Consider the following 71,735-nt stretch of genomic DNA (forward strand, 5'->3'; position numbering starts at 1 on the left):
TCTATTTTAAATGTCACTTTAGAAAAAGTTCCAGAAAATGGCTAATTGATATCTCCAATGATTGAAAAGATATTATCAATTGTTGTGCGCAAGAAAACAACTAAGAGAATTTTGGAGGAGCTTGGTGATGATTACTTTGCTATGTTAGCCGATGAGTAGAGTGATGTATCCCAAAATGAACAACTAACTCTTTGTTTGCGTTATGTTGAATGAAAAACGGGAAAGATAATGGAGCTATTTATTGGACTTATTCATGTTGGTGATGCCACAACTTTGTCTCTTAGAAGTGAAATGACGTCTTTACTTGTTGAACATTCATTGAGTCCATCCAAGATTCGAGGGCAAGGGTGTGATTGGGCTAGTAACATGAAAGGTGAAATACATGGCCTTAAGACCTTAATTTTGCAAGATACCTCAAGTGCCTACTATGTTCATTGCTTTGCTCATCAACTTCAACTAAATCTTGTAGCCATTGATATAAAGAACTATGATTGTGTTTAGCTTTTCGATATGCTTGCAGCAACCTTACAAGTGATTGGATTTTCTTGTAAGAGAAGAGAAAATTATTCGAAAATTTCAAGTTCAATTTCTCGTTTAGTGACTATTTTTACGATGGAGTCTGGCACTTTTCGGAAACCTTCGTACGGCTCCATCCGGATGTGGTGGTTGATATTCTTTTGGTTCCGGTAGGAACAGAGGATGATACTCGATACTAGAAGAATTCGGTAAGGGGCGAAGTGACAGCGGCCCTCGCTTTTGCTCACTCTTGTCACCAGTTTACTTCGGTTAAGTGGGGAAAGTAGCTTTGGGAGCCTTTCATTCCTGTTAGGCATTCGTTGCCGTGTTCGCGTGTCATTCATGGTCGGCTTCCCACGACGGATAATCTTATGCGCCAGGGGCTCATCGCGGCAAACTACTGCCCTCTCTGCAATCAAGCGACTGAATCGATCACACACTTATTATGGAGTTGTAGTAGTGTTACTCCCCTTTGGAATGAATTCTTTAGTTGGTTTGATAAAGGAGAATACCTTGACTGCTTGGATATTCTATCCTTTTTGGTCTTTTCTTGGAACAATCATTTTAGTTCGCAGATTAATAACCTCTGGAAGGCCGGGATTATTACTCTTATTTGGATAATTTGGGATGCTAGGAACAGGCTGATTTTCGAGAATGAAAGATTTGAGCCTCGTAGAATTATTACGTTTCTCAAAGCCTATTTTAAAGAAATTGAGGCGATTTTCCCTCGCATGGGCTCTGTTGCTAATACTTGGAGTGATTATATTATCATGCGTAGACTTGGAGTGGAGAGTCGTGCTGCTTATCCTCCTCAAATAATTGAGGTTCATTGGTGGCCTCCGGTGGGACAATGGATTAAAGTTAATACAGATGGTTCTGCAACTGGTGCCCCGTGTTTAATTGCTGCATGCGGTGTTTTTGGAGACAATTGGAATGTTGTCTGCGGTTTCTTTCATGTTAAAGGAGGCCGAGGGTTTGCTTTTGAAGCGGAGTTGTTGGCAGTGATCAATGCCATTAATATTGCTCACTCTAAGGGATGGTTGTATCTCTGGTTGGAGGCAGATTCTTCATATGTTGTGAACTTGGTAAATTCGAGATCTATGGATGTCCCTTGGAGATTCATTGTGTCTTGGAAAGCTGCGTTGCATCTTTTGTCGGACTTTCATCTTATGGTTAGCCATATTTATAGAGAAGGGAATCGTCCGACGGATATTATGGCCAACATGGATCGAATGGAGGGGTGTTGGATGTACCCAATTGAAGAGATTCGCAACGCCGTAGCTTTGGAGATGGCGACCCACAACCATATTCGGTTGGTTAAATGATCAAACAGTTGGTCTACCTTTTATTAGAGGACGTTGTTGCTCGGTTTTCTAATGTTTTGGGGTGTCTCTACTATGAATAACAATCGGGTATGATGGGTACGGATAGTGACTATCCATATTTATACACACGAATTAAATGGATAGTAGTTTTTAAGCACGAAATTATCCATGGATACCAAATGGTATCCAAACCCACCACCCGCAGATACCCGCTACCTGTCGGGTATCCGCCACCCACTATCCGACGGATACCCACCACCCATTATCCATTGGATACCCGCGAAATAAAATTTAATTATAAATTTATAAATTCATGGATTTGGGTTTAGGTTTAGGTTGGAGCCTTGGAAGGAAACGGCTGAATTAGTTGGGCCTTAGGCTTTAGATTCTATTTGGGTATTTTTTTTAGATATGATATGTTGGCCCATATCTCAAATGTATATTCAAAGTCCATATTTTTTGGATTTTTTGTGGGTATTTGACGGGTATTTTCGTAGGTAAACAGGTTTTGCGGGTATGGATAGTGAGTATCCAAACCTATACCCACGAACTAAATGGATAGTGAATTGCAACCATTAAACTATCCGTGGATATCAAATTCCTCTCAAACCCACCCTAATAGGTTCAGGTTTTCGCGGGTATCCATTACCCGCAAGTAAATTGCCATCCCTAGTCTCTACGGTGGGCTGCTGTTACTTCTTGTTGGTTTTGATGGTTGTTGTTTCTGGGGTCTGGGGTTTGGTTTTCGGCTGTCTGGCTGGGGCGCAATCTAGGAGGTCATTTATTCAAATAGTTCATGTGCTTGCTTTTCTTGTTGCTCGATGGTTATGGCGTGGAGGGGCTATTGCCTCAGTCGGGTTTTGTGGGGCTGCTGTGTGTTTCGAGAGAATGGTCACGGGATTGACAGTGTGATTATTGTTGAGGTTGGTTGCTTCGTGTTGTCTGGTGGTGTTTTGGGGCGTCTCCGGGACTCTTTTTTAGTCGTCTGGTGTGCTAGCGGTTGGGGTCCAGGGGGTCGGGTCCCATTGGTGTCCTTGCACTCATTCAGTTTGGAACGAGGGGGTGAGGTGTCTTGTTCCGAGGAGGTGCTGCTTTGGTCATTGACGAGCCCTCTTTTTTTGGTGTTTTCACCGGGAACGGGACTTTGTTTTCTTTATTTTTGTTCATTTTTTCTGCTTCCTTTCGGTTCGTTTTTGGTTCTTCCTATGTGGTGTTTCTTTTTGTTGGGCTTTTTAGGTGTCCGAGGTTGCTTGGGGGCGATGGTTAGGCCGTAGCTACCGAAGCATCTTCACGCCTCTTCAGCCTTTTTTCGCTCTGTTGTCATTATAGACGAGTACTCTTATTCTCCTTTAAGATTTTCTCCTTTGGGTTTTGCTTAAAGGGGTTTTAATGAGGCTCGGCCCTTAGTCCGCTTCTCTTTGTGTTGTCAAGGGTTTTTTAAGTTTTTCTTTTTCTTCTCAATATAAGCCTTATTTAATATTTGAAAATTTCAAGCACAAAAAAGTTACTCAGGCCATGGAAGTGGGTGAACTTGAAACAAGGTCTAGGCATAAACCGAACTCGAACTGCCCCTAAAATTTCTACCCGAACTAGACCATTCCAATGGCCAAAATCGAACCAAACAGAACCGTAAATTTTCGGTTCGATATAGTTCGATTTGGCAAAAATCGTTTTATTTATTTTTTATTTTATTTTATTTTATCAAAAACCTGTTGACAGCCAAAAAATTGAATAAATTCACAAAAATCTACACATCCACAACACAAGTTCACTACAAAATAAAATCCATAAATATATACCTATAAAATTAAAGTTCATTACAAAATAAAATTCACACAACTATAAATTCACAACAAAATAAAAGTAAAAATGTATCACAAATCCACAACAAATATAACATAATAATAACTCCACAAGCTATACAACAAGAATCATAAATACATTTTCTTATTGATTACCTTCAATCTTCATCATTCTACTTGCAAGGAGTCCAAAGTGTTCTCAACGACACCACTTGTTGCAACATTCTTCATAACTACAAAAATAAAAACAAACATATATTAGCAATTATGAAATAAAGTATAAAGAATATCATAAAATATTTACAATATGTTAACCTTCTTCAAGTTTTTTAATGCTTTCCAAATCTTCTGCTATTGAGATTCATTATGTTAATCTTCTAGTCCAATCTTGGGTGCAATTTTAAGAGTTAAGAACTCCTAAACGAATCAAACACTCAAGTTCCGGAGCTAAAAATAGATTCCAAAGCAACTGTGGAAATTGATAATGAGAATACATCTCGAGCTGATAATGGAATATCTATTATCTAACTCACTCTTGCTTGATGAACCATTATTTTGCATCTTTTGTTTTTTCAATCTATCACCTATACTCTCCGCTTCAACCAAGAAATCCATATTGTAAGTAAGAATGGAAGTTGAAAATTGGACATTCTCAAGAATATTGCATGTTGATGTATCACCTCGAGATTGATACATCTCTTTGTATGCATCAAAGAGCTCATTCATGGCATCCATCACACCTTCAACCATCTCAATTGCCAACTTCATCCCCATACTCTTCAACAAGTGCATATTCAATGAATTCAAGCTTATGATTTGGATATACAAAAATAACCACATATATAAGTTTGTTCATTTTTCTCAGATTTTTCCAATACTTCTCAGCCTTTACCATCAATTTGATACCCATTGTCGTGGCATCTTGTTTATCATGACACATCCACTTTTTGAACAACAACTTCCTATACTTATGGTCCTAAGGTGCTTATGTATTGGTGTTTGGGGGTGGGGGAGGGGAAATAATACACCAGCTAGCAATTTCGCTCATTTTTCAACTTGAGTGTTCTAAGGCACGCTAGCTGATAATAAGTCGGTTTAAGTGACACAAATCGGCAAACTGATGTTTACTGACTGAAGTCTAAATAAATCATGCCTAATAGAGTGTTCAATTAGTAATCTTACTTACTTCTTGTAAACTGGTCAGTTGGACTAATAACTGAGGCGTGTGCGAAATGTGGTGATATGTTTTAACTCGCTTAGAAAATCATTTTCAAGTTTAAATTTTCAGTTTATCAGTTTTAAGTTTATGATCAATGACTTGAGTCAGTTTAATGAAACGTGAAATCGGTTTTATGCTTATGATGAATGCAATGCTTGTGGTCAGTATGCTGAAAGATTTAGCAGATAAGGCAATACTGAACCAAAGTGCATATTGTAAAAACATAATCAGTTTTGCTTAGTTTGTTGATGATCAATTTGTTGGTCGGTTTGAAAAGCAGTTTAAGCAAATACAATAAAACTGAAGTAAGACTGAAAGTACAAACACAAGTAGTTTTGTGTCGTTCGAAACAATCTCCTACATCCACGATCCTGATAAACATGAGATGAGAATCCCCTTTGGATTCCTTGTTTTAGAGCTACAAGTCAGCTTGACCAGTTACTTACACTAGACTGATCACGTGGGTTACGAGGCCGTGACCGTAATTAACAAATTACGCGGATTATCACCGATTGTTATTTCCTAATAGCAACCGTTACTTCGTCAACTTTCAGACTTCAAGCTTGAAGCTTACTTGCCGACTTTTTCCATACTTGTACACTAATCTTTTACAATGGGTGGGAGGTTAGGAACATGGTTCTCCACCTATATGAACACATTATTACAATAAAGAATAGTTGGGTATAATTTAGTGTGTTCCGATTTAGGCTAAGGATGTTTACAATGAAGATTGCCTAGTCTAGGAACTGCAAATTTATTCACAAGTATGAACTTGGAATATTACAATGAAGAACGAGTTCCTTTTTAGTTGATCGTTGTTGTCGAAGATTTAACCATGAAAGTTTGAACAATCTTGTAGCTTTGCTTCGCATATCTTGATCTTCTGTCGAATTTACAGACATAAGTTGAATAGAGCAGCCGGAGAGAGCTTTTTTCAAATACGATCTTTTGTCTTTTTAGAACTTCCTATTTGAAATAAGGAATGATTGTAATAGCTGGATCTGCATATCCGTACTCCATAAAGTTGAAACTTTGCAGATATCCTTGTACTTTCTTTTGAAAAAAAAACAGGATTCACATTTAATGCAAAATCCGTAGCATTAAATGTCTGGAATGACTTGATACGCTTTAAAGGTTGACTTTTCTTTATGTTTTTTACTTTAGGGCTGATGTGCCATAAGTGAGTTTGAACATGTGTCAACTTCAAATCCTTGAGTCAATCAGCTTGAGACTATTGTTTCCATAAGTTTGTGTTTCATACATAGCGAAATCTTCATGGTGGTGGCATGGCCCGAAACTAATCAACTTAGTCGTCTGCTGATCCTTCAGGCTGATATATCTTAATGAGTCTAGATCTTATCATCAATTGGATATTCTGTTGGGTCTCCTTCGCAGCTGGATCTTTAGTTGGATTTAAACAACTTTTGACTTCTTCATTTTACTTTTCTCTAAGTCATTTCTCCTTAGACTTAGATTTCATCTTACTGCAGTTAGTTGGAAACTTTATGATCCTTTAGCTGATTTTGGTCATCATCAATGTTTGATCATTGGATTTGACATTAATCAAAACATGGAATTTTTCCAACATCTACCAATCTAATCCATTCTTTTAACATGGAATGTCGAAACTTGTTTGGCACACCATTCGAAAGGTCAAGTCGAAAGTATGGATCTTCCACTTCAAAGCATTCAAAAGCTTTAACAAACTTATATGAAACACTCAACATGAAATAAGTGGAATTTCATCTAGTGCACACATCAAGACACAACATACTTTTGCATTCAATATTTTTAGCCTCACAACATTCTTTAAATTGCTTAATTCTAGCTAGAGATTGTCTAACAAATCTAATTGCATATCTAACTTTGTCGATTGACTGATTGGCTTCTTTCAAACCATCTTTCACTATCAAAGCAATAACATGGGCAATAAACCTCATCCACAAATATTTTCCCTTAACAATGTAGCACCCCTAGAACTCAATCTTCCTTTCAAATATTGAATGCAATTATCATTTCAAAGTGCATTATCCACTGTGATTGTAAAAAGTCTTGCAATTCCCCTTTCACGAAGGTAACCATCTAATTGTGTACCCCAATCCTCACCTCTATGACTTTCAGTAGTGCAGAAATTGATTATTTTTTTATGATATTTTCATTCATTATGAACAAAGTGAGCAGCGATGCACATGTAATTCAAATGATGCAAATAAGTCCATGTATCAATGGTAATACACACACTTTGACTCGTTTTTTTTTTTAAATACTCCCTTACTTTCAACTTTCATAAAAAAGTTGATAACAATAACTTGATACAGTCCAACGTGATGAGATTTTAAATTTTAGTTATAGAGCAACAACAAAATTAATAAACCCTTCCGCCTTGACATGCCTAAGGGGCAATTCATCTTTAGTTATCATTGCACCCATTTTCATTGTTAGGTCCGGAGGGTCTCGAATAGGTGTATGGGGGGGGGAGAATACACCTATAGGCTATTTTTCAATCGAAAATAAACTGACACACAACTTTTTTCAGTTAAAAGAGTTTTAGCAAGACTAAGGTTGGCGATTGATACTGAATACTCTTCAGTAAGAAGTTATCAATTAAGTCAAAGACTTTAATTGATACACGTTAGGCTTCAGTCGAGTTTGTAAAACAGAGGAGTAATATGAATCTCACTGACTATTCGAAGATTTATCAGTTCGACTAATATTACTGGCAGCGGAAAACATTTCGTTCGAAATAGCCTTTGTGATTAAGTGAGTTGTCAAGATTTAAGTTCCACTTTGCTATTAATCAGTTTCACTTGATAAAACGATAAAACGTTTGTGCACAGATAAGAATGGTAAATACTGAAAGCGATAAATAACAAGGGGATTTTTACATGGTTCGGAAAACACTTTCTACATCCACGGTCAGTTGATCAAACTAACAACTTCACTAGGCATGTGCTTGACTCAACCTAAACACTACGCTAGATCGACTCGCAATAGGACGAGATCTATTGTAACGTGTAAGCTAACTCAAGTCGTCTCTCAAGGAAGATCCTAAAAGGCTTTTAATTATATCGCAAGAAAAATAATAAATGTTTGATTTAAAAACTTGTAAAATAAACTTAAACATAAAAAGTAAATTAAAACTTGTAAATTAAACTTAAACTTAATCTAGGCAAGAAACTATGAAAACCCTAGACAAGAATTAAACAACTTAAAGTAATTTTAAACTTAAGAATTAAAGACGATTAAACTATGAAATTTAAAGACTTGAATTAAAACTTCTAAACTAGGCATGAAACGAAATTGCATAATTGAAAGGAAAGCATAAATGTAAAAGCAAAGCATGAACATGATTAAACAAAAGAAATTGAATTAAATATGAAATACCGTAAATTCCTTGAACGCGCAATTGCTGTCACTCAATTACAATCCAAGAAGAAACTAAAAACAAAACTAAATCGAAACCTAACTAGAACAATGAATTCGAAACTTGAAGAACTAAGAAAGCAATAAAAACGCTTAAGTCTTGGTTGCCTTGCGGAACAATGTTTCTCAAGGTGGAACGAAGATTAGGGCAAAATGAATAATTTACAATGAAGATTATGGCCCTATTTATAGACTTCAATCCAATCCTGATCACCATCAAACTTGCCATGCAAAACTAGACTCTTAAGGAAATAGAATCGTGCAAAGGAAAGAAAGTCCATCAAAATCGTGCTCTGCAAGTTATCTCCACTCTGGCAAGAAATCGGCTAACTCTGGAAACTCGGCTCTGGAAAGGTATAGTGCAGAGCTACAAGTCAGCTCTGGTAGTAGCGAGCTCTGAAAAAGATAGAGCTGAAAGTCAGCTCTGCAAAGTTCAGCTCGGCAAAGTTGACTCTAGCAAACTATGTTGACTCTGTCGATCTTTAGCTCTGCTCTGTCAAGTTTACTCTGGCGCGTAAGTCAGCTCTGTCTATTTAGCTCTGATGCTTTAGCTCTGCTCTGACAAGTTTGTTCTGCTCTGGAGATTTTAGCTCTGCTCTGACAAGTTTGTTCTGCTCTGGAGATTTCAGCTCTGACTCTGCAAGTCAGCTCTGCTCTGGCGTTTGCGCTCTGCTCTGGCGAGCCTCTCTGCTCTGGTCTGCGCGCGGGCTTTTCAGCTCTGGCGCGGGCTTTTCAGCTCTGAACACCAGAGTGCGCCAGAATACGCCTTTCTCATCCAAAATCTCCAAAATCACACTCTTCCATCTATAAAACCTAAATCTCATGCAAAGCATAAAACAAACCATAAAACGCACCAATTTCCAGAATATTTAACTTAAAATATGCACATGCAATCCCCAAAATAAGAATAATTAAGCATAAATCAGTGCTTACGGGTGCACAACAAACCTAGACAATTGAAGATCCTATCTTCAGTACCAACACTCTGGGTTGGATTTCTCACTCTTAGCTTCACTGAGACAAAACTATGCCTTTCCGTGAAGACTAAGATCTCTTGGAGTCAGAACACTGGTCTGAACTCCTTACAACTCAAACTCTCGATTCGGTCGGTTGAAAAGAGGCTTCGAAAACTTGCCAACTAGATTACAAAGAACATGTTCTCTGTAATCAGTTATATCTAGGCTTTGGATATACGATATTTGCCTAAGTTCTAAGAGAATGTATGTAATCAGCAGTGACTGATTTTTGGCTTTGTGATTCTCTTCTTCGATTCAAACTTTGGAATGGTTTTGAATGTTGAGTGAAGATTGAAGTGATCATCGAGCTCCATTTATAGGAGACGTCTTGAATAGATCCGTTGGCTGAAATGGTCTTCAAGAATTCTTCCGTTAGAGAGTAATTTGAACTTGGGCCGAGGCTTCAATCTTCGAGGTTTCTTTGTCTGGTGAGTACGGCTACTAAGGAGCATGAGATAGGACATCTCTGAAAAGGTAATCACCAAAAAGGAAGAGCCTCTGCAGAGAAAGGACGATCCTGAGATCTCTGCATTTAATGCGGTTGTACTTCTGGAGTGCGTGGCTTCCTTTAAGCTTTGGAGCTTCATTCCGAGGAAGAATGTTTAACTGATACTTAACTTTAGTATCAGTCCGCTGAATCCACGTGACTCGTATTAAATAATCAGCCGTAACTGATTCTTGGACTGGTTAGTCAAATATCAGTATTTGACTCTACCTTAATTCGTCAACAGTCGGCAACTTCAGTCTTTAGTCTTCAGTCCTCCGGCTTCAGTCTTCAGAACAACAACTAAACTAGAAAAATAAATCTAACACTTGAGTGCGAACAGTTCTAGTCTATTACAAGTGAAACTTATTGATTTTGGTATCATCAAAACTAGGATTAGGATATTTCATTAAGTTCCCAACATCTTTCTATACAACTCTTGATCAAATCTCCAATTCGTGAGGCTACCAGCCATACTTGGACCCTCAAAACAACCATCTCATTCATGTATTGTTTGTAAAGACAATTGTGATTGTTTCAAATTTAGATTAGTTGGATGTTTCCTGCAAACACTTAGATGATTTATAAGTGTAAAAGTGTTCTGTTTTTTAGACTCTGACATGTAAAGTTTACCACAATAGTTTCACTTTTCTTTTGTTTTAAGCTCATCATAGACGATGGTGAAGTAAGGCCATACATTAGTTATCTGCTTCAACTGTCTCAACTTGAGGCTCTACATGTCCACTTGTTTGTGGTAGCTTTTGTCTTTAGAGCTTAATTTTACCATCTACAAAAACATAGTTAATCCATCAGCCACTGCCGCATGTATTACTCGACAAAATCAGCAACAATAATTAATCAAGTTTAGCAAAAATTAAACAGAATTAGGGGTTGGGCGAAAGAATTAATTACTTCTACACGAATTCAGTTTTACCACGAATTCATATTTCAGATTAATTCAATTTAGCACCGCACGAGTTGAATTTAGCACAAAAAAAGGGCTCGACAAAAGAATTAATTAATTCTACAATCAATTAATTCTACAATAAAGAAATAGGGGTTGGACGAATTTTAGATTTTAGAAATTAAACAATCAATTAATTCTACAATAGGGGGACGAAAATTAAACAAAAATCACATAAAGAGACAGAGATTTCATGAGGCACATAGAAAATTAAACAATCAATTAATTCTACAATAAAGGAATAGGGGTTGGACGAATTTTAGATTTTAGAAATTAAACAATCAATTAATTCTACAATAGGGGTTGAATGAAAATTAAACAAAAAGCACACAGAGAGACAGAGATTTCATGAAGCACATAGAAATAGAGAGATTTCATAAAGCCACAATTAAACAAATGAAGCGAAAATTAAGAAATTAAACAAACAAATAAAAATTAAAGCAAAAATTGACACACGAGAGATAGAGAGATTTCAGAAAGCATCGAGATGACTATCGTTTAGGGGCTGACCGACTGGCGAGACTAGGGCGTTAGGTTGGGCGAGACAAGCGAGACTGGGGCTTCAGGCCGCGTCGGATGGGCCCTGGCAAGTTGCACCTGGCAGCCGACACACAGTAGGAGTGGAGTAGGGAGAAGGGGTGACTGGTGTGTGACAATGAGTGCACTCTTAAATCTGATATGGTTCTAATTTCTAAAGTGTAAAGTGTAAACCCTCATGTTTAATAATTAATTATTTAAAATAATATACTTGGCGTCCACAAAAAAATAGGGCACTTTCCCTTTTAAGACATGGGCCCACCACTTTTCTTCATATTTTATCCTTATCAATACCCCTTATTTACAAAAAAACCAACTTTAATTCAATCTCAACCGCTCATTTTAAATAATGGTGGGACCCTTTGTCCAGTAACCACTAATTTTATTAAAACTTGTGCGCAAGTAATGTGTCCCATTTTTGGTGGACGAATGGGAGTATATATATATATATATATATATATATTGTTAGGTCCTTGAGGGTCTCGAATAAGTGTATGGGGGGAGGGAATACACCTATAGGTTATTTTAAATCGAAAACAAACAGACACAACCTTTTTCAGTAAAAATAGCAAAACTTAGATTGACGACTGATACTGAATACTCTTCAGTAAAGAGTTATCAGTTAAGTCAATGACTTAACTGATGCACGTTAGGCTTCAGTCGAGTTTGTAAAACAGAGGAGTGTTATGAATCTTACTGACTATCTGAAGATTTATCAGTTAGACTAATAACACTGGTTGCGAAAAACTTTTCTTTCGAAATAACCTTTGTGATTTAAACAAGTTGTCAAGATTTATGTTTCACTTTGCTATTAATCAGTTTCAGTACCAAAAGGTTTGTGCACAAATAAGGAAAGTAAATACTGAAAGCGATAACCAACAAGGGAATTTTTACGTGGTTCGAAAAATACTTCCTATATCCACGGTCAATTGATCACACTGACAACTTCACTAGGCTTGTGCTTACGGGTGCACAGCAAACCTAAACAACCGAAGATCCAATCTTCAGTACCAACACACTGGGTTAGATTTCTCGCTCTTAGCTTCACTGAGACAAAACTATGCATTTCCGCAAAGACTAAGATCTCTCAGAGTCATAACACTGGCTGAACTCCTCTTGGCTCAAACTCTCGATTCGGTCGATTGAAAAGAGGTTCGAAAACTTGCCAACTAGATTACAATGAACAGGTTCTCTGTAATCAGTTATACCTAGGCTTTGGATATACAATATTTGCCTAAGTTCTAAGATAATGTATGTAATCAGCAGTGACTGATTTTTGACTTTGTAATTCTCTTCTTCGATTCAAACTTTGGAATGGCTTTGAATTGCTGAGTGACGAATTCGGCAGCGTTTCAGCTTGTGTAGTTGAATTAGTGAAGATTGAAGTGATTCTCGACCTCTATTTATAGTAGAGGTCTTGAATAGATCCGTTGGCTAAAATGGTCTTCAAGAATTCATCCGTTGGAGATAGATTTGAACTTTGCTAAGGCTTCAATCTTTGAGGTTCCTTGTTTGGTGAGAACGGCTACTAAGGAGCAGGAGATAGGACATCTCTGAAAAAGTTAGTCACCAAAAAGGAATGCTCTGCAGAGAAAGGATGATCCTGAAGATCTCTGTATTTAATGCGGCTGTACTCTGGGAGTGCGTGGCTTCCTTTTAACTTTGGAGGTTTAGTCCGAGGAAGAATGTATAACTGATACTTGACTTTAGTATCAGTCCGCTGAATCCACGTGGCCCGCATTAAGTAATCAGTTGTAACTGATTCTTGGACTGTTCAGTCAAATATCAGTATTTGACTCTGCCTTAATTCATTACATCAGTCGACATCTTCAGTCTTCAGTCTTCAATCCTCCGGTCTTCAAAACACCAACTAAACTAGAAAAGAACTCTAACACTTGAGTTCGAACAGTTCTAGTCTATTATAAGGAAAACCTAAGGATTTTGGTATCATCAAAATAAGGATTATGATATTTCATTAAGTTACCAACACACACACACACACACACACACACACACACACACACACACACACATATATATATATATATATATATATATATTAGTAATATTTAATTCGGGCGGGTTCGGATTGAAAACCTCAAGGCTATTTACTTGAGAGTTATTCATGATCGGATTCTTCTCAAGTTTGCTCGTTGGAAAGGCATACATCTCTCGATGGCTGGGTGCATTTTTCTAGTCAAATCGATTATTCAAAGCTCTATTACCCATTCAATGATGGTTTATCGTTGGCCTAAGACTTTGCTTAAAGAGCTTGATCGTAAATGTCGCAATTTTATTTGGACGGGTGATGTCATGAAAAAACCAAATTGCTCGGTCAATTGGGATCGAATTTGTGTTATTAAGGAAGAAGGTGGGTTGGGCCTTCGTTCATTTTCCTTGATGAATAAGTGTTTTCTCATGAAGATGGCTTGGAATGTCATCTGTGGGAAGGACTTTGGCCACCGTATTATCAAGTCTCGCTACTTGAATGTTTTTTGTATGCCCAACACTGTGGTTGCTTATTCTATTTGGACTTGTTTGCGTCATGAGATTCAGGGCTTGGTTGACGACTCTTATAGCTATATTGGTGATGGTTCTTCGATTAATTTTTGGAGAGACGATTGGCTTGGCTATAGACTTGTGGATAGATGTCGAGTTCCTTTCTATGTCTTGGATTCTTTGAGTTATTATGTGGCTGATTATTTCTATGGCGGTATCTGGCATTTTACTCAGGACTTTATTAACAACTATCCGGAGATTGTTTACGACATTTTGCTGCTTCCTATTGGATCAACTTCTGATACTCATTTCTGGAAACCTTCGGTGCATGGTCAGGTAACTACTGCCCTCGCTTTTGCTCAGCATTATCATCGTTTTCCCAAAGTCTTGTGGGGATCTTGGATTTGGGAAAACTATATTCCCATTAGGCGCTCTTTGGTTTGTTGGCGGTTGCTACACAATCGCATTCCAACGTTTGATCATATGCGGAGGCATGGTCTTATTGTTTCTTCCTATTGCTGCTTTTGTTTTAATGCAGAGGAAATTGCCGATCATATCTTCTGGCAATGCAGCGGTATCAAGCTTATATGGCGTGAGTTTTTACAGTGGTTTAACTTTGACTATTACTCATATGATATAACATAGTTTTCTCGTGGCTGCTTGGAATCCCGACACCAGTTCTCAGGTGCTGACTTTCTGGAAAACTGGTATTATCACTCTTGTCTAGGCGATCTGGACTCTTCGTAATGCTTGTATTTTTAAGGATAAAGTTTTCTATGCCAAACATCTTCTTCAAATTGTGCGCGTTGCTTTCAAAGAGGTTGATGGTAACTTTACCAATATTAGGCATATGAACAACACTTGGTTGGATTATTCGATTCTTCATGCTATTGACGTCACCACCAAGGCCGCTCCTCTTCCTGTCATGATTAATGTTTATTGGTGGCCCCCTGTTTCGAATTGGATTAAAGTTAATAAAGATGGTTCTGCTTTAGGTGCTCCGGGTAAGATCGCAGCTGGCGGTGTTTTTAGAGATAAGTTCGGTTGGGTTCGTGGATGTTTTCATCATAATGGTGGTACAGGCTTCGTGTTTGAAGCTGAGCTACTCGCGGTTATCATGGCAATTCAGATTGCCCATAGTCGTGGTTGGTTCGCTCTTTGGGTCGAGTCTGATTCCACTTATATTGTCAACCTCCTTCATACTCGTTCTGCTCTTGTTCCTTGGAGATTTATTGCTTCTTGGAATAAGATTCTCAAGCTTCTTCAAGACTTTAATATTCAGATTTCTCATATCTATCGCGAGGGTAACCTTCCGGCTGATATTATGGCTAGTGTGAATATGACGGAGGGGTGGCGGTGCATGAAGTTGAGGAGATTAAGAAGGCGGTTAGGTTGGATATGGCTATTCATAGCCACGTTAGAATGAAAGCGAGATGATCTCGACCTTTGCTGCTGAGGATCGCAGCGGGTTTCGTGTGTGGGACGCGGCCTTTGGCATTTTCTCCTTGAGGCTCGCTGCCCGAGGCTTGGTCAAGTTTGCTTTGATCGAGTTTTTTTGGTTTGTTTGGTCTTTGGGGTGTTCTTTGCTTGGTGGTTGGGCTTGGAGCGTCGCTCGTGCTTTTTCACAACTGTTGGGTGCGCTCACAGTTGGGGCCTGAGTGGGCTCTGCTGGGTGCTCGGTGATGGAGTATCCTCTTTTTCATCGGTATCGAGCCTTTCTTCTTGCTTCTGGCAGATTGGTCATTGAGGTGTTGGAAGTATGTCGGATTTTGCCGGCGTCTGGGTTGTTGGTTGCTGCCTTGCTCTTTCGGTTTTTTGTTGTTTTCCGAGCAGTGGAATGACCGGAATTACTTAGGGGCGATGGTTAGGCCGGAACTCCTGAAGTTTTTCCACATTCTCTCTGCTCATTTTGGTTGGTTCTCTGGCTTTTCTCTCAGTAATAGACGAGTACTCTTTTCCTTATTAAGGTTTTTCCCACTGGGTTTTCCTTAATGAGGTTTTAATGAGGCTCGACCCTTAGTCAACTTTTTCTGTGTTATCAAGGGTTAGGGTTTTTTTCTTCTTATTTTTTAAATAAAATCGCATTTTAATAAGATTAAATATCTTTTTACTTTTATGGTTATGAGATTATTTTCAATTTAAAAATCCTCGATCAAATATATTTGAATAAGATTTATGTAGTTTCTAATAATTGAGATTTTCATCTTCTTCTAAGTTTTACTAATAATCAATACCCAACGATTTTTTTATATATTTAGAATATCCTGATGCAGCACATATTAATAAAACAAATCAAAATGAAATTAAATAAAATTACGACACATTAACTCAGTTTTTCAAGGCAAGGATTAATTTCCTTATTAACACACATCAACGAAGCTATAAAACTTTTTTTTTTTTTGAGAGAATACTATAAAACTCTTTAAATGTCTATGCTTGTGACAATATTTTGGAGGTTTTTTCGTACAAGAATACAAATTCGAAATTTTATATTTATATCCTTGTCTGGATAAAGATTACAGATAATAATGTGATTAGTGACTAATTTGATTGAGTTGAGCTGAGCACACGGTATTCCTCATAAAAGTCGACTCCACAAGTATACGGAGTATTTAGCCTTTTGGTTTGCCCACGCAACTATTGTGCTTTGCCTCCTTCATTTCATACTCCTATTAACAAAATCTAGTGAGAGAGAATAGAGAGAGAATAGAGAGAAACATGGTGAAAGACAGGAAAATTGGAGTGGCGATGGATTTCTCCAAGAGCAGCAAGGCGGCGCTGCAGTGGTCGATCGACAATCTCGCCGATAAAGGCGACACATTCTACATCATCCACATCAAATCTCACTCTTCCGATGAATCGCGCAACAAGCTCTGGAAGGAATCCGGTTCTCGTAAGCTTCCTTCTCCTTCGATTTTCTGATTTTAGATCGCCGCGATGCTCATTTATTTCGATCCGACTTGTCTTTTAATTTGTGTATTTTTTTGGGGGGGAATTTTGGTGAAATTGTAGCTCTGATTCCATTGTCGGAGTTTCGTGAACCGGAGGTGATGAAGAAGTATGATGTGCCTACTGATATCGAACTTCTCGACATGCTAGACACTGCAGCTAGGCAGAAAGAGGTTCCTTCTCTCCTCTCTCTTTAAAATTTTTATAGTTAGTTTGGGGATTCTTGCTGAATTGTAGTGAGTGAGATTGAACGAAATGTGTTTGACGAATTGATTAGATAACTGTGGTGACGAAGCTGTTCTGGGGAGATGCGAGAGAGAAGATCTGTGAAGCTGCTGAAGATATGAAGCTTGATTCTTTGGTTATGGGCAGCAGGGGACTCAGCACCATCAAAAGGTAAATTTTTTCGTTAGTTAAGTTTTAAAAATCGCTGAGGTATTTTTCATGTTGCAATTTCTGGCGATGTGATTATTCTTAGAAGAAAAAATAAATTAGTCTATAAAATATTTGAAGAAAAACTTAAATCGTTAATCAGTTTGAAGTTTCTTCGTTTGTTAGATGGAAATTTCAAATTTTATCATGAGTATGCTGTTAGAAATTTTCAACATTTGGAATTTCTTAGCCAGATAAAAGAACTGAAATTTCCTTTCTTCTTTTTGTACTATTTCATAATAATCACCGAATATTTGTAAATGGGGAGCTGAAGATATTTTTGGAAAAGTGAATTTATTAGATTTTTTTTTCTGTGAGATTTATTGTATTTTATTATGGATGGATGGATAGGATAATTCTGGGAAGCGTGACCAACTACGTGGTGTCGACTGCAAACTGCCCAGTAACTATAGTGAAGGATCCGGAGTTACCCAAGAAGTGATTTACGAATATTTGTAATAAATTTAGTATCTCAACAACTCAGGTCATAATCACCTTTGGACTTCTTTAATAAGCTGTATTCATCACTGCTTCGCTTCAGTACATGAATGTGTGTATGGTGTTATGTCCAATAAAATGGCGCCATTTGTGGATTAAATTTAAGTAATGGGCTGATGTCTAATGGGCTACGTGAATGGGCTCAGTCCATATTATCGCGATATTATTGACGTTACAAAATTCATCTAAAAATCTGTAATTGTGTTAGGTCAGTAACTAATTACGTATTAGTTTCTCATCTTGCTTCTCTTGTTTATGTTTTTCGGTGAAATTGTGAAAAGATGGTTGATGGGCATGAAAGCTAATTAATATTACATACTCCCTCTGTCCCAATATTGATGGCCACATTTCTTTTTGGTCTGTCTCATTATTGTTGGCCACATTCTTAAAATAGAAACATTTAATTTAATTAAGTCAAGTTAATTAATTTAATTAACATTTCTACTTAAACTAAACCCTCTTTAAATAAAAACACACACAACACACACAACACACACAACACACGCATAACACACAAAACACACACAACACACAAAACCTCTCCCTTCTCTCTTCTTCTCCGACGGCCGACAGCGACGTCGGCCGCCGGCCGCCGGCCCTCCCCTTCTCCCTCTCCCCTTCCAGACCGCCCTTGCTCAGATCTCTCTCGAACAAACATAAATCACACACAAACACACCCACACTCAGCACTTTTCCCAAAACAGCCTCTCCCCCTTCTCTCTTCTTCTCCGGCGGACGGCCGCCGCCCGGCCCCGCCCTCTCGTCTGCACTCTCCGGCAAACTCTTCACCTTCTCGATTTCACTCGCCAATAGTTTCGCACCTCCCTCAACCGCGACCCCCATCTTCCTCTCCTCTTCTCCCTCTTCTCTAGTCGCATCTCCCTCTTCTCTATGGCGCGATTTGGGGGCTAGGGCTTTCAGGCGGCGGCGGCGGCGACCCCTCCCCTTCACAGCGCGATTTGGGGGCCTAGGGCTCCGATTTGGTTTGAATGTTTGGATTGAGGAAATTGGATTGAGGAAAATGGAACAAAAAATGGTGTTTGGTTTGAATGTTTTTTGGTGAAAATTGGATTGAGGAAAATGGAACAAAAAATGGCTTGAATTGATTTTTTGGTTTGCATGTTGATCGCCGGCGCCAGCCTGAAAATGGAACGGATGCACTGAGAAGAAGAATATGAAGCACAATTAATTAACTCTATTTTAGTGGACTACACTTAATTAAAATATAACAACCATTTTCTTAATCTCCGTGCCGAAAAGAATGTGGCCAACAATATTGGGACGGAGGGAGTATTACATTTACTTAATTGGAGGAAGGAAGCTGATCAAGCAAGTCAGTTCTAAAGGAGGAGAATCAATGATGAATTCGTAATAATAGGAAAATTTGACCTTGAGCATTGTCAGCGTTGATAACAAGGAAGAAGCACTCAAGGATGTGACACAAATTAGTACCGTAGCCCTGATTCACGATATCCCTATCTGAAGGAGATAAATTTAGCGGTTATTTGGAGTTTTTTAGCATAACGAACTTAGTTGACGTCATCACTATGCACATTACATGTGCATGCACAAAAGGACAGATTTACCCCATAGGCGCACAAGCGGACCAAGGAAAGGATGATGGTTTCCCGATAAACCCCATCCCCGGATACCAGCATCCGCCATGATAACATCAAGTCTTCTACGGATCGATCAACGCTACATTTACTGCAAGTTTCAAACATTTTTTCAAGTTATGCTACGACCTCTCATAGGAACAACCCCGACCATATGGTAAAGATGAATCAGGGTTTGATTGTTCTCGTTGCTGATACACCTAATGCCAATTCTACTAACGACAAGGCGCAACAAATTAATCAAAATATGGAGAATAACCAGTCAAACCCTAACGTGGAAGAACCTAAGATCTCCTATGCGAAAGCGTTGGGCAGTCCTACACTTACGAACGATGATGTCTCCACCCACAATTTCTAGGCACTCCACCCACATAAAACTGAATGATTTATATCAAAAACAGGTGATTAAATTTCACTACGCCCTCATTGGATGTCTCATATTACGTAATGGTGATCAACCACATTTGATAACTGGACTGAAGTAGAAATTATAGAATTTATGGAACCCCTCATAGCCGTGGATGCTCATCCCCATGGGAAAAGGCTATTATACTATCAAGTTTACTACTGGGGTGGATAGGCTACATGTCAAGTCTACGACGTTATGGCAGCTTAAGCCAGGCTTTCTACGTGTCGATAAATTTAAATTAATTAATGGATGTGTGCTATCTTATATAAGATAAATAATTAAATGAAAAGGAGTCATATTCTTTTCTCTTTTTTTTTGATAAATTACAATATTAAATAAAAAAATTTAAAGGTCGCGCCACACGGGGACTCGAACCCAAGACCTTTGGTCTTAGGCATTAATCCCTTACCGCTTGACCAACACACGGTTACACAAAAGTCATATTCTTACTATTGATGAAGATATACAGTGCAATATTAATATTTTAAAAGAATTAATTAATACTGATAGACTTAATTTAAGTTGTGGTTAACTTAAGATAATTCAAGTCTATCAAGAGGTCTTATCATAACCCTTCTACTAATCCTAGCTTAGCCATCAACACATATAAATAGGGGAGATGGAACAAATAAATCCTACACCTTGAATGTGAATCTAAAAGCAAGATCCAAGAACTGATTGAATCGAAAGCAAAACACAAAATACAACACACAAAGAGTTACGTGGTTCAGCTCATAAATGAGCCTACATCCACGGGGGTCAACCGGAAACTATATTACTCAATCAGGATTGAAGAATACAAGGTAAAACTGGGTAAGAACACACACACTCAAACCCTGAGATCTTAGTGGCTCTCAACTCCCTTCCCGTCACTCTTTCTTGCTTCTGCTCACTCTCACATACAACCTAATGATAGAAAATGAACAACAGTCTACAAAGCGTAGAAACTAATCTATATATACAACGAGAAACATCAGCCAAATTAATGACCATCGCAGGATGAGATGAGGTTGAATCAGACGGCCATGCACGCGTCTGCATGTGCAACTAACTCGATGAGAGAAATTGTAAGTGAGCCCTCCGCATAAAAGATGTTATCAACTAACTCCCTGCATGACTCGTGTTTATGTAGATCACGTTTTTACTAACATTCTCCACCTTGATCGAATAAATAGCCACAACTCCAGCTTTCCACCAACATATGCCCTATCATAGGACTTCCTTTCGAACTAGAACTTCTCCAAGACTTGCACTAGCCTTTGGCAGTGCTTGAACTTGGTTGCAGGTAATGCTTTTGTTAGCATATCCGCGGCGTTCTCCTCTGTTGACACTTTCTCAACAGTCACCACACCTTTATTCACGATATCTCTTATGAAGTGAAGTCTAACATCGATGTGTTTACTCCTCTCATGAAAGACTTGATGTTTTACAAGATGAATAACACTTTGGCTATCACATCTTACAGTAACACACTTTTGCTTTATGCCAAATTCAGCCATAATGCCATTCAACCACAGACCTTCTTTGATAGCCTTTGTTAATGACATGTACTCAGCTTTGGTTGTGGACAATGCCACAACTGATTGCATAACTGATTTCCAGGAAATGGCTGCACCATATAAGGTGAAGACATATCCAGTTTGAGATTTCCTTGTGTTTGTATTTGATGCAAAATCTGAATCTACATATCCCAGCAAAGCATGTGTATCTCTTTCCTCCACCTTCTCAAATAAAATTCCATAATTTGAAGTAGCTTTCATGTATCTCAATATCCACTTAAGCCCTAACCAATGCTCCTTTCCTGGTTCAGCCATATACCTGCTAGTGACACTCACGACATGAGCTATATCAGTCCTAGTGCATATCATGGTGTACATGATACTCCCTACACTGTTAGCATATGGTATCTTCTCCATATAAGCTATGTATATGCATCAGTGACATGCATTTTCAGATTTAGATAGCTTGAAGTGTTCTGCCAGTGGAGTACTAACCCTTTTTTATTATGCCATATTGAACTTTTTCAGAACTTTGTATATATAATCATGTTGGATCAACCACAGCTTATCCATATCATTGGCACGAATCAAATCCATTCCTAGAATCCTTTTTGCACTCCCCAAATCCTTCATCTCAAACTTTATCCTCAAGTCATTTTTAACCTTTTCAATTTCAGCCATATCTTTACATGCAACAAGCGTGTCATCAACATAAAGAAGCAAATATATCATCTCCCCACTGTCATTCTTTCTCAATTACACACAATTATCATAAGCTGACCTTGTGAAACCAATATCTGTCATATGTTGATCAAACTTGAGATACCATTGCCTTGAACTCTGTTTTAGTCCATAAAGGGACTTCTTTAGCAAATAGACTTTGTTCTCATTCCCAGCCTCTATGAAACCTTCAGGTTGATACATGTATATACTCTCCTTTAGATCTGCATGTAAAAATGGAGTTTTTACATCAAGTTGTTGCAACTCCAGCCCTTGTTGAACCACAATAGCTAACAACAATCTGATGGAACAATATTTCACAACAGGTGAAAACACCTCGTTGAAATTGATTCCTTCCTTTTGTGTGAAGCCTCTAGCCACTAGTCTGGCTTTGTACCTTATTGATCCATCTACCTCAATTTTCTTCTTGAAAATCCATTTGCAACTAACACATTTATGACCTTTTGGAGCCTCAACCAAAACCCAGGTTTTGTTCTTCAATAGATAGTCTATTTTTTCTGCCATTGCTTCAAGCCACTTGTCTTTCTCTTTGCAATTGACAACTTCTTTGTAGTTTTTAGGCTCACTATAATCAATATTTTCTGCAGTGGCTAAGGCATGAGAAATTAGGTCCGCATGACCATATCTATCAGGTGGATGGATAGATCTCTTTATTCTGTCCCTAGCAAGTTGATAATCTGCCAGATGATTATCAGTTTCACTTTCCTGATTTTCAGAGTCCTTATGCTCTTCATCAGATGATTCTATTTATGTGTCCTTGTCATTTACACCACCATGCTCCACCTGCACTTGAGTATTATCATCTGTATGAGTATTCTTTTCAGTCTTCTTTAGATATGGCATCTTATCTTCTTTAAATACCACATCCCTACTAATGATTGGCTTTCGCATGCCTAGCTCTAAACACCATAGCTTGTACCCATTCAATCCCTTGGGGTATCCCAGAAATATACATCTAAGAGCCCTTGGCTCCAGTTTATCTTGTTTGATGTGTACATAAGCCAAACAGCCAAATCTTCTCAAGTATGAATAGTCTGACACCCTTCCATTCCATAATTCATTAGGAGCTTTAAAACCAATGGCTAATGAAGGGCACTTGTTTATCAGATGGCATGCGGTAGAAGCTGCTTCACCCCAGAACTTCTTTGGTAAACCACTTTCAGTAAGCATGGCTCTTATCCTCTCCAAAATAGTTCTGTTCATCTTTTCTATTAAGCCATTTTGTTGGGGATTTTCTGGTACAGTCTTGTGCCTTTTAATCCCTTTTGCTCTACTAAAACTCCTGAAACTCATCATACAAGAACTCGAGGCCATTATCTATTCTCAAGTACTTCAATTTCAGCCCTTTCTCAGCCTGAACTTCATTGTACCATTCCTCAAACTTCTGAAAAGTATCAGACTTGTTCTTTAGTATATAGATCCATAATTTTATGGAGTAATGGTCTACTAAAGACAAGTAATATCTTCCACCACCAATAGTTTTTGTCATTGCCTTCCCCCATAGGTCACAGTGAACATATTCCAATGGTGCACTGCATTTCATAGTGCTTGTTGGATATGGCAGTTTCTTACTTTTAGCAAGAATGCATACTTCACAGCCCTGAACTTTAAAGTTTGTGGTGTGTTTCAGTATTCCCTGCTTCAGTATCTCATTCATACTCTTTTCCCCTACATGACCTAACCTTAAATGCCATAGATTAGACTCATCGGTGGTATTGACTTCTGCCTTTCCAACCATAGTTTTAGCATCTAAATAGTACAACTTATTTTCTCTGATACCTCTCATAACAATGATAGAGTCTTTTTCTACCATTAAAACTCCAGATGCAGAATTGAAAGTATAACCCTTTGCTTCAAGCATTCCCAAGGAAATAAGATTTCTCTTGAGGGAATGAATGTACCTAACTCCCTGCAGAATTCTTGATACTCCATCATGTATCTTGAGTTTTATGTTGCCAATCCCCTTGACTGGACACAACTGGTCATTTCCAAGCATAACTGATCTTGATCCTTCAACATGTAAATCCACAAACCAAGATTTGTGTGGACACATGTGGAAAGAACAGGCTGAGTCCATGATCCATTTCTCTCCAACCTTATGATTAACAACATTTAACATCTCAGCTTTTTCTACATGCTCAATAACCTCTGCGGATTCTAGTTTATTCCCCATCTCCTTTTGTTTTCTCTTCCATGAGAAACAATTCTTCTTCAAATGTCCTGCCTTCTTGCAGTAATGACACTTTCTTGTTTCCTCAAAATCAGTAGATTTCCCTTGATTATCTTTCTTTCCATCTGCAGACCCTTTTTTGAACTTCTTCTTTGGTTTACTCTTGATGTTCAGGCCCTTTGCAATGGAATCCTTCTTGCTATCTGAAGCCTTTTGAAGTTCATTTGACATAAGGGCTTTTATCACTTCATCCGCAGAAATGCTAGTAGTCCTACCATATAATATGGTATCTTTGAAATTCTCAAGAGATTTCGGCATCGAATTCAGGAGGATGATGGCTCTATCTTCACAATCGATTTTCACATCCACACTTTGAAGATCATCCAAGATTTTGGTGAATTCATTGAGTTGATCTGGAATATCCTTCTCATCCAAAATCTTGAAGGAGAACAGTCTCTGCTTGAGATATACTCCCTCCGTCCCGCTAAAGTTGGCAACATTCTTTTCGGCACGGAGATTAAGAAATTGAGTGTTATATGTTTTAATAGAGTGTGGCCTACAATTGTTGACCAAATTAGTGAGTAATTGTTGACTTAATTAAAGAAATTTTGGCATTTTTAGAAAGTGGCCTACAATTGTTGACCAAATTAGTGAGTAGTTGTTGACTTAATTAAAGTAAACTTTTGCCATTTTTAGAAAGTGGCCAACTTTAGTGGGACACTCAAAATAGAAATGTTGCCAACTTTAATGGGACGGAGGGAGTAATCAGCTAGCTAGCTAGAGATTTTTGAAGATAAAGGTCTTCCAACTTTCTCCAAACATCTGCTGCGCTTTTCTCCCTAGCAACTTCCCTGAGAACTTTATCTCCGAGGCATAAGATGATCGCTGAATGTGCTTTTTCATCTATATCCATCTTATCTACTCTCTTGACATCGTCGGCTTCGGTTTTATCCATCCGCAATGCTCTGGCAAGACCTTGCTGAGTTAGGATCGCCTTCATTTTGATCTGCCAGAGACCAAAACCATTTTTTCTAGTAAACTTTTCAATTTTGAACTTCGCCATTGCCATAGCCGTCACGATTCGATCCACAGCTTCCCACAGATGGCACCAAATGTGAATCTAAAAGCAAGATCCAAGATCTGATCGAATCGAAAGCAAAACACTAAATACAACACATGAAGAGTTACTTGGTTCAGCTCATATCAGGATCAAAGAATACAAGGTAAAACTGGGCAAGAACACACACACTCAAACCCTAAGATCTTAGTGGCTCTCAACTCCCTTCCCGTCACTCTTTCTTGCTTCTGCTCACTCTCACATACAACCCAATGATAGAAAATGAACAACAGTCTACAAAGCGTAGAAACTAATCTATATATACAATGAGAAACATCAGCCAAATTAATGACCACCGCAGGATGAGATGAGGTTGAATTAGACGACCATGCATGCGTCTGCATGTGCAACTAACTCGATGAGAGAAATTGCAAGTGATCCCTCCACATAAAAGATGCTATCAACTAACTCCCTCCATAACTCGTGTTTATGTAGATCACGTTTTTACTAACATTGAAGAAGTAGAATTTTTGTCCCCTACTCCATACTTGACAAAAATTGCTCCATTATGTTTCTAAGATTTTGTGTTTGTCTCATGGCTATTAGTTGAGTCGGTCCGTTGTCTATCCAATGTTCGAGCTGTAAGATGGAATAAGTTAAAAGATTCATAGGTTGAATTCACAGTTATTTAAGTATTCAAATGCCAATTACTAACAAGGTAAATTATCAATCTCTAGGAACATGCTAAGACTTGAGTATTCGACTGTATCTTGGTTGTTGTATTTATTCTGTGATAGTTGTAGAAAATTAATATACATGATTATTTGAGATCATTGGCAGATAATTTCTCACTCGGGTTTCGTCAATTTCGATGATAATGAATAATTTATTAATTTAAGGGTTAATTACGTGAAAAATCATGAACTTTGGGCCCATTTCCAAGTTTTCCATGAATTTTTTTTAATCAAATTTTCCCTGAATTTAAGCTCGTGAATAATTTTGCCATGATTTTGAGCTACCCCCAATTTGAGTGCTGACTTGGCACCATTTAAGTCATCTGAAAGCTAACATGGCACCGCCGACGATGTGAAGAAACGACATCGTTCGATACTCGTAATACTACGTCGTTTCCTTATTTTTTTTACCCCAAAACCAGTATTTAGGTATACATTTAGGGAAAAAAAGAAATTGCATCCCCATTTCGTCGCTTAGGGTTTCAAAAGACAGAAATGAAGTTCACGCCATCTTCCTCCTCTTATGGCGCCTCGTCCATGGCTACACCCGATTCCTTCCCTGAATGCACATGCAAACTTTGAGTGGAGATGAAAACATCACGAACACAGCTTAATCCTGGGCGAAGATTCTTGAAATGCTCCAACAATTGGGTGATTTTAACGTTATTTTCGTTTGAGTTTATTTCTGTGCTGTCATTTTCCTTAAAGCAGCAATCTTTGTTGTTGCAGAAACAATGTGGCTTCTTTGAGTGGGTAGATCCTGAAGTAAAGCCTAAAATTGAAGATGACGAAGATGAAAAATTGAACTTCTGGATTGGAGAATTCTTCAATTCCAGAGCTGACTAAGCCTTGCCAGAGTGCAGCGCTGCCAGAGGCAGCTCTACCGACTCTGCGACTCAGCTCTGCCGACTCTGCCAGAGATAGCTCTGCCCGACTCTACTCTGCCGACTCCCCGAATCTACCCTGCACTTCGCCACCAGAATACAACTTTCCTGCGCCTAAATTGACGAACTTACCTCCATGGTGTATGTACAACCCAAATTCGTGCCTCCCTCGCGTCTTCTCCAGCTCCCCCCGCTGTCCTCCCCCACTACCACACCTCTTCCTCTACCGCCTTCCCCCACCACCATCACAGATCCGCCACCTCAACCACCGCCCTCCCCAGCGTCTTTTCCAGCGCCCTCTGTCGCCGCCTCTGCTGCCCTACCCCACCAGACTTTGTGTGTTGTCTCTCTCTCTCTCTCTCTCCACTTTCTCTCTCCTGGAATTGACGTCGCCGCCGTGAATCGGAGCTGCTGTTGTGTGAATTTGGTGTTGATGGAATTTAGTGATGATGGTGGTGGAGGGCGGTGGAAAAAGAGAGGGCGGTTGAGCGATGGATCTGCGTGGGTGGTTGGCGGCGACGGATCTGATGATGGTGATGGTGGAGGGCGGTGGAGAGAGAGAGGGCGGTAGAGGGGGTTCGATGCGGCGAAAGAGGAAGGCGACTGATCTGGTGATTGTGGGGGGTGGCGTGAGGTCTGGAATGGGAGAAGGAGAAAGGCGGAGGTGGTATTCCTCGGCGCTGCTTCGCCGGAGGAATGCAGCGGCGGTCCTTTGGCAACGGTCCACCAGCCGACTTGGAGAAGGGGGAGGGAAAATAATGATTTTTTTTATTTTTTTGTTTATTATTTTTCCAAGTACGTGCCACATCAGCTCGGTATTATCACGTAGGTGACAGGTCAGCTTGGTATTACCACGTAAGCGACACGTCAGCTCGGAGCTTCACCGGAGCAAAAAAGCATGGAAAAATTGTTCAACCCCATAAGTTCAGGGAATTTTTGATAAAAAAAAGGTTCATGGCAAGTTTGGAAATTGGTCCAAAGTTCGTGGTTTTTGGCGTAATTAACCCTTAATTTAATTATAAGTTTATGTTGTGTGGTGTATTTTGATTTTATAAATTTAAATTATCTTTTGTGTCGTACAATTTTTTTTATAATAAAAAAATCTTTATTATTTGCTCTTCAATGGCTCTTATCTCAGTTAGGACATGCTTGATTCGGCACATTGACTTGCATACCTTTGAAATATGCCTAAGGACTAAGAAAGTTGAAGTTGTGAGAATTCAACATCTGTTGCTAAGTCATCAACATGTTGTTCTTTCAAAGGAACATGCCAGAGCTTATTAAGGTCATGCCAAGGCTTGAGACACAATTCAGAAGCCTTCCAACTCGGAGTAAAATAAGCAGCAATTGCAGAAACTGAGGCCTCGGATTTGGCTGCAACACCGAAGAGGGCCTTCCCAAACACCCTGGTCAACAACAATATTGGTATTTCACAAATCTAACGACCTTACGAAAAAAAAAACAAAAAAAAGGAATAAGTTTAGCGCAACGAAGACGAAGAAAGGGGAGCTAATTGTTAAAACGAGACCGTAATTTTCAGTGAATCCAAAAAGAGGAATACATGTTACGAAATTTAAAAATGAGGACTATAACTTTCATTTTTACAAGTACACTCTTATTTCGAATCCAAAACCTATTATTTGGGCATTTGGTGACACCTAAATCCCATTGCTAACGTGTCCATGTCATGTCACATTTTTAGCATTTTTTTTTCTTTCCTTTTTTGCATTATCAATTTCTTTTTAGCACATTCAACCTAAAATAAAAATTTAATTAAATTTTATTCATTTTCAGTTAGAATTTTCTAATTAGAACTGGTTAATTAATTTAACTAAAATAAAAATAAATAAATAAATAAATCAGAAGAAGATGGGCACTATATTGAAATATGAATATTACTTGAACATATTTCTTTGTATTATTGTTGAGACAATTTAACAATTGATGTGTTAAATAATTAGATTTTTTTAATAAATATTAAGTGTAAAAATTATTTTTTAAAAATGCATACTTTAAAAAAAAAAGAGGAAAAAATAGTATATAATTTTATTTTTATTTTAGGCTGAAATGTGCTAAATAATAGATAATAGAAAAAAGCAAAAAAAAATTGTCAAAAATGTGACATGACACTGTTGTTAGAGTCAATGTTGACTCCGACAATGTTGGGACCAATGTTGATAACATACGTGTTTTCAATGTTGGGTGGAATGTTGATAACATTCATGGTGTCAACATATCTGGGTTCCAACCAACATTCCGGAGTCTGCCTTGACTCCATACTTTGACTCTCCATTGGTAATTGTATATATTTAATCTTTACCTTCCTTTCACACTTTTTTATTCTTTGGTTGTGGAATAAAGGTTTCAAGCTTGTTGACCACGTTTTCAATAAATGGAAAGGCGGTTTTTCATGATCCAAAGTAGTGGGGTGTTTGTTCCTACTTTTAAGGAGCCATGATCTTTTCAACCAACATTCCAGACTGGTCGACTAGCAGTTTTCGGAGGTGGATTGCAGCGGTTATTGGAAGCTTCTGGAAGTGGAAAGTAGAGGAAACTGACCACGACATGAAGGTCTATAAAAGCAGCAAGAAGCCTCATTCATCCTTACATTTTGGAAGTGCAAAATCAGAGACTTAACATTCACCCGCAACCATCTCGTCATTTTCCTGCTGCAAACGTGTCACCGGCTCTTCAAGGATTGCTTTGACGAAGTAGACTTAGGCAGCCAATCTGTAAAGTCTATCTTTGTATCGACGGGACGTTGAGGGCAAGAGTTGAAGTGCAAGGCCATTGGAGCGTAGCAGGTTGTTTGCTTTGTCCGATTAACTTTAGTTATTCGGCTGTTTTGGATTCTGTGTTGTATCAACATTGTAGTACCGAAAGTAGATAGGTTGGTTTATCTTAGGCAGTCATTCTGTAAAGATAGATCTCCAAGAAGATCCAAATCTGTACTTTGTATTGTTGATTCAACATAGTGATTTTTGCCTTGAGGCACTCACGGGTTATTTATAATCCGTGAAAAAAGTATTCCTGTGTGTTATTAATTTCCGCTGCATGTTGATAGTAATGTTAGTAACATTCTGTTGATAACATTGCATTCAACATTACTCTTTTCTTTATACAGTTTTACTTTGTTGGTAATTTGGGGCACTAAACTCTTTCAATTGGCATCAAGAGCAGGTTCTTGACGTACTAAGAATCGATTCCTGTGTGCAAAATTACCACTTATGGATTTGTCAAGTGTGTCGGCTCGACCTCCTACTCTTGATAGTGGTGGGAAGAACTACAACTTGTGGAAAACTAGGATGAAAATCTATATCAAATCTATTGATGAACGTGCCTGGGTGGCTGTGTTGGATGGGTGGACTCCACCGCGTACCACTGATGAAAATGGAGTTACTTCTCTCACACCCGAGAGTAAATGGTCTGCTGATGAAAGACTCATTTCTAACCATAACTCTAGAGCCTTAAATGCTATCTTTATCTCTGTTGATGTTCCTGCCTTTCGCATGATTTCTAATTGCACGGAAGCTCGAGATGCTTGGCTCATTTTGCAGGAACAATGTGAAGGTTCAGCCAGTGTTAGAGCAACAAAAATGCGAATGTTGACCACCAAATTTGAGATTTTGAGAATGCGCGATGATGAGACTTTCTCTGCATACTATGAAAAACTTTGTGAAATCTCAAATGAAGCTGTTGGACTTGGAGAACCTATTAGCAACGAAAGATTGGTCAGTAAAATACTGAGATCTCTGCCTGAAAGGTATAACATGAAAATCTCTTCAATTGAAGAAACTGCTGATGTTGCTACTTTGCGTGTTGGGGATCTGGTCAGTAAGTTGTTAACTTTTGAGATGAATCTCGAACAGCAGAAAGCTGATCATGTGTCCAAAAGTGTAGCTTTTCGTGTTGAAAAGATTCCTGAAAACTCTGAAATTACTAACTTGTCTGAGTGTACAGATGTTGATCCCGAGGAGGAAGATGATGTTAATCTTGCTATGTTGGTTAAAAATTTTAACAACATGCTGAAATCCTTTAAGAAAGGAAAATCCAAAAATGGTTTTAGGAAACCTTCTGGGATGTCTGCTGGATCTTCATCCAACATCACCAATGTTAAGAAGAATATTGGAACAACATCTGAAGTACGAAGTGTTGATCACATTCAATGCAGGGGCTGTCAAGGGATGGGTCACTATGCAAATGAGTGTCCCACAGTTGCAAGAAAAAGGCATTCTGGTCTTACTGCAACTCTTAGTGATGACTCAGATTCTGAGGAGGAAAAAGTTCTCCTTATGGCTACAGTTGATGAAGAGCATTTGCAGGGAGAAGACATGATTGGAGCCCTTAAAAATCTTGATGATGAAATGATTTATTCAGATTGTTCTTCTGAATCAGGAACTCTAAGTGTTGATGACAATATTTCCAGATCCGACTGTGATGTTGATCTGATTGATGTGTCTGATAATATGAATGTTGATGTTGATGTCGCCAACACTGATGTGAACATCTCTTCTGAAAATGATCAGTTTGATGTGATTTTTAACAATGATGTTTTTGACATGGATACTGATGTTCAGGAGATTGATGGGACGAAGATCCCCACTAACACAACGAACTGGTATGAAATGACTATTCTTGATGATTTCAACTCGAGTATACCGGATTTCTGTTGTGTTACAGCTTTGGAAGAACAGGAGAGTGATCCACTGAAAGAGATGGAGAATTTTAAAGAGCTCTATGAGGTTGTTGATTCTCAATGTCGGGAGTTGAGAAATGACATCTGTATGTTGGTTGATGAAAACCAAAATCTCAAAGGGCAAATTACAAGGCTTGAAAGGATGCTCTCTCAACGTGATGTTGAACTTGATATACTCCGAGGTAAAGTTTGTGATTCTGAAAGGGTGTTTAAACGGTTTAACAAAGGGACCTCATGTTTAAATGAAGTTCTATCTCATGGTCAGCATAGTAATTCTGGTATTGGTTTCTGTGCTGAGGAGCAAAGAAAGCAACATCGTAATACTACTGTTTTTGTTAAAGAAAGAAATGTCAGTGTGAATGTTGACAACATTAAGGATCCTCATAAGAAAAGCAAAAAGAAAAAATCCTATGTTTGTCATTATTGTTTTGCTCCTGGACATATCAAACCTCATTGTGTCAAATACATAAGTGATTGTGCTGTAAAATCTGTGACACAGATGTTTGACTGTTACCAGAAGAATGTTAGTAACACTGGCAGGTTTGACTTTAGCAGATTGTTGGATAAGAGAGAACAGAATGAAACCTGTAACACTGTTGTCTACACCTCCTTGAATGCTAATATTTCTGAGAATTGGTACTTTGACAGTGGGTGTTCTAGACATATGACAGGAACAAAGGCTTTACTCTCTGATTTTGTTCCAACATCTGGAGGAAAAGTCACGTTTGGAGGAGGTGCGAAAGGAACAATTCTGGGGAAAGGAGTTCTCAATGTTACTGATTTTCCTAAATTAAAATATGTGTATCTTGTTGAAGGACTTAAGGCTAACCTGTTTAGCATAAGTCAGTTATGTGATGCAGGTATGACTGTAAAGTTCAACAAACATCTTTGTGAAGTCTTTGATGACACAAATCAGTGTGTGATGATGGGAAAAAGGTCGTCTGACAATTGCTACAAGTCCCAAGAAGAAACGTTCTGCAATGCAGTCAAACTTGATGATGTTGAGCTTTGACATCAACGACTGGGACATGTCAACTTCAAGAATCTTCAAAAGTTGATCACACATGATGTAGTTCGAGGCCTTCCTAATCTGAACTTCAAGAAAGATGTTGTGTGTCAACCTTGTCAGAAGGGGGAAGCAACACAAAACAGCTCATCCAATGTTGTAAACATGCTGTACCTCGAAATGTTTCGAACTCCTGCATATGGATCTGATGGGACCCATTGAAGTTGAAAGCCTAGGAGGAAAATGGTATGTACTTGTGTGTGCTGATGATTTTTCAAGATACACTTGGGTTGAATTCTTGAAAACAAAATCTGAAACCTTTGCTCATTTCAAGAAATTGTATAAAAGGTTTAGAGTTCAATATGGCCAGTTTGTTGGAAGAATTAGGACTGACCATGGCAAAGAATTTGAGAACTCTCTCTTTGATGACTTCTGCACTAACAATGGAATTTTCCATGAGTTCTCTGCACCCAAAACTCCTCAGCAAAATGGTGTTGCCGAAAGAAAGAATAGAACCATTCAGGAAATGGTGAGAGCTAAGTTGCAAGCAAAAGGTCTTTCCAAACGACTATGGGCTGAGGCTGTAAGTACAGCATGTCACATCATCAATAGGGTGTACATGAGACCAGGTACTATGTTAACTCCGTATGAGATTCTTAAAGGCAAGAAGCCCAATCTCAAGTACTTTCATGTTTTTGGATATGTCTGTCACATCTTGAATGACCGTGATCACCTCAACAAGTTTGATTCCAAAAGTGACAAAGGTCTCTTCCTTGGATATTCTGTGAATAGTCATGCTTTTCGTGTATATAACCTCAGAACAAAGACTATTCAAGAGACTGTTAATGTTGTGTTTGATGATTCTCTTAGTCTCATTGATAGAACAGAGGATGAAGATGTTACTGAGCTACTTGAGGAGCCCAACAACATAGGTTATGCTTCTGACCACCACAGAAGTGGCAATGATGGTACAACATCTGTACCAACATCTGATGTTACTTCGTCAGGGTCAACATCAGAAGGAGAAGCTGGCAACTACGTGTCGGACTCTGAAGAAGAGTTGGAAGCTCAATTTCTTCATAATTCCATCAGACGAGATCCCCCAAGTCATGTGAGAAGAGATCATCCAAGTTCTCAAATCATTGGAGACGTTGGTGAGAAAGTTGTCACTCGACAGAAGAAGGAAGTCAATTACAAAGAGTTGGTAAGAATTGCATGTATGACTTCTGTGTGTGAGCTTGCTGAGGTTGAATGTTATCTGTCTCTTGTTGAACCTAAGAATGTTGTTGATGCTCTTAAAGATGTTATGTGGGTTAATGCTATGCATGAAGAACTTAATCAGTTTATTAGAAATGATGTGTGGGATCTTGTCCCTAGACCACATAACAAGAATGTTATTGGTACTAAGTGGATTTTCAAGAATAAAACTGATGAGTCTGGTAACATTGTTAGAAACAAAGCTAGATTGGTAGCACAGGGGTATACGCAAGTGGAAGGGATCGATTTTGATGAAACTTTTGCTCCTGTTGCTAGAATTGAGTCAATTAGGCTGTTGTTTGCCATTGCTTGTCAGTTTGGGATCTCCTTGTTACAAATGGATGTTAAGAGTGCCTTTCTAAATGGTGTCTTATCTGAGGAAGCCTATGTTGAACAGCCTAAAGGATTTGAAAACACTAGTAAGCCTGATCATGTGTTTAAACTTAAAAAGGCTTTATATGGCTTAAAACAAGCACCACGTGCATGGTATGAAAGGTTGACTGTGTTTCTCCTTGATTATGGTTTTTCTCGTGGTCAAGTTGATAAAACTTTGTTCATCAAAAGGCATGCTGGTAACACTATCATTGCACAGATTTATGTTGATGACATTGTGTTTGGTGCAACTAATGATAAGCTTGTGAAGGATTTTGTTAAGGCCATGTCTACCACATTCGAGATGAGTATGGTGGGACAATTGAATTTTTTCCTAGGTTTACAGGTAACACAAACTCCTGAAGGCATTTTCTTCTCTCAAAGCAAGTACTCAAAAAGTCTTGTTCAAAGATTTGGCCTAGAGTCTGCTAAACACATGAGAACTCCCATGGGTTCCACTGACAGATTATGCAGGGACGATGTTGGACGTGATGTTGATCCAACACTATACAGAGGAATGATTGGCAGTTTGCTTTATCTAACTGCAAGTAGACCTGATATTCTGTACAGTGTAGGAGTGTGTGCTAGGTACCAAGCTCAGCCAAAGGAGTCACATTTGAAGGCTGTTAAACGCATCATACGCTATGTTGCTGGAACATCTGAACTTGGAATGTGGTATTCCAAAGACACTAACTCTAACATTGTCGGATTTAGTGATGCTGATTGGGCAGGTGATGCTGATGACAGAAAAAGTACAAGTGGAGGATGTTATCTCTTGGGAAACAATGTTGTGTCCTGGTCAAGCAAGAAACAAAATTGTGTTTCGCTCTCTACTGCTGAAGCCGAATACATTGCTGCTGGCAGTTGTTGTGCCCAACTTCTTTGGCTCAGACAGATGTTGGACGACTATGGTATGGAAAGTAACATTTTGACTGTCATGTGTGACAACACTAGTGCTATAGAGATTTCTAAGAATCCTGTTCAACACTCTCGCACAAAGCACATTGATATTCGTCATCATTTTATAAGAGATCTTGTTGAGAAAAAGCTCATTGTGTTGGAATACATTCCTACTGAAAAACAACTTGCTGATATTTTTACCAAGGCTTTAGATTTTGAGAGATTCTCCCATCTTAGGAAGTCTCTTGGTTTGTGCTGCATTTAAGTGTCCTTGCATGTGAGATGTTAGGACTTAGGTGTTCTTTGTTGGATCCTAACATCTTTATTTTTTTTCCTTGTGTTTGTCTTTTTTCTTTTTTAGGCATATGCATGTTGGAGCCTGTGTTACTGACAGTGCAATGTCCATGTTGGTTGTTTTGATGTTATTCGGTCTAACCGGTTTATGCTGTGTTCTTTTAGCAGATGTTGAATAAAAAAAAATTGATGTTATAAGACCGGTAGCACAAGAGTGAGGCTTAATGGTCATAAAACATTTGAAAATAAATGGATCCTCCCCTCTCTCATCTAAGTACTCGGGGCACGGCGTTCGCTGCGACGATGCACTCAGGGAAAATGGATGTTGAGCTTTAAGGTCCTAAAGTGTTTTGTTTAAAAGTTTCTTCCTCTGCTGAAAGTTTCACGGTCTGTTGTTCCGGATGTTGGATAACATTAACTTCTAATGTTGGACTAACATTTGAAGTAACATTGGCTCTACTGTTTTTGTTTCTATAGGCATATCTCTTCTTTTTCCTGGTTCTCTCTCCTTATCTTTTTCCTTGGTGTTCTTATCAGTTTTTTGTGTTTCTAGGGTTTGTTCTTCTGATGCTTGATCCGCCTCTTCTTGTCTCTTGTGATATGATTTTCGAATTTTGATTTGTTTTTGTGAGGGAGATTTTTATGGGATTTGATTTTATCTCGTGGCTTAGTGGTTGATGTTGGCTGGGATCTTCTCGTGTGTATTTAAAGGGGTTGTTCTGATTGTTCATTATTACCTTTCATTTCACAAACCCTTCTATCGAGATTTGTGCAGTGTCTCCATTTGAAGCTCAAAAGTCATGGACAAAAATCCTGATCTTTTCTCTCTCATCAAGAGTCTGATCCAACACTTTGGATCACCGGAAAGTGCAGCCAAACATCTCTCCGCCCTCCCTCAGATGGCCGAATCAACCGACAAAACCTCGTCTTCTCAAACTCCGGTGGAAGTCCCAGGAGGAATTTTTCCTCCAGCTCCTTCTCCAAAGGGCTCTCCGAAGAGAAGTACCACTGAATCGTCTGTGGGAGCTGATGTTGATCCCGTCTCCTTGCAAATGATAGAAACTCCCATCAACCCTGAGCCGATCTCCACTGTTCCTGCTCTTGAGAGTGTTCATTCAAAAATGGCGCCTGGTTCCTCTGCGAAAGGTGACGAAAACCTCACGAAGGGGAAAACTTCTGTTCATGCGACCTCGAAAAAATCCACAGAACATCCAGCTTTTGGTGTTACTCAACATCAAACTTCTCTTCCTACTCCAAGCGAAGAGTCAATTCCGTCTTCAAAAGAGGAATCAGCGCATGCTTCTCAAGATACCTCTATGGAGAGAATTGGGGAAATTGCCAAAGAGGCCCTGCTTGATCTTGCTTCACAACCGGGGTCAGATGTTGATAAAGCTTCTATTGTTGCTGAAGAAGAATGTGCTGCTGGTGATATACCGACATCCATGGATGTTGATGACTATGAAAAGATTCCTGATGTTGGTCAGGATGTTGATCCAGAAGAAAGCACAGATGTGATTGATGTTGACACCTTTGTTCCTGACAAGAAAAGCCGAAAACGTAAAGCTGGAGTAGCCTCTCTCAGGCGGTCCTCAAGGTCAAAATCCACACGGGTGATCCCTTCTACTCTCAATCTTCCTAGCCGAGAAGACGGTGATGTTGGTCCAACATCACAGCCTCCTGTTCTCAAGCCAAAGGTTGAACATTCTCCCAACTCTAAGAGCGGAAAGGTATCTTCTGCCTCTCACACTACCTCCCCTCGCATCAGCTGCTCTGGAAGCTCCTCTGAATCAGAGGTTGAGGTTAGTAAGTCGTACTCCACTCGTTTTTACACTCGTGAAGCAAAGAATGCTCTCAAAGTGTTGGCTGCTAGGAAGTTTCATAATGATAGACGTGCGGATGAGGATTTCTTTTCAAAGTATAAGCTTGATATCCTTTTGCAAGATAGGGGTATGTGGGGTACGGTTGTTAATGTGTTTCCCTATGATGCTGAGATTGTTAGGGAGTTCTATGTTAATCTGATGACAGAAGCTTTTGACCCAAAATCTGTTAAGTTTGGGAAAGTTTTTGTTAGGGGTAAGGTCTTTGATTTCTCCCCAACTGCCATTAACAAAGCATGTTACACTGCGAATACCAACACTGATGATGTTGAGGTTAATGATGATGAGATGACTAGGGAGTTGACTGGAGGGAAACTTAAGGCTTGGACCTCGAAGTTTGCTGCATCCACTTTGTCTTGGAAATATTCTGTGCTTCACAAGATTGCAGTTTACAACTGGCTTCCAAGCAAAAACACTACTGCTCTAACCAAGGAACAAGCTGAATTTATCTTTAAAGTTGGTAAGCCTCTGGCTTTCAACTTTGGTGAGCAAGTGTTTGCTAACATCTCTCGTGCAGCCTTTAAATCCACAGGTGGAAGTATGCTTCCCTTTCCAAGCCTCATCTACAATCTCTTGGTTCAGCAAAAACTTAAGGAGAGACAGGAAATTGTGCTTGTTGAAGAGAAGAATCTACTTGAGTTTTCCAAAACCCTCCTCACTCCTGATCGTGTCAAAGATCTCCCCTACGAACCTCCACGTGCTGGTCCTACCTTGTCTCCTCAGCCTGATGATGAAGCTGACTCTGCTGAAGCTGAGATTGACATGTATGGTGAAGACGAAGATGTTGATCATGCGACTACTCCTGATGTTGCACTTGATGTTTCCAACATCATTTCTGTCAAAGCACATCTCACTAGAGAAACATCCACATCTCGTAAAGGCAAGGAACCAGCTGGAGATTCAGAAGTTGAGATTGATCTTGATGTTGCAGAGCTCATCAAGGCCAGAGAGGATCTTCTCAAGCTCAAAAGACAAGTGCAGTTGATGGTGGATCGGACGATCAAGATGGGACAGGACATGCTTGCCCGGGTCGAATGTTGTGACCAAGTCTTCGCCAAACTCCTACCTTTTCCTTCTTCAACAAAAAAGGGGGAGTAGTGTGTTTCTGAAATTTGTTGGCAGTTTTTGTTCCAAAACATTTATTGTTTCTTTGGTGATGTGTCTGATGCGTGGACATCGTGAATTCTTTTTGTGGTGCATGAGCACCTGTTTTTGGTAACATAGTTTATGTTATCTTGGTTTTTTGATTATCTGTTGGTTCAACATTTATCATGTTTTTGATATACCTTCGTATATTGTGTTGGGCAGGTTAAATGAAGGTCTTGGCCTTCGGCCGACCTTTATTTTGATCAAATGAAGCTAAGGTTTCATCTTGGTTTTTGATCAACAGGTTAAATGCTCTGAATGTTGCTGCTTGTTTTGTTCATTCTAAGTATGTTAAATGCTCTGAATGCTGCTGCTTGTTTTTGTTCATTCTGAGTTTGTTGATCGAGAGGTTAAATGTTGTGAATGTTGTTTTTTCCCTCTTCTGTTTTTGCAGGTTCTTTTGTTTCTTTATTCAGGGGAGTTCTTAAACTTTCTCTTGTTTGTTTCAAACCGATTGTTGAGTCAACATTCAGTTTGTGTTTCTTAAGGTTGTACCTCAAGTGCTTCTTAAGGTTGTACCTCTTGTTTGTTTCAGGGGGAGTGTTTTTACGACATCTCCTCTGGACTGATTTTGAGGTTCACCTCTTGTTTGATTAAGGGGGAGTTTCTAACTCTTTTTTGATCTGAACTCCTGTAACATAGAATTCGTGTTTTTGTATATAGTTTTTTCTTTGTTTGTGTTTTTGTTGCAGGAAGGAAAAGATTAAGGGGGAGATTGTTAGAGTCAATGTTGACTCCGACAATGTTGGGACCAATGTTGATAACATACGTGTTTCCAATGTTGGGTGGAATGTTGATAACATTCATGGTGTCAACATATCTGGGTTGCAACCAACATTCCGGAGTCTGCCTTGACTCCATACTTTGACTCTCCATTGGTAATTGTATATATTTAATCTTTACCTTCCTTTTACACTTTTTTATTCTTTTGTTGTGGAATAAAGGTTTCAAGCTTGTTGACCACGTTTTCAATAAATGGAAAGGCGGTTTTTCATGATCCAAAGTAGTGGGGTGTTTGTTCCTACTTTTAAGGAGCCATGATCTTTTCAACCAACATTCCAGACTGGTCGACTAGCAGTTTTCGGAGGTGGATTGCAGCGGTTATTGGAAGCTTCTGGAAGTGGAAAGTAGAGGAAACTGACCACGACATGAAGGTCTATAAAAGCAGCAAGAAGCCTCATTCATCCTTACATTTTGGAAGTGCAAAATCAGAGACTTAACATTCACCCGCAACCATCTCGTCATTTTCCTGCTGCAAACGTGTCACCGGCTCTTCAAGGATTGCTTTGACGAAGTAGACTTAGGCAGCCAATCTGTAAAGTCTATCTTTGTATCGACGGGACGTTGAGGGCAAGAGTTGAAGTGCAAGGCCATTGGAGCGTAGCAGGTTGTTTGCTTTGTCCGATTAACTTTAGTTATTCGGCTGTTTTGGATTCTGTGTTGTATCAACATTGTAGTACCGAAAGTAGATAGGTTGGTTTATCTTAGGCAGTCATTCTGTAAAGATAGATCTCCAAGAAGATCCAAATCTGTACTTTGTATTGTTGATTCAACATAGTGATTTTTGCCTTGAGGCACTCACGGGTTATTTATAATCCGTGAAAAAAGTATTCCTGTATGTTATTCATTTCCGCTGCATGTTGATAGTAATGTTAGTAACATTCTGTTGATAACATTGCATTCAACATTACTCTTTTCTTTACACAGTTTTACTTTGTTGGTAATTTGGGGCACTAAACTCTTTCAACTGTCACGCTAGCAACGGGCTTTAGATGTCACCAAAAGCCCAAATAATTGATTTTGGGCTGAAATAGGAGTGAAAATGTAAAAAATGGCAGTTATAGTTCTCATTTTCAAATTCATAGTCCTATTTTATGAAGGAAAAAAAAACTAAAAGTTACGATCATATTTTAACAATTAGCTCAAAGAAGGGACTATATATAACTTAATTTATCGGTGCGTTCTTTTTTAAGGAAAGAGGATGAAGAATATATATTTTCACTATGTTTTTCACATATATTGTCTGATGGATAATTATTTTTGATAGGGTGGGAAAAAAATAATTATATTTTCCACCGTCTCAAAAATAATTGGATAGTCCTTTTTTCTTTCTTTTCACTTTTGTTCATGATAATATTACCAAAGGCAGTAATATAATAATATATTTTTCATAAAACACGAGTTTGTGGTAATTTTTCATTTTTTATTTTTTTTAATGATAAATTTTCAACCAAATAAAGCACCATATGAATTAAAGGCCCCCAATCATTGGTGGATAAAGAAACGAACTTTCAGCGAATGAGAATTGCTAATTCGCTGCTGCAATTATTCTATACGAAACTAATATCCATATTCGTTGCTACAATTTCAAGTTTACAATTTTCTTCTTTTTTTTTTCGATTTCTAGAATTTTTTATTTTTAAGGATGAATAGAGTGAGGGTGTAGAAATAGAATCCAACGAGTTTTGCTTAATTTTCTTTATCCAGAGTTTAGGGTTCATATTTTTGTGAATACGATGGCTATAAGTATTGAGGATTGATTAGAGGCTAAGGATAAAATAATATAATTAAACTTTTTAATTGTTATTTTCGAGTGTACCGTATATTCGGGTTGTATCCGACCTGGATCCTGGCCCATTTTTTCTTGAAATGACACTAACACTAATACGAAATGACACTAACACTAACACGATCTTGGAATGACACTAACACTATTTTGTTTTACAAATGACATTATTTCAAGAATGACACTAACACTATATTGATGTTAGGTCCAGAGGGTCTCGAATAGGTGTATGGGGGGGGAGGAATACACCTATAGGCTATTTTTGTTCGATGGATCAAAACGAAACTTCAAACACAAACTGACTCAACCTGTTTACTGAAAAGAGTTTTGACCAAAACAAGGTTGATGACTGATACTGAATGCTCTTCAATAAGGAGTTATCAGTTAAGTCAAAGACTTTAACTGATACACGAAAGGCTTCAGTCGAGTTTGATAAACAGAGATATGTTATGAATCTTACTGACTATCAGAATATAGATTAGTTAGACTGATAACACACGCAGTGGAAAACTTTTATTTCGTAATAGCCTGTGAGTTAAACACGTTGTCAGTCGTTAGGTTTCTCTTTGCAATTAATCAGTTTTCAGTTTAAGAAAGTAAGAATGTAAAAACTGAAAGCTGTAAATAACACAGAGATTTTTACGTGATTCGGAAAACACTTCCTACATCCACGGTCGGTTGATCAGACCAACAACTTCACTCGGCAAGTACTTACGGGTGCACTGCAAACTGATGCTCGTGCTTACGGGTGCACAGCAAACCTGTGGGTGCACACAACTGAGACGACTGAAGATCCAATCTTCAGTACCAACACATCTTGTTGGATTTCTCACTCCTAGCACACACTGGGCACTAGGACCTCACGGAGACAGAACACCTGTCTGAACTCCTTTTCGGCACAAACACTCAATTCGGTTGGTTGAAGAGAGGTTTGAAAACTTGCCAACTAAACCACAAAGAACAAGTTCTTTGCAGTCAGTTTTACTTAAGCTTTGGATATACAATATTTGCCTAAGGTCTAAGAGAATGTATGTAATCAGCAGTGACTGATTTTTGGCTTTGTGATTCTCTTCTTTGATTCAAACTTTGGAGAGGTTTGGCTTAGCCGAGTAACAATTTTGGCAGCGTTTCAACTTCTGTTGTTGAATCGGTGAAGATTGAAGTGATCCTTGAGCGCATTTATTGGAGACGTCTTGAATAGATCCGTTGGCGGAGATGGTCTTCAAGATTTCTTCCGTTAGATAGTATTTTGAACTTAGGCTGAGGCTTCAATCTTTGAGGTTCCTTGTTTGGTGAGAACGGCTACTTTGAAGAGCAGGAGATGCGACATCTCTGAAAAGGTAATCACCAAAAGGAATGGCCTCTGCAGAGAAAGGACGATCCTGAGATCTCTGCATTTAATGCGGCTGTACTTCTGGAGTGCGTGGCTTCCTATGAACGTTGGAGGTTCAGTCCGAGGAAGAATGTTTAACTGATACTTGAATTTAGTATCAGTCCGCTGAATCCATGTGGCACGCATTAAGTAATCAGTCGAAACTGATCCTTCGACTGATACTTCAGTCGGCATCTTCAGTCTTCAGTTCTTCGTTCTTCAGTCTTCAGAACAACAACTAAACTAGAAAAAGAACACTAACACTTGAGTTCAAGCAGTTCTAGTCTATTACAATTGAAACTTATTGATTTTAGTATCATCAAAACTAAGATTATGATATTTTATTAAGTTCCCAACAATTTAAATGACACTAACACTGTGTGTAAAATAATATTAACACTATATTAAAATGACACTAACACTACATGTAAATGACACTAATACTATACCGAAATGACATTAACACTTGACATTCGGGTAGAATAGTCCAATTGGATTAGATCTAAGTCAAAATCTGAATCGGTAACTACCCCGAGTGTACCATACACCCAGGTGTACACAAGATTTTACGTTTTCTTAAAGGGGCTATAAAGAATATAAAGTAGTATACGAATAGAATTATGCTTCTCAAAGGAAACTTCTTGATCCACTTATATATATTTTTAAATTATTTAAGTTGGACCATTTTTCTTGGGCAAATAGCGCCAAAATTCATGAACTTTTACCCAATTCTCATTTTTCCCATGACTTTTAGATTTTAGATTAAAATACACAACCTTTCAATTGATTTTGATTTTTCCCACGATTCTTAATTTTGCCCAATTTAAAGCTTAGGTGGCAATCGGGGTTGCCAACATGGCAACGCCGTCTGATGAACCAAACGACGTCGTTTTCAGCAACGATTGCTAGGGTTCTTCTTTAAAATTGGCTGAGATCGGTAGGTTGCGCATATCTTGCTAGTTTGCACTGAAAATTTTGACCCTAGTTTGCGCTGTTTTTGGAGTGCTAGGTTCCGCTCAACATCAATTTTGGAGTGCTAGTTTCCAGGTAGCGATTCAGATTTTCCATGGGTAGTTCGTCGCGCTCAACATCGAGATCACGCTCATATCCTGAAATGCAGAAAATATGTGGCCATGGCATCCCTGCTCTTTTTCAAACTTCACACACCGAGAAAAGCCCAGAGCATAGATTCTATGTTTGTCGTCATGAATATGTAAGAATTGCTCATCATTTTTTTAGTTTCTATATTGTTTATATCCATATTTTTTTAAAACTTTTACAGTCGGATGATTGTGGACTATGGCAATGGATTGATCCGGAGCTTACGTCGTATTACAAGCTCCGATTTAAGAAGTTGAAGCTTGAAAGGGACAATGCTGTGAAGCATCTACGAAACAGATTATTGGTGGATGAAAGCAACATGATGAAATTTGAAGATACAGACTTCAAGAGTTTGGCCAAAGAACTTGATAATGAACTCAAGAAAATGGCGTGGAGAATTAAGTTTATATGCATTGCATTTGGTTTTTTTTGTATTTGTGTTTTTTGTGTTGGCATGTATGTTTAGGTGAACTTTTACCATGATTGTAGTGTTGGTATGTAGGTGTTAGGTCCGAGGGGGTCTCGAATAGGTGTATGGGGGGGGGGAATACACCTATAGGCTATTTTTCTGACTATCTACTGACCTCAATCAGAGGGATCTCAGTGAGAGATTAAAACGAAACTTTGCACGCAAACTAAGACTCCTGTTTTACTGAAATCAGTTTTGACCAACGGGGTTGACGACTGATACTAAAAGCTCTTCAGTAATGAGTTATCAGTTAAGTTACTGGAACTTAACTGATTCAAATAAGGGCTTCAGTCGTGTTTGCAAAGATAGAGATGATATCGCTCTTCCTTACTATCAGAGGATAGTTCAGTCAGATTGATATCATACACAGCGGAAATTAAACTTAGTTTCGCAATAGCCTCGGTGGAGCAAGTTGTTGGATTAAGGTTTCTCTTTGTTGTTAGTCAGTGTTCAGTTTTATCAATTGAAATAGCACAAGTAAGAATGTAAAACTGAAAGCTGTAAATAACACAGAGACTTTTACGTGGTTCGAAAAAACCCTTTCCTACATCCATGGCTGGTTGATCAGACCAACAATCCACTCCGCAAGTGCTTGCCTGGTGCACTGCAAACCGTACCCGTGTGCTTGCCTGGTGCACACAATCGTAAACTGAAGATAACCCCTCTTCAGCACCCACACACCTCACGTAGGATTTCCCTGCTAAGCACACCTCGTGCTCAGACTTTTCACTCAGAGTTCAGAGTACCTTCCTGAACTCCGAATCACTCAAACACTCTTATGGGGGATAGGTTTAAACGAGTGCCAACTATACTTACAAAGAACAAGTTCTTTGAAGCAAGTTTGACCTTTGGCTTCTGGGTAAACAGATATATGCCTAGGGTCTAAGAGAATGTATGTAATCAGCAGTGACTAATTTTGGCTTTGGAATTCTCTTCTTCGATTCAAGCTTTGGGCGTTTAAGCTTTAGGCTGAGTAGCAATTTCGGCAGAGCTTCAGCTTATGTCGTTGAATCGGTGAAGATTGAAGTGATCCTCGAGCGCTATTTGTAGGAGAACTCTTGAATAGATCCGTTGGCGTAAATCGTCCTCAAGATTTCTTCCGTTGGAGAGCAATTCGAATTTGGGCTGAGGCTTCAATCTTCGAGGTTCATTGTCTGTGTGGAAACGGCTTTCTTTGATGGACAGGAGATGTGACATCTCTAAAAAGTAACCACCAGATAGGAATGACCTCTGCAGAGATAAGATATTGAGATCTCTGCATTTAATGCGGCTGTACTTGTGTGTACGTGGATTCCTCTGAACGTTGGAAGATCAGTCCTAGGAGGAATGTTCAACTGATACTTGACTTTAGTATCAGTCCATTGCGCGCATTAAATAATCAGTCTTCAACTGATTCTTCAACTGATACTTCAGTTGGTATCTGCAGTCTTCGTTCTTCAGTCTTCAGTCTTCAGTCTTCGACACCGCAACTAAACTAGAAACGAATTCTAACACTTGAGTTCAAAACGATTCTAGTCTATTACAAATAAGTCCTATGAATTTTGGTATCATCAAAACAAGGGTTAGGATATTCCACAAGGTTCCCAACAATTTCCCCCTTTTTGATGATGCCAAAACCACACAGCAGTTCTAGACAACAAAAAGACTGAACTCACAGTATAAGTTCTAAACAAGAGGTGAAAGCAGTTCCCCCTTAACAATAGATCCTAACAACTTGTACTTAGAGTAAGAACGAAAATAGTTCTAAAAACAGAACTAAAAAGAAAGACAGAAAAACCATAATCAGAGCCTGGACAAAGAGTCATTGTCTTCAGGTTGAGATCAATAAGAAGTTCATTTCATTAATAAAGACTGATAAGCCATTAGTCGAGGTACAGAGCAAGACTTACATTGGAGTAAAAAGAAAAACAAAAACATCATGGAAAACCCATGGACTCCAGCAGTCTGCTTGGCTGCGCCTTGAACTTCTTGATCTTCATCTTCTGTCTTCGTGTCTTCATGTTCTTAAGCTTGTTCCACTTTCACTTGTGTTCCGTTGAATTTAGGTCTTATCCTCTGGTTAATCTTCCTCATGATCATCCTGATGAAATAGAATGATCATTTTGCTTGATCGTCTTCAGTCTTTTGAGAATAAGTCTCTTAAGAATTTCCCCCTTTTTGGCAACATTAAAAAGGTGGAATTTTGACTGAAGGATGAAGCTAAGACCACTGCGTGGAAGCAGAATCACAGAATGGTCCAGAGAAAGATGTTGAGGGTCAGAGGTAAACGGAGAACGCGGAGGGTTTAGAAAAAAAAATGAAGAGTGAGGAGAGGAGGGATGAAGGAGGCGGAGAACGGGGTGGGATCAGGTTTGCATGGCTCTCGAGATGTTGAGGAAGAGAGCAGCAATCATGCAAACCAAAGGAGGTTGAGGAGAGGGTTGAAGGTAAAGAGAAAGAGGCATCAGAAGAGAAGTGTGTGGATGAGGAAAATCGACTGAGTGGCTATCGTGAGGATAGACACTGTCGATGTTGCGCCGGTTGACAACGAGCTCCTGCTCATTGTTGTTGTTTGGCATCGAAGCTTCACAGTGGGCGAGAGGCCTTTCTGTGAAGACGATGAAGTCTGTGTTATTTCAGACAGATACTTCAAGCCGATGCTCCGGGCATGAGGATAGAAGACGCTCGCTTCGTTGGATACAGGTGAGGGTAGAGCAAACTTTGACGCCGGAGAGACGTTGAGATCCAGTGGAAGGGTCCGGTGAAGACCAAGTATGTGAGCGTCATTCTTCCACTCCATGACTTTGCAGTCATAGATTTCTCCTTTAGTCGGAACAAATTTTCTCTGCAGCTTTTGAAACAATTGAAACTTTTTCTCACAGTGAAGGCTGTGGAGAGTTGTTAGTTGATGCAGAAAAATCGTGAAGATAACATGGTATAAATAGACAAAAAGTGAACCATGTAGAAGATGAAAGGTTTTTCGAAAACTGTGCCTAAAATGCAATTGAGGAGAAAATTCGCGTCCGCCGTCACTGCGAGGGACTGTGTTTTCTAAAAAGTTGAAAGGCATCATTACATATTGTCATGTCAATGAGCTTTTCAAGAAATTTTATTGCAGAGGCAAAAAGGTTGGAAGGATTTTTGGCAAAAAGATCAGGACAAGTTCAATCAAAACAGATTTTCACTTTATAAAAATCTTGTCCTTCTCGGATATTCCATTTTCCAACAAATCCATCAATCCGTTAAAGTTTTTTTAAAAGAAACAGATCAGTTAGAGAAAAGATTTTGAACTAAAAACTTAAAGCTCATAACTGAAATAACTGATTTTGAAAGGTAAGCATTTAAAATACTTACTGATCAACTGATCATAGTAGTCAGTTGATACCACGTGATCCTGGTTGATTCAACAGGATGACTTCTCCTTCAGATGAGCATTCGGACTTCATTTCTTTCCACGTCGGCAATCGTGGAAGCAGCAGTTGGTTGACCACCAGTCAGCATGACTGTTTGAGAAAATCTTCAAACACAGCATCACTCTTCAGGGTTGATGAGGCCGATCTTTGCACAAAGATCATTGAACCTCTCTTCTGGAAGAGCCTTGGTCAGCAGGTCCGCTCTCTGAATAGCAGTGGGAATCCATTCCACAGAGACATTCTTCTTTTCGACATGATCACGGATGAAGTGGTATCGAATTTCGATATGTTTTACTCTTGTGTGGTGAACTGGATTCTGGGAGATTGCAATAGCACTGGAGCTGTCGCAATAAATAGGAACTTCCTTTTCGTCGATCCCATAGTCCTTTAGTTGATGGACTAACCACAGGATTTGTGAGCAGCAGCTTCCGGCAGCAACATATTCAGCTTCAGTTGTAGAGGTGGCGACTGAAGTCTGCTTCTTTGAAAACCAAGAGATGAGCTTGTTGCCTAGGAATTGACATGTTACGGAGGTTGATTTGCGATCAAGCTTGCATCCACCGAAGTCTGAATCTGAATATCCGGTGAGCTTGATGTCGTCGTCTGCTGGATACCACAATCCTAAATTGGGTGTGCCTTTGAGATATCTCAGAATCCGCTTAGCTGCATCCAAATGAGCTTCTTTAGGATCTGATTGATATCTTGCACATACCCCGACTGCAAATGCGATATCTGGTCTGCTCGCAGTCAAATACAGCAAAGATCCAATGATTTCTTTGTACTTCTTCGAAGAAACAAATTTTCCTTCTAAACCTGGATCAACTTTCCAGTTTGTGTTCATCGGGATCTTGACTGACTTCATGTGCTGAATACCGAACTTAGCTATCAGCTCCTTGGCATACTTGGACTGGCTGATCAGTATTCCTTCGTTGGTCTGCTTGACTTGTAATCCAAGAAAGAAATTCATTTCTCCCATCATGGACATTTGAAACTTGTTGGTCATGATGTCAGCAAGCTTCTTGCACATGTGTTCGGATTTGGATCCGAAAATTATGTCATCGACATAAATTTGAACAAGCAAGAGATCTTCTCCTTCTTTGAGAGTGAATAGAGTTCTGTCCACTGATCCCTTTTTGAAGCCTTGTTCAACCAGATACTCTGAGAGAGTATCATACCACGCTCTTGGTGCTTGCTTCAACCCATAGAGCGCTTTCTTAAGCTTGTACACCTTTTCTGGTCCAGCAACCTCAAACCCTGGAGGTTGTTCCACATAGACTTCATCTGTGAGCACTCCATTGAGAAATGCGCACTTGACATCCATTTGGTGTACCTTGAAACCTTTGTGAGCTGCGAAGGCTAAGAAGAGTCTGACTGCTTCCAATCTGGCAACTGGGGCGAACGTCTCGTCGTAGTTGATTCCTTCTTCTTGACTGTATCCTTTAGCCACTAGCCTTGCTTTGATTCTCACAACGTTTCCTTCGTCGTCTTCCTTGTTCTTGAAAATCCATTTCAAGCCAATCACATTTGCATCGTCTGGTCGATCCACAAACTCCCAAACTGAATTCCGGTTGAATTCATTGAGTTCCTCTAGCATTGCGATGACCCACTCAGTGGACTTCAGAGTTTCTTCAATATCCTTGGGCTCTGTAGTTGATAAGAAACAGCTGAAATTCTTATCTTCATTGATGCAGTTTTGATTGATGTCGAAGACGAGGTTGCACATTGATCTCCGAGTCTTGACGCCATCTGATGGTTCTCCAATGATGTTCTCCTTTGAGTGGAGTTCAAACCATCTTCGATACTTCTTGATTTCTTCTGGGGAAGGTGGGGCTTCTTCGGTCAGAATTGCTCTGGGGTGTTGAGCACCTTCTGGAGCAGGGGAGAGTTGAGCTGGAGCGGCTTCTGCGCGTTCAACTCGATCTTCAGCAACTGGAGTTCCCCCTTGACTGATGCCATCTGTATTGGCTCCAGTCTGAACTTCAGACCTTTGGTTGATCATCTGATACTGAAGCATTTCAGTATCTTCATCTTTGCCAGGTCCCCACACCAAGACAGTAGAGGGCTCGATGTTGTGAATTTCAGCTTTGGAACCTTCAGCGATCTGAACATACTTTTCAGCATCTTGTTCCCTGAAACCATCTGTAGACTCATCAAAGATCACATGAGGTGTTTCTTCAACACAAAGAGTTTGAGTATTAAACACTCGATAGGCTTTGCTTGAGCGTTCTGTTCCAGAGTATCCAAGGAAAACTCCTGGATCAGCCTTGCTATCGAAAGTGTTTAACCTCTTCTTATCATTGTTGTGTATGAAACACTTAGAACCGAAAGCATGAAAGTAGGCAATCGATGGCTTTATGTTCTTCCATAACTCGTATGGAGTTCTTCCATGTCTCTGAGTGAGGAAGGAGCGATTCTGCGTGTAGCATGCGTTGTTGACTGCTTCGGCCCAAAACTTCAAGGGGAGTTTTGACTCGGCTAGCATCGTCCTTGCTGCTTCCTTTAGAGACCGGTTTCTTCTTTCTGCAACTCCGTTCTGCTATGGAGTTCTTGCTGCAGAAGTTTGATGACTGATTCCTTGTTCATCACAATACTCACGAATGACAGTATTGAGGAACTCAGTCCCACGATCTGATCTGATGCTGATGATGTTGACTTCCTTTTCTACGCTCAGTCTTCTCAGCAGCTTTGGCAGTTCCTCCAGTGTCTCTTTCTTCTTGAAGAGGAATATAACCCAAGTATATCGTGAATAATCATCAACGACTACTAAGGTATACTTTCTACCATTGTAGCTTCTTGGAGTGATCGGGCCAAACAGATCCATGTGAAGTAGATGCAGAATCCTTTCAGAGGAGTGTCCTGACTTTGACTTGAATGACATCCGCGTTTGCTTTCCTCTGAGGCATGCTTCACATTCTTGCTTCTTCTGGAATACAATAGAAGGAAGACCTTCTACCAGCTGATGCTTAGCAAGTTTGTTGATCGTCTTGAAGTTGAGATGGTTGAGTCTCTTGTGCCATAGCCAATTGAGCTCCGAGCTGCTCTTGCTGATGAGGCACGTTTCTGGTGGGCTGTCTTCCCAAGAAACGACATAGAGACTTCCTTGTCTCAATCCTTTCAGAACCACCTTCTTTTGATTGTTTCTAACAGTGAATTCATCCTTCTTGATCTTCACTGTGAAACCACTGTCACAAAATTGACTCACAGACAACAGATTATGTTTAAGACCAGAAACAAAGCTAACATTACTGATACTGGCGTTACCCATGTTGAGCACACCGTAGCCCTTTGTTTATCCAATTGAGTTGTCTCCGAATGCAACTTTGGATCCAGCTTTCTCAACATACTGAGATATATATTCTTTGTAGCCCGTCATGTGCTTTGAACAGCCACTGTCCAGATACCACGTTCTGATTGAAGCTTTGGCCTCTTCCTTCTTTTTATGTTTCCTGACATTGACCTGCAAGGAAGAGTTGCTTCAGGCACCCAATCAAGCTTTGCGTCCTTCGATGTTAGCTCGAGTTCCCTTTGGAACCCATATCTGCTTCAGAAAAGGTCTGGCTGATCTCTTGCGCTTTGTTGAATGTCTGATCGATGTCGTTGGCGCTTCAGGTGGCACATGAGCATTCTTCTGTTGAGAAATCCTTTTGAAGGCCTCACTCTTGTAGCAGTTCTGTCTGATGAGTGGTTGTGGTCTTCTTTGTTCGGCGAAGTTTCTTCCCTGAGATACTCGAGTCTTTGCAGACTTTTCTTCCCCCTGGATTGATGAGGAAGATTCTTCTTGACTCCTGATGTTCCTTCCCGGATCTTTGACTGAAATCTGCTTTCCAGCCTTTTCAAGTAGGATGATCTGGTTGGGGGCCTCCTTAGTTCGTCTGTAGCTTCGTGGAGGTGGAACATTTGATCTAGCCATCAGTCTGCGCTTGCGAACTTCATCCATATCATGATCTCTTGATTCTTCTGAGGTTGTGATTTCAGAAGGATAGTCCTTTGAGATGATCATGATATCCTTTCCTTTGGCAGCTGCAACCTTTCCTCCGATGCTGTTGACCAGGCCTTTCGATGGAAAGTTGCTCATCATGGGAGACTGCATCATGCAGTTCTTGACTGTTTCTTCCAGTTTGTGATTGAGCCTCTTGATTTCATGAGATGCTCTTTCACATTCTGAGTTGGAGATTTTGAGCTCTTCTTCCAGTCGACTGTTCTCCATGATTAGCTGATCAAGACACGTTTCATCCGGAAAGTAGATGATTGTCTGATTCTTAGCTCGTTCATCATTGATCTCCTTGTCCATTTTCTGATTCTACTTGAGGAGATCTTCGAACATTTTCCTCAGCTGACAGTGATCAGTCAAGAGCTGATCAAACTCGTCAGTTTCATCGGATGAGCTATCTCCAAATTCTGAGTGGTCTCCTGAAAGCATCAGGAAGTTATCAGTATAAGGAGTTTTTGAGTGAGAGTTTACCTCTGAGCCATTCATTCCATTGTCGTAGCTGTTGTCAACCAGGCTTTCTGATTCATTGGCCATCAGGGCTCGGCTCTCATCATCTGAGCTGGAACTGTCGAAGTCGGATGATTCTGATGTGTCTTTAGAAGAGTCAGCATCGTCAGCAACCATCGCTTTCTTCTTCGAAAAGCTACGATCTTTCTTAGCTTTCAGTTCCCTGCGCTCAGCTGGAGTCAGATCAGGGCATTCATGTCGAAAGTGCCCTTTCTTTCTACATCCAAAGCATTCCAAGTCTTTGATGTCGTAAGCGGCTGACTTCCTTTCTCCGCTTCGATCTGTGGAATGTCTGGAGTTCCCTTCTCTTTCTTTTCCTTTGTAGTGTTGCTTGTGGAACCTTCTGTACTTCCGGAACTTGGACTCCATCTTGTTAAATCTTTCAGTCAACAAAGTATATTGACTGAAGAAGTCCTCTGGGTTGAGTTCCGTTGGCTCCTTGATTTGCTTCTTACCTTATCTGGTTGAGGCCTTCAGTGCAACTCCTCTTGAGGTTGATGGACCATCTTCGTCTGATCCTCCAGCCTTCTTGTTACCAAGATTTCTCAGAAGGTCGAACTCATTTGCCATGAGGTCGGAGAAAAGCTTGTTTGTCGGGAGCTGACTGAATCCTGGCTTATGCTGATGAGCGACTGAGTAGATCTGCCATTCTCCACGTGGCAGTGCTCGAAGAATCTTCAAGTTGATTTCTCGTTGAGTGTATTTGTCTTTGGAAATGGATTGAACTTCATTCAAGATAAGATTGAATCTTTGTTCCATTTTCTCGACAGATTCATTCTTGAGCATGAGGAAAGAGTTGAACTTCTGGCAAGCTATGGATAGCTTATTCTCCTTGATTTCCTCAGAACCTACGCACATTCTTTCCAGAATGTCCCACATCTCCTTTGCTGTTCCGCACTTGATGATCTTCATGACATGCTTGTCGGGAACGGTGCCGGAGATGATGCTTTTGGCGAGGTTGTCTAACTCATCTTGCTTCCTTTCTTCTGTGGTGAAGTCTGCCTTTGACTTGGGCTGGACCTCATCGTAAGGATCCTGTCGGAGATCAGCAGGAACCCTTTTGATGGTTTCGGTGATGGTGATCGGTCCGCTGGTGATGACTTCCCACATTCGGCAATGTTGGGCGGTGAGGAAGCTTTCAAGCCGAAACTTCCATATGTCGTATTTTTCAATACTAAATATAGGTAGAGAAGATAATCTGTTGTGGTTAGTCTCCATCAAAAAAGAGAGAACAGATAACGGCAGATAGAGCAAATTGCAAGCACAAAAAGAAAGAGTAAAACTTTTTCGAGACCTTTAAGGAAAAGGATCTAGTTCAAATAGAACCTAGTCAGATGCAGATAGTTCTTGCGAACAACCTGCTCTGATACCAATTGTTAGGTCCGGGGGGTCTCGAATAGGTGTATGGGGGGGGAATACACCTATAGGCTATTTTTCTGACTATCTACTGACCTCAATCAGAGAGATCTCAGTCAGAGATTAAAACGAAACTTTGCACGCAAACTAAGACTCCTGTTTTACTGAAATCAGTTTTGACCAACAGGGTTGACGACTGATACTGAAAGCTCTTCAGTAATGAGTTATCAGTTAAGTTACTGGAACTTAACTGATTCAAATAAGGGCTTCAGTCGTGTTTACAAAGATAGAGATGATATCGCTCTTCCTTACTATCAGAGGATAGTTCAGTCAGATTGATATCATACGCAGCGGAAATTAAACTTAGTTTCGCAATAGCCTCGGTGGAGCAAGTTATTGGATTAAGGTTTCTCTTTGTTGTTAGTCAGTGTTCAGTTTTATCAATTGAAATAGCACAAGTAAGAATGTAAAATTGAAAGCTGTAAATAACACTGAGACTTTTACGTGGTTCGGAAAAACCCTTTCCTACATCCACGGCTGGTTGATCAGACCAACAATCCACTCCGCAAGTGCTTGCCTGGTGCACTGCAAACCGTACCCGTGTGCTTGCCTAGTGCACACAACCGTAAACTGAAGATAACCCCTCTTCAGCACCCACACACCTCGCGTAGGATTTCCCTGCTAAGCACACCTCGTGCTCAGACTTTTCACTCAGAGTTCAGAGTACCTTCCTGAACTCCGAATCACTCAAACACTCTTATGGGGGAGAGGTTTAAACGAGTGCCAACTATACTTACAAAGAACAAGTTCTTTGAAGCAAGTTTGACCTTTGGCTTCTGGGTAAACAGATATATGCCTAGGGTCTAAGAGAATGTATGTAATCAGCAGTGACTGATTTTGGCTTTGGAATTCTCTTCTTGATTCAAGCTTTGGGCGTTTAAGCTTTAGGCTGAGTAGCAATTTCGGCAGAGCTTTAGCTTATGTCGTTGAATCGGTGAAGATTGAAGTGATCCTTGAGCGCTATTTGTAGGAGAACTCTTGAATAGATCCGTTGGCGTAAATCGTCCTCAAGATTTCTTCCGTTGGAGAGCAATTCGAATTTGGGCTGAGGCTTCAATTTTCGAGGTTCCTTGTCTGTGTGGAAACGGCTCTCTTTGATGGACAGGAGATGTGACATCTCTGAAAAGTAACCACCAGATAGGAATGACCTCTGCAGAGATAAGATATTGAGATCTCTGCATTTAATGCGGCTGTACTTGTGTGTACGTGGATTCCTCTGAACGTTGGAAGATCAGTCCTAGGAGGAATGTTCAACTGATACTTGACTTTAGTATCAGTCCATTGCGCGCATTAAATAATCAGTCTTCAACTGATTCTTCAACTGATACTTCAGTTGGTATCTGCAGTCTTCAGTCTTCAGTCTTCAGTCTTCGACACCGCAACTAAACTAGAAACGAACTCTAACACTTGAGTTCAAAACGATTCTAGTCTATTACAAATAAGTCCTATGAATTTTGGTATCATCAAAACAAGGGTTAGGATATTCCACAAGGTTTCCAACAGTAGGTTTAGGTGGATGAAACTTATGTACTAGTTTTTTAAATAGTTAATCGATTAATGAAGTTTTATCATTTTCAGTTATTTGTTGCTCAATTTGTTTAGACCTTGATGCCAAAGAAGACAATGGATATAACAAACACCACTATGAGCTCAAAGACTTGTTAATTGATATGAAAAGTTGTTCAATATGTCCTTACAACTAAGCAACCATGTTTAATTGTACATAAGTACTAAATTGATCAAAAAATAGGCACGGGTATCAACAATCTATTACATGGTTGTTCAACAGAGTTTGAGCAAAAGAGTTTGTATTCCACAAGAAGCTTAGTTGGTACTGAAACTATATCTAAACTAAACTCTAGCCCTCATGTGCAGCTGCACTTTCTTGTGTTGTTGCTAATCTTGAAGTAGATTCACCATCTTCATTCCTTGTAGTTGTAGCCCTTTTGACATGTGTCACTTGACTTTGAAGTGGTGAACTATAGTAGATATTCCCCGAGGATTCGCTAATATAGACTCCGACTCCTTTTTTGGCCAAGTTTCTCTCCTTGCAAATTATAGCACCTTCCTATATTGGGTATATTTGCTGGAGTTGGTGCTGCTTTTTTCTTCGATCTGTCCCTCTTCGCCTATTTCAGTAAGTAAAACAACCATAATGCAACATTAATAACTTGGTTCCAAAAATAAACTAATGAAGAGTATTGATTTCATAATACCTTGTTGGAGGCAACAGCTTCTCTAGTTGGTAATGGTTTTGTCCTTGGTCTGCCCACTTTTGCCTGTTTCAAACATATTTAAGATTATTGTCAAAGAAACTTATAAGTTAACTAGCATGAATATGAAAGGAGCATATAATACCTTTTCTTGTGGTGGCCTAACAACAGTCATATTCTTACTGCCCCTGGAATTAGGACCTTGTTGTCCACAATTGTTGCAAGTCATACACATTCCAGTTCGCTTAAGTCTGTTTGGATTGATGGGATCAACTTCATCAACAACACGTTTTCTTTTAGTTTTGGGTCTGCTTGGCATTTTTCTAATAGTTGGAGGCTTGACAATGAACCTCGGAACTTCTGGCTACATTTTTTACCATTGATAGGTTCCAATCCATATTTGGTAGGCTGCCTTGTATTTCTCAACAGTGTAGTACTCATTGACATAAACAGCAGGATCCAAATCCATAAATTGGATAGCACAAATGGCATGTATGCAAGGAATACCTGTCAATTGCCACACTCTACATGTACAACTCTTACCCTCCACACTAACTACAAACTTATCGGCTTCAACTTGAATCTCAAACTTTCCTCCTAATGCAGGTAATGGCATACAATGTCTGTTATCATACCTAACTTTTTCTAACTTCTTCCTTATGGCAGGACAGAACACATCATTTGTGACCTTCTCAATATCATTAATTAAGTTTCTTAACCTGTCTGACCATAAGATTAGACTTGATCTCCTCTAGCATATGGATAATATGTTTTCCTCTAGCATTCAGTATATAGCCATTAAAAGTCTCGAAAATATTGATGTCAACCATATCAGAGCAGACATTAGTTGATAAGAATACCTTACAAAATTTTTTCACATCTTGTTGAATGAAGGACTGATAAGCTGCAATATTCTCTTTTTTCATCTCTTCAAGTGCCAGCTTGTATTCTTGAACATATGTTGACCTCACTGCTCTCCAAAATATATTCTTGAGTATTGCTCCTTTGTGTTCTTTTTTCCAATTCATATACACATGGCAAGCACAATTCCTGTGTTCACTATGTGGAACCAAAAGGCTCACAGCATTCTCAAGACCCTGTAGCAAAGAGAAAAAGCAAATCTTGATTGAACCTTTCTGTTTTATAATCAGTTATGCAATGATTTTCATTTTGATAATATGTCTCATCAATAGTCAAAATTCAAGTAAATAAAGGATGCTCCAGAGTTCTCATAGCTCACTTATATATCTGTCTTGGAATATGTATTTATAATCAGTTATGCAATTCTGGAGTTGGTGTTGCCTTTTATAATCAGCCTTGTTTCATGCATTTAAATTCTCATAGCTCACTTGTATATCTGTCTTGAAATATGTCTCATCAATAGTCAAAATTCAAGTTATCAAAGAACTCTCACGGTTCTTATCTGAATCTTAACTTAACTGATAGACTTTGCATTGCTATGTTCTATGTAAATAAAGGATGCTCCAGAGTTCTTATCATGCTTTACCACCTGACCTCTGTTTATGTGGTCAGAGTTCTTAATTAAATGTTCCATTCTCAAATAAATTAATAGTGAGCAAATCTGAATACATATGATTCAACAAGTTGTAGCCTTCAAAATATAAGATCAAGATACAATCATGTCAACTCACGTTTTTAACCATGTCACTGAAAAATACAAATCTATGAACTCACGTTTTTAACCATGTTGCTTACAATCATGTATTCAAACTAAAATCCATGTAATACAAAAGGCATATACAATTTTCACTGGAAAATAGAAATTATGCACTTAAAAACTTATAATTCTAAACATACATGTATTCACATCAGATGATAATTCTTCCAGTACTAGTGGACCAACTAAACAATATATAATGCAGAGAAATCACATGAACTTTGGCAGAAAACTTAATGCTACAACTAAGCTCAAACTAAATTAACTCATATCACATATTATCTTCATATATTAGCTCCAAATCATATCAGACCAAACATTAGCTTCAAATATTATCTCCATATTTAGATCAAATTATTAGTTATCACAAAGAAAAGAATATACCTTTTGTTGATCGGATATGATGAATGTCCACCCATTTCCATCTGAGATACCCAAATCTTCACAGAGACACTTGAGAAACCAAGTCCAACACGACTCATTTTCAATTTCTACAATTTCCCTGGAGATAGGATACATTTGGTTATTCCCGTCTTTGCCAACTGCACAGAGTAAAATTCCCCCAAGATATGTCTTTAGATGACAGCCATCTAAGCCTATAACAGGTTTGCATCCCTCCTTAAACCCCTTCCGTAAAGCATTGTAGCCCATATTCAATCCCTTGAACACATAGTTCTCTCCCAGTAGCAACTCGAACCTACCCTCAGGGTCAACTCTTCTATTTTCAGCAATATATCTCCTAATAAGTGCATAGTGTTCAGCCACTGTCCCCCTAACCATGTCTCCTGCTAGTTGCCTAGCTCTATAGAGTCTATCTTTAGCTACCCTAGTTGAGTATCTCTGCCAAATGTCCTCGTTTAGCTCAGGTATAGAGAGTTGTGGTCTAACTCGAAAGATATTAATATATCTTCTGGATATCAAATTAGAACTCACCAATTTTTTGTTCATTGCCTTAGGACAATTATGTATACCCCCGATAGACTTGATCTTGAATGATCCATCACCCTGGACCTTACTAGTATATATCTTCCAAGGACAAAAAGGCCTACAAAATGCCTCACATTGGTTATTCCCAACCCGCTTAAAGTGTATAAACTTATGATTTTCTATAGCCCATGCTTTGATTGCTTCTCTACACTGCCAACCATCTTCAAATCTCAAGCCAAGCTTAAGATCTAAGTCTTTGTGATTACACTTCGGATCATACACATGTTTCTTCATCTTAGGTTTAACAACTATTTGATCTTCATTAGTTTCAGAAGAGTCCATCTCACCATCAGAAGACTCATATTCAAACACATTCCCCATATATTGCAGGTCTTGTTCAGTTCTAATATCATAATCTAAAAGCTCAAATATCTTCCTCTTTGCAGCTACATTTCTCATTGCCTGAACATACTCTTCATCTCTAGAAGCAAGTTCATCCTCTTCTAAGCCATCAACCTTATCTTCACCATCAGACTCCTCTAAAGAAGGGGCATAATCGCTATCCTCCTCACTATCTTCATCATCTTGAGCAACTCTCCCTTCCTCATGACCCTCTACAAATACTTCATTACTAATCCCCCAACATTTTGCTCTAAGCTAGTACCTTCCTGAGAGCCTTCTACAAATTCTTCATCTGAAATCTCATGAGGGATAACGTTATCCCCCTCTACAAACCTCTCCCCACCCTCAATGTATATGTTCAACACTCTCAGTTTAGGTCCCAAATATTTCAATAAGTCCATTACCTCTATGTCAGATACAATATCGACGTATGACTTACAATCACATTGTTTTTAGCAAATTTTACTCCATTTCCTGTAGCCTAATTTTTCTTCTATATCGGTGACATCAAAATATCCAAATCGGTCAGGGTCAAGATCACATCTCCAATTCACAATACCACCCACATAAGATTTAACACCATCTATTACTTGAAATCTACCACCATGATGAACAAAGATAGCAAATTTATCACTGCAATAAGAAAAGCCCTAACTCAGCAATTATGCATCAAAATGATGAAAAAATCTAACATAAACAACACCAATAACAACATAATCAAAACATGCAAATACACTTACTGGATAGACATATTTCTGCGGTTGCAAAGGTGTCGCAATTGTAGCCCAAAACTTGTTGAATCACTAACTGTAAACCTCCACAAATGGAGTCGTATACGGAATTGCGAGGAGTATCTCAAGCGGATATGTACTAGAATGAGTTCAATCTCGGTGTGCTCATCATATGTGCAGGGAAGAAACAAATGAAAGTGATGAGAATAGCGCGCCAGGAGAAGAGATTTCTTGAAATATAAAATTAGGGCTTATTTAAAATTTCAGGGTAAAACGACACCGTTTATTATAAAACGACAACACTTAAATTAAATTGTAAACGACGTCATATCGTAGTCTGGGGAAAGTTCATCGTTATTTTAATTTTTCCACGTCTATTTTAATTTTTGCTGAAAAAGTTCATCGTGGAAAAAATCAGAATCAATTGAAAGGTTGTGTATTTTAATCTAAAATTGAAAAATCGTGGGAAAAACGAGAATTTGGTAAAAGTTCGTGAATTTTGGCGCTATTTGCCCATTTTTCTTTAGGCCCATGTAATCTTAGTTATCTCTCAGACCACTTGCCTTGACGGCTCACTTCTCACTCTATTACTACACTTTGTTATATTTACGCAATATTCACACAAAAGCATACATAAAAAAAAAAAAAAAAACCCTTCTCTTACTCAAGAAACTTCTTAATTAGAAACATACATAATTGATCAAGTACAAATAAAAAACTTGGTACTACTTTCCAAAAACAAACACAACCATCATGTATAAGAAACTATTCTTATATCATACCGATTATTGATAAACTTACGGCGTTACACGCCACTATAGATAGACGTTCTTAATAGAGACTGCCAGTCTCAAAAGCCCTCTTCAAACCAAAAGTCACTTTCTCTTTTTCGGGCAAATGTTTCTTAACAAAGCTGTCATTGCAAAATTCATCAGCCCATTTGCATATATTTGGGAACTTATCTTGTGTCAAAATGTGCAACCCAACCACTTCTTGAAGAATCGGAATCCAAAAGGCCAGAAAGTTGCCAACAAAATCTACGAATCCGATGTTGTCGCCTCCGAAGAATTTCTTGCCCTTTATTTCGTTTTCTAGAATCTTCAGCGATTCTTCAGCTTCTCCCTTCGCCTTCTCCCTCTCCTCTCCCGCGCTCCAAAACGCTTTCCACATAGGATCCGTGCACTGAATTCAACAAGTAAACAAAGATATTATTTATTTACTTTAGGGTACTTTTGATAGCCATGCTTAGAAATAATGTGATTAATAAAACTAAGATAAATAATATAAAAACGATGAGATTGGTTATTCATATAGCTTAGATAAATAATACTCTCCCCGTCAACGAAACAGAGTCCCGTTTGAAAGTGGACACGGGTTTTAATAAAATTGGTAAAAGTAGAATAAATGTATAATTTGTGGGTAATGTTAGTATAAAAAGTATAATAATTGAACATTTATTAGTTAAAAAATAGAATAAAAGTATAATTTATAGTTAAATATAAGAAAAAATGTATGATACAATAATTCAAAAAGTTAAATGAAACTCTTTTTTATTGACAAAAAAAGGAGTAAATATGACTCTTTTTCGCATACGGATGAAGTATGAGTTTTAAGGAATCGGTACTTATCAACGTGATATAGCATAATAAGATCGAGCTATTTAACTATCACGGGACAACGTTTGAATAATATGAACTACCAAACGCTCATTCAAAATACACAAAAACTCGCAAATACTCCCTTTGTCCCGATTCAATATGCCATAAGGTCTGGACACGCATATTAAAAATGAATAATTTATAATAAAATAATAGAGAAAAAGTAGGGTTTTTAGGATAAATTTGTTTATGAAAAAGAAATGAATATTTTAAAGTGAAAGAAAAGATAATTAATTTTATGTAAACCATAATGGTAATTGAGATAAATAATGAATTATGTGAAATATTTATTATGTACTCTCTGTCCCAACAGTAATGTCCCATTTTCCTTTTTCGGACGTTTCAATAGAAATGTCTCATTCTTTTTTTGATAATATATTCTCTCTCTATACCTAATATTTAAATAATTTTCATCAATCCACTTTATCTATTTTTTACATATTTCTTAATCTCCGTGCTCTAAAGCTATGAGACACTACTATTGGAATAGAGGGGGTATAATTTTTCTATTTCAAAAAGTGACCTATTAAATTGAAACATTCCAATAAAAAAATATGGTCTATTTAATTGATAGGGAGTGTACGTACCATACACACCCTTATTTGACATATACAACTTACAAGTCATGTTATTTTCTTATTAGGGTGCATTTCTTTGGTTCTAAATTTATAATGGAAAAATGAGGGATAAATAAAATTTCACCTTTTAAATTCTTCTTTTATTTTCTTTCATTTCCTATAAAATAGAATTTGACCCTTACTTATTTATCATGTTCACTACAAAGAAGAGATAATATTATCCCTCATTTGTAGTAAAAATGAGGAATGTGTAAGAGTCAAATTCTATTTTATAGGAAATTAGAGAAAAGAAATGAATGATTTAAAGGGTAAAATTTGGTTTATCCCTTCTTTTTTCATGATAAATTTACAATAAAAAAGAACGCACCCTTACAATTTAGGAACGGGAACTTTCATGAAGTCAAAAAAGAAAAGGAAAAGAAAAAGGATTTTTGGTACCTTCTCCTGAAGGAACTTGGCCCAGAAACGCGCCATGGCACGGTGGTAAGGATGTTTGGGCAGAATAGAGGGACCCTCAGCTTCCCACACCTCATCGATGTATTCAAGAATCACACTCGATTCAAATATGGGTTTCCCATTGTGCACCAAAACCGGCACTAACTTCGTCACTGGATTGTACTGTAGAAGAAGAGCTGATTTGTTTTTAAGATCTTCTTCAATAAATTCATATTCCACGCCTTTCAAATCCAGGGCCATTTCCACTCTCCTCACATAAGGGCTAAACCAAGCTCCAAACACCTTCACTTCAGACATTATGTATGTGTGTGTGTGTGAGAGAGAGAGAACCTATATATATATATATGTATTCGAACCTTATTTTGGTGTATGTGTGATAGTGGTAGTTTTGGCTGAGGAGGGTCTACTTATAGATAATGCAAACTTGTTCACTAAGACAGAGTGGGTAAAAAACTTGCAAATAAGATTTAAATAAGATGTATATTAACAAATGCGGAAGTTTCCTAAGTAGAAAGGCTCTTTTGGTTTGACCAAGACTAGCTAGATTCAACTTCTTAAATACTTAATGTTTGTTTTCTTGTACTGTATGTACTTCCTCCGTCTACGAAATAATTTTTTTTTTAAACGTCCACAAAAAAACTTTTTACCTATTTTAAAATTATACTTCACCACTTAAAAATACTCTATTTATTTTTACTTTTATATTTATATTAACACTTTTTTCATCATTCTCAATTAGGGATGGTAATGGGCGGGATCTGAACTGGATCCTGTTGGATTCAGATCTAAATCCGAATTATTTTACTTAGGTCCAAATCTGATTCAGATCCATTGGATCTAAAAAATAAGATTCAGGTCCATATCCATAAGATCTACAAGATCTCGGGTCCAGACCCAAATCCATTTTTTTTCTTTTAAAATATTCATAAATTTTAAATTAACTAAAATTAAAATCATAATTATTGTCTAGAGTTTCAACAATTATTCAAAAAATAAATAATTAAACCATAATCTATAAAAAAATATTACTATAAACATTCATAATAAGTAAGAATATAGTAATCAAATACTAACTAACATATTAATAGTAAAATAATGAAATACACACTTATTTTAATTGTATATATACAAAAGGAATGAAAATTAATTATCACATCATTAAAATCAATTTTATCTCTATCTTCATCACAATATTCAGTAAAAGTGAATCAATGTGTCTTCTGTTTTTACATTGACAATAATAATAAAATAATAATAATAACAACAACTAAAATTTAAATTAAGATAAACTAAAATATTACATCAGTCCACGAAAAGTATAACATTTTTGTCATTTTGGGTGTCCACAAAAAAGTATGTCACTTTTTATTTTAAGACATGACTCCATCTCTTTTTCCTATCTTTTATCCTTACAAACACCCCTTATTTACAAAAATATATATATATATATATATTACTAATTCAATCTCAACCACTCATTTTAAATTTTGGTGGGATCCTTTCTTCACTACATAAAAATTACCAACATTTTTATTAAAATCTGTGCCCACCAAAAACTTTTGGTGGGCGGAAGGAGTATCTTTAATAGAATTATATATTATTTATGAAAAGAGATGTATAGATTAGTAATAGATCTTACGGTAGAGTTCGAGAAAAATAAAATAAAATTATATTTTTTATATGTAATTGGATCCTCGGTCGGATCTGGACCGGATCTGGGTCTTAAAACTATTGCTTCAGATTCAGATCCGCAAATCTTAGGAGTAATTTAGATCTGATCCAGATCCATCGAATCCATTTTTACAAGGTTCAGATCCTAGAAAAATTATCTGAATTCGCGAATTTGGACCGGGTCCAAGATCCATTGTCATCCATATTCTCAATACAGTTAACAACTTTTTCTCCACTCTTAATACAATTAATAATATTTTATTAAAATTCATGTCAATTCCTTCTAGAAAATTCTTTTATGTGGATGGGGGTATATCTTTTATCCATTTGTTTATTATTTTAATTAATTTCCCATTGTAGGCATATCTGTCCATTTATTTTAGAGTGTGTTTGCTTTGAAGTATAAGTGAGGGATAAGCTATATTTATCACTTTATACTTCACTTACTTTGATGTATAAAATATTTCGAGTAGATTGTATAATTTTTCGAACAACTCCTTATTCCTTAGAAAATGAATAATTTTATACTTAAGAGATGGTGATATAATTTTATACCACCTTATAAAAGTGGATAAATATATTATTCTTCCAATCAAATAAGATATAACAAATGTGGCCTCCATTTTTAAGTGATAAGTTTATACTCCTATTTCATTTCATTATCCCTTTATTTAGAGGGATTAAAAGTAAACACCCCATTTTCATTACATTATTCCTTTATTTAGAGGGATTAAAAGAAAACAGCCCCTTGTATTAACCCCAATATCATTTCTTGTACGCAAATATAAATTTCTCTAAGTCGAAGAAGTTTCACATTATTCGTGATGTATTTTTCGTTCTGATTGATTTGTGAGTTGCGTTGCATCAATCGCAATGTTTAGTAGATGTGGTAGTAACGACGTGAGTTGTATTTGTATTATGTTAGAAACAGATATCTAACTCGTTTGGTTTTCAGTAACGGATTATGTAGGATAATTTTGTAACCAGGATATTTAACGTGGATAATTACAAATTATTAATACTAAGTTGGTGTTTGCTATCATGGCTAAATACAGAATATCCTGGTTTAAGTTAATCATAGGGGGAGGTGGTATTATTAATCATAAGAAATCTAGATTAATAATACTGGATCGTGAGATTAAACCAGGTCATCCGCATTATTATTAAATAATACTCCCTCCGTCCCAGCTTTTAGTATCCAACTTTCCTTTTTTGGCCGTCCCACATTTTAGTATCCATTTCTATTTTTGGTAAAAGTAGGTGGGACCCTTACTCCACTTTAATTATTTTAACTCTCACATAAAATGTGTGACCCTTATTCCACTCACAACACATCAATCACTTTATTAAAACCTGTGTCGTTCTCAATTGAATACCAAAAGTCGGGACGGAGAGAATATCAAACACTAAACTGATCTGTACTAAATTAGCTAATATAATGTATTAGCCAATATCGAACACAATAACTATTTACGCATGCTACTACGTCAGAATATAAGGGAAAGGATATATATATGTATATTTTTTTTTTTTTTTGATGAAATTACATTATAAATAATACAAACCACACACACCCCACCTAGTGGTTATTGTGGCCGAGAGTATTCGAACCTGTGACCTCTTGGACAACAGGCAACCACCCCAACCACTAGGTCATCCCAAGGGGACTATATATATGTATATTTAATTCAAGGGAACGAAGAGAGAGAGAGAGAGAGGAGTAGGTGATGGTTGGATGAATTGCTCTCCGATTTTCAACGTAGAAAGAATGCATGTACCGAGGACAGACTGACAGAAGGGGTGTCAATTTTAACTTCTCCAGACTTCGTCCAATTTTAAAACTGGACCCACCAAACTTAAGTAAATAAAAGGATACTTAATTGAGTTTTAACAAACGATTAAAAATGCTCATATTTATAATTTAACTATAAAAAATAATTTTATATCCAAATTAAAGTAAATTAGAATGCTCTTGAATGTTAATAATTTTACATTATTTTTTATATAAAGTTTTACCTTTTTTCTTATACAAGTAGAATTATGTAAGAAAAATTTAAGAAAAAATCGAACGATAAACTCACTAGGAACTATTTTTTCGATTGAATATTCTAATTGACGATATAAGAAAAAAGTAGGTTGTTGATTAGAAAAGTAGCCTCTAACGAAGTAGCTAATCGGACGGCCACCTACCTTTTCGACTGACAACCTACGTTTGTCTTACAAGTACTCCCTCCGTCCCAGTATTAATGGTCCGTTTCTTTTCAGCACGAGTATTAACGATAGTTATATTAGGAGATAAGTTGTATGGCCCACATCTTTAATGTTATGGTTAATTAATTAGTTTTAAATATTATTAATAAAAAAAATCTCTTCATCCAAAATTATGTTGCTGCTGCTGTTGCCGCTAGTGTTCTCATCACCGGCGAGGCTGGCGGCGGCGCCGCCTTCCCTTCACCTCGTCGTCTCCCTCCACCCCCAAATCCATCTACAGATATTTCAAATAACAATGGATCAATCCACTGATCCGAACAACAATGGATCCATCCAGGAGCGGGGCCAGACTTTCGATTTAGGGGGGTCCAAATTTTTTTTAAAAGAAAATTAATAATTAAATTAAAAAATAAAAAATAATAAATTAAATTAAATTAAATTAAAAATAAATGATAATCAATAACACAATTATAATATTATTTAAATTACAAAAAACAAATTTTAACAGATTTTCAAGCTGATCATATTCATGTTACGATATATTTTGCAATAAAATTACTAAATATTGAATATTACATATAGTGCAAATACATGATACAATCTCTTTCTAATTTGAAGAAATTTTTAGTTGAAATGGTACAAAACGATGTCGTTTAGGCCTCACAAAAACGTCTTCGTCTTTACTAATACACGTAAGCTCCAATTCAACACTTTAGCGATCGAAAAAAATTGGGAGACGAAATTGCAAAACTTGAAAAAATAGTGATTTAATTCGCCACACTCAAAAGACATTAAAACAAATTCAAAATTAATTTTCCAAAATCCCATGAAACTTTGTAAGGCAATGTAACTTTCAATATCAAATTTAAAAAATAAATCTCTAGAATCAAATTCAAGCATGATATGCATAAATTAATTATGTGTTTACTTATAAAGCGGGTATCATCACGGTCATCTGGGCCATTTGGATGCAGAGAAACAATTGTATCTTTGATAATCAAAAGTTCGAAGAACGTCGTGTCATCCACACTGTGAAAGTTGCTTTCAAAGAGATTGATAATAACTTTGCTAAATTAGGCTACATGTGGAATTCTTGGTCGGATTATCTGATTCTCCGGGCAGTGGGTGTTAATTCCAGGAGTGCTCCTCCTCCGGAGTTTGTGGAGGTACATTGGTGGCCACCGGTGGCGCCGTGGATCAAAGTGAATAATGATGGTTCAGCGACGGGAACTCCGGGAACTATTGCTGCAGGTGGGGTGTTTAGAGATAACTGGAATGTGGTGCGTGGTTGTTTTCACTTCAAAGGTGGCTCGGGTTTTGCCTTTGAAGCAGAGCTACTGGCAGTTATCTCGGCGATTCAAATTGCTCACAATCGTGGATGGCACAGACTTTGGATTGAAGCCGATTCCACCTACGTGATACTCATTCTTAATTCTCGTTCTTTGAATGTGCCTTGGCGTTTTAAGGCGGCTTGGAATAGGATTTTAAAGATGTTAGATGCTTTCTCGCTGCAGGTTTCTCACATCTTTAGAGAAGGAAACAAGGCGGCCGATATAATGGCTAACCAACAACGTTCGGAAGGGTGGTGGCCGCACGAGATTGAGGAGATTAGGGCTGCGGTTCATCTTGACATGGCTTCGCATAGCCATTTGCGTCAGAAACGGTAGTTGGGGCTGATGGGTGGCTGTTTGGTTCTAACCGCCCGTTTAGTTTTTTTTTTTTTTTTTTTTTTTCCCGTGGGGTGAGAGCCGGGATAGTTTGGGGACGATGGTTAGGCCGGAGTTCCGGAAACTTTCCCTTCCGCTCTTCCCTACTTTCGTTTTGTGTTTAGACGAGTACTCTTTTTCCTTTTCACGGTTTTCCCCACTGGGTTTTCAGTGAAAAGGTTTTAATGAGGTTCGGCCCTTAGTCTGCTCCTTCTGTGCTTTCAAGGGTTTTTTGGTTTTTTCTTTTCTTTTTTATAAAATCGTCATTTAATTATGTGTTTACTTATTCTAAACATCTTAACTCTAAAGCTTACATATCAATTACAGTACAAAATAGCTCAACAAGATAATAATGTAGATAAAATTATATATTTTTATTTTTGATATAAAATTACGAAAATATCCTAGTAATTTTGAAAATCCCGGGGGGGGGGGCAGTAACCCCCCTGCCCCACCCCTAGCTCCGCCCCTGGATTCATCCACAAATCAAAATTAACTACAAAAGAACAGTGGATTCACACAAGAAAAAAAAAATCAACAGAGCAATTGATTCAAACTAATATTTCAAAAAGAAAAATCTTTCACGCAAGAAAAATAAAAAAATCAACAAAAGAGGGTGGAGGACGTAAAGCCATTGTTCTTTGATTTTCCACAGATCCGGAGGAGGCGAAGGCGGAAGAGGTGCCACAGATCCGGAGGCGAGCAAACTGGAGGAGCCTTAATTAATTTTCATCCTGCTCTCTCTCTCTCTCTCTTCCTCCCCTCTCCCCCGGCTCTGTCAAACAATGAGCCCTAATTTCTAAAGATTAAAGGGGAGGGTGAAGGCGAGCGAACTGGAGAAGGAAAGAGGAGAGCGGAGGTCGGAGGCGACACGAGAGCGACAGAGGTGGGAGCATGAAGGCGGCATACCAATGGAGGAAAGGGTGGGGTGGGGTGGAGGCGGACGAACCGGTGGAGGAAAGGGCAGGACGGCGAGGTTGGTGGTGGTGGACGAATGAGAGATCAAAGATGAGAAGTAGAGAGAGGAACGAGGGATGGGACGAGTGTCGGGAACGGAAAAGTGAAAAATGAGGTGGGGGAGAAAATATTAGGTTTTGATAGATTAATTAAGAATTTTAATTGAATGTTAATTATAGCTTAAAAAGGAAACATGGCATTATATATGGAACAACCCAAAAAGAAAAACATGCCATTAATATTGGGATAGAGGGAGTATTTGATAGAGACATTAAGAATAATTTAGACATTAATTAGAGTGAAATTTTAAAATGCCATATTTCTTAAGTTATATATGAAAAATGCTCTCTTTTATAAACATAAGTTTCTTATACTCTATTATTTAAATACCGTTGATGTTGATGCGTTTGTTTGGTTTTTTGTGAAAGTCTTACATATTTGATTGATTTGTTAGCTATCAGTCAACGATTTGACAACTATCAGTGAAAAGTATATTATATATGACCGGTGGGTGACTAGATAAATTAATGAAATATAATCCCACGACAATGAAAATTCAAGTGCGACAATCTTCAATTCAAATCTACAAATGTGTTTTCTTCAATTTAAAAACACAAGAAATTCCTAAGTCAAACGAGAGAGAAACTCTGGAACTGACTCCTTTGACTATTCTCTTCTAAAAACGCAAACTACCTCTTCTTGAAAAACTTGACATGCGCGGGTACATTCCTAATCACCTCGAGCAGTGAAAGGTTGACATTCACCTTTGAGAGCATGTTATAGAAATCTGCAAACTATTGATCTTGCTTCTTATTCCTCAATCTGCTCGAGTAAGGAATGTATGGCTTGGCTTCTCAGCCTTGTGCAGCTTATCGCCTGGTTGCTCGGTCGCAGCTTCCCCGATTGTTGCTGAAAGTTTCCCTATGGTCGTCTCTAAATGCTTGATGGTTGCATTTTGAGGCTCCATATTCTCCTCAAATGAAGATTTCCGCTGTGGGGCTGGGCTAGCTGTCTTTGGAATTGATTTGTGAGCATTCTGGATTGGTTGTTGCAGACGATACAAATTGCGGTGATTCAATGGACTGTGGTCAAGTAATCAAGCCAAGAAAATCGTCTTTAATTTTATTTTTTAAAAAGACAATATTGATTTCTATTTGTTTATTAACTACCCCATTGATCTAATTACGTTGCTTCTCTAAATTAGTGAAAATTTGTGCTTTTTTTATAAAAATTTTGTTTTTGTAAATCTGTAGGTTTTGCTGTATTTTTAATGATTTGGAGATTTGTGCATTTTTATTTTTATTTTCTTTTGTAAATTTTGGACATGGAGATATCAAATTCTGAAATTTCAAATATGGAGGTGAGTTCGAGCTGTTAATGTTCATCAATTCACAACTAATTTGATGAATTCACAATTGAATCATTAGTGTTGGTTGTGAATTCGAGTTTTTCAAGCTCGAATTCACAACCAACAATATTTCTGGTTTTGAAATCAAGTTTTAAATTCGAATTCACAACAAACACTATTGCTAGTTGTGAATTCACAACTAACACTAATTCTAGTTGTGAATTCAAGCTTCAAAATCCGAATTCACACTAGTTATCTAACTGTGAATTCGAGTTTTAAAGTTTGAATTCACAATAATTAATGCTAGTTGTGACTTCGAGTTTTAAAGATAAAATTTATAACTAACAATAGTCTTGGTTGTGAATTCGAGTTAAATGGATAATTTTTAATTTTTTTATGTGAAAGATAAAATAATAAGTATGATTAACTTTTAAATTTTTTATTTTAATAGATAATTTTTATTTTTATTATTCTAAAATATGATCGTTTTTCAAAACCAAGTCATATTTATTAATGTTTTCATGACACAAGTAGAAAAATCGATTTTCCAAATTTTGCTACTACAGAAAAATTGTCGAAAAACTCTACTCATGACCAGGGGCGGAGCCAGACTTTGAAATCAGGGGGGTCCAATTTTTTTTAAATAAAATTAATAATTAAATAAATAATAAAAATTAAATAAAAAACAAATAATAATCATTAACATAATTATAATGTCATTTAAATTACATAACAAGTAAAAAAATAATTTATTTCTCAACTAACAACATTTCTCTCCTATTTTTCATGCTCTGAAACCTTTGCATAATAGCTTCATTAGTAACATTTACAAACACATCATTTTCAATATAAGGTACTAAGCAATCGTTCAAAAGATTGTCTCCCATACGATTGCGAAGAACACTCTTGATGATCTTTATTGCTGAAAAGGCTCTTTCAACGGTAGCAGTGGCAACTGGTAAAGTCAATGATAACTTAACTAACAAATACACCAATGGAAAAATATCATGTTTCCTTGTAGAAACCATCTTCTCGGCAAGAAATATATATATATCCAATCCAATCACTTGTCAAAATATTAAATATCTATCCATAATCCACTACACACAAATTAAAGCTATCCACTGACTTGACTTGCCAAATTAAAAATATCAACCAAATTTTCAAGTATCAAGTGATTCAAGTACCCATTCGGTGCATCTACCACAAACTTAATCAATATACATTTTTTCAAACAATAAAAACTCTATCTTCAAAATCGAAGTGTTCGTTCAATTCAAGGGACAGCAAACTCCCATTACAATCAAGGAATAAACAAAGAAAATTAAATTAAAACACCCAACTTCTTTGAAAACATAGCTATTTCCAAATAATAAAGTCTTCAATTGGAATGGAAAACATAGCTTCTTGACTTTAAAAATTACCTCGCACTGCCGGCTGCCGCAGACAGTCGCAGCTTGCAGCAGGAGATCAGTCAGCGGCGCACAGCTGAAGGCAGATAGTCGGTGACGGCGTCGACAACGGTAGCTGGTAGAGAAGCCGGAAAGCGGCGGGGCACAGCTTGAGAATGGCGATTCACAGCGGAAAGAGCAGCGGCGCCCAATTGAAATGGAAAAAATTCTGAGGTTAGGTTGAGTCGTCGACAGATGCAAAATTGAGCCCTAGAATTATTATTTTTTATTTTTTTTAGCACTATATTTGAAATTACTAAAATACCCCTGCGAAAATTGCCAAATTCCAGGGGGGTCCAGTGACCCCACTGCCCCCCCCTTGGCTCCGCCCCTGCTCATGACATCAAAAGATTCTATTTATATCGAAATTTACATTGCCGTCAATTTTATCTTTTTATGGATCAAATAATGTATTCTCTCTGTCCCGCGAACCTTGAATAGTATTCATTTTCGGATTGTCCCACGAAGCTTGAACACTTTTTTTATATGATAAAAAGTTTTTTCCTTTATTCACATTTTCATGACTTTTTCACCGACCACACTCAATACACAAAATATTAATTCCTTAAAACCCGTGCCGAAAAGAAATTGCTCAAACTTCGCGAGACGAAT

General features: G+C 38.2%; 6 protein-coding genes and 1 long non-coding RNA gene across 7 annotated transcripts; 4 read left to right on the forward strand and 3 right to left on the reverse strand.

Moving 5' to 3' along the window:
• The first annotated feature begins 16,152 nt into the window (after positions 1-16,152).
• On the forward strand, positions 16,153-17,764 carry LOC131016624 (universal stress protein PHOS34). The gene is made up of 4 exons (XM_057945333.1): positions 16,153-16,678; positions 16,798-16,907; positions 17,012-17,130; positions 17,518-17,764. Exons 1-4 carry the CDS (start codon positions 16,504-16,506, stop codon positions 17,606-17,608), a joined length of 495 nt encoding a protein of 164 aa, XP_057801316.1. The 5' UTR covers positions 16,153-16,503; the 3' UTR covers positions 17,609-17,764.
• A 12,237-nt stretch (positions 17,765-30,001) lies between these two features.
• On the forward strand, positions 30,002-32,482 carry LOC131018777 (uncharacterized). Its single transcript, XM_057947482.1, has one exon. The coding sequence runs from the start codon at positions 30,002-30,004 to the stop codon at positions 32,480-32,482; it is 2,481 nt and encodes an 826-aa protein (XP_057803465.1).
• A 3,617-nt stretch (positions 32,483-36,099) lies between these two features.
• On the forward strand, positions 36,100-38,274 carry LOC131018778 (uncharacterized). The gene has a single exon (XM_057947483.1). It carries the CDS (start codon positions 36,100-36,102, stop codon positions 38,272-38,274), a length of 2,175 nt encoding a protein of 724 aa, XP_057803466.1.
• A 4,924-nt stretch (positions 38,275-43,198) lies between these two features.
• Positions 43,199-43,827, forward strand: LOC131018779 (uncharacterized). Its single transcript, XM_057947484.1, has 2 exons — positions 43,199-43,473; positions 43,543-43,827. Exons 1-2 carry the CDS (start codon positions 43,327-43,329, stop codon positions 43,825-43,827), a joined length of 432 nt encoding a protein of 143 aa, XP_057803467.1. The 5' UTR covers positions 43,199-43,326.
• An 11,167-nt stretch (positions 43,828-54,994) lies between these two features.
• On the reverse strand, positions 54,995-58,757 carry LOC131018780 (uncharacterized). The gene is made up of 8 exons (XM_057947486.1): positions 58,619-58,757; positions 57,412-58,568; positions 56,210-56,446; positions 55,762-56,100; positions 55,495-55,713; positions 55,353-55,415; positions 55,201-55,265; positions 54,995-55,115 (listed from the first exon to the last, which is right to left on the reverse strand). The coding sequence occupies exons 1-8, from the start codon at positions 58,755-58,757 to the stop codon at positions 54,995-54,997; spliced, it is 2,340 nt and encodes a 779-aa protein (XP_057803469.1).
• Positions 58,758-59,747: 990 nt separating this feature from the next.
• LOC131016620 (probable glutathione S-transferase) lies at positions 59,748-62,241 on the reverse strand. The gene is made up of 2 exons (XM_057945328.1): positions 61,762-62,241; positions 59,748-60,269 (listed from the first exon to the last, which is right to left on the reverse strand). Exons 1-2 carry the CDS (start codon positions 62,074-62,076, stop codon positions 59,919-59,921), a joined length of 666 nt encoding a protein of 221 aa, XP_057801311.1. The 5' UTR covers positions 62,077-62,241; the 3' UTR covers positions 59,748-59,918.
• An 8,105-nt stretch (positions 62,242-70,346) lies between these two features.
• Positions 70,347-71,451, reverse strand: LOC131016634 (uncharacterized). The gene is made up of 2 exons (XR_009099148.1): positions 71,097-71,451; positions 70,347-70,651 (listed from the first exon to the last, which is right to left on the reverse strand). It is a non-coding gene; the product is annotated as an uncharacterized LOC131016634 (long non-coding RNA).
• Between the last annotated feature and the right edge of the window lie 284 nt (positions 71,452-71,735).

This window comes from Salvia miltiorrhiza, chromosome 3 (genome assembly GCF_028751815.1).
Source record: "Salvia miltiorrhiza cultivar Shanhuang (shh) chromosome 3, IMPLAD_Smil_shh, whole genome shotgun sequence".
NCBI classification, from domain to species: domain Eukaryota; kingdom Viridiplantae; phylum Streptophyta; class Magnoliopsida; order Lamiales; family Lamiaceae; genus Salvia; species Salvia miltiorrhiza.

Coding starts and splice junctions, on each gene's coding strand:
- LOC131016624 (XM_057945333.1), top strand. CDS start 16,504: ATGGTGAAAGACAGGAAAATTGGAGTGGCGATGGATTTCTCCAAGAGC. Junction 16,679..16,797: donor CTGGAAGGAATCCGGTTCTC/GTAAGCTTCCTT, acceptor GTGAAATTGTAG/CTCTGATTCCATTGTCGGAG. Junction 16,908..17,011: donor CTGCAGCTAGGCAGAAAGAG/GTTCCTTCTCTC, acceptor CGAATTGATTAG/ATAACTGTGGTGACGAAGCT.
- LOC131016620 (XM_057945328.1), bottom strand. CDS start 62,076: ATGTCTGAAGTGAAGGTGTTTGGAGCTTGGTTTAGCCCTTATGTGAGG. Junction 60,270..61,761: donor CCAAGTTCCTTCAGGAGAAG/GTACCAAAAATC, acceptor TGTTGAATTCAG/TGCACGGATCCTATGTGGAA.
- LOC131018779 (XM_057947484.1), top strand. CDS start 43,327: ATGGGTAGTTCGTCGCGCTCAACATCGAGATCACGCTCATATCCTGAA. Junction 43,474..43,542: donor ATGTTTGTCGTCATGAATAT/GTAAGAATTGCT, acceptor AAACTTTTACAG/TCGGATGATTGTGGACTATG.
- LOC131018780 (XM_057947486.1), bottom strand. CDS start 58,757: ATGGACTTATTGAAATATTTGGGACCTAAACTGAGAGTGTTGAACATA. Junction 55,266..55,352: donor AAGCTGTTGCCTCCAACAAG/GTATTATGAAAT, acceptor TTACTGAAATAG/GCGAAGAGGGACAGATCGAA. Junction 55,116..55,200: donor AATATACCCAATATAGGAAG/GTGCTATAATTT, acceptor TATCTACTATAG/TTCACCACTTCAAAGTCAAG.
- LOC131018777 (XM_057947482.1), top strand. CDS start 30,002: ATGGATTTGTCAAGTGTGTCGGCTCGACCTCCTACTCTTGATAGTGGT.
- LOC131018778 (XM_057947483.1), top strand. CDS start 36,100: ATGGACAAAAATCCTGATCTTTTCTCTCTCATCAAGAGTCTGATCCAA.